The 72,089-nt window shown below is 40.7% G+C and overlaps 1 protein-coding gene across 1 annotated transcript; it reads right to left on the bottom strand.

The window, feature by feature from the left end:
• Positions 1-40,797: 40,797 nt before the first annotated feature.
• LOC104664007 (putative zinc finger protein 66) lies at positions 40,798-64,307 on the bottom strand. The gene is given in 5 exon segments (XM_010365423.2): positions 40,798-41,279; positions 41,281-43,177; positions 54,579-54,674; positions 55,881-56,007; positions 64,160-64,307. Coding segments are annotated over 5 exon segments (2,307 nt in total). The 5' UTR covers positions 64,163-64,307; the 3' UTR covers positions 40,798-41,095.
• Between the last annotated feature and the right edge of the window lie 7,782 nt (positions 64,308-72,089).

Raw genomic sequence — 72,089 nt, 5'->3', positions numbered from 1 at the left:
GTGAGTGAGTCTTCTCTGTGTTTTTTTGCTGCCATCTATCGACTAGGGGCAGGAACAGTCAGAGTAGACAAAAAGAAAGAAGGGTGCAAGGAACCTCCAGGAGGGTGAGCTATAGGATATGCAGGAAACCCCTAACGGGAGGGGCTGAGCCTCCAGAAAGGGGGAGGTAAAACACCTGTAACACGAGAGGTTGGACCCCCTCTTAAAGCCTCAGTAAGCCTCAGAAAGGGGGCAGTAAGACATCTCTAACACGAGAGGCTGAGCCCCCTCTTAAAGTCTCAGTAGAGAGAGGTGGTTAGACTCCTCTAACAGGAGAGGTTGGAGCCCACTTATTACCCCTAAGATGGAGAACGTTTCAAGTAAGACAGGAAAACTAAAGAGTCAAGAGAGTGATGAAATTCCTTCTGATAGCCCCTTGGAGCTTATGCTAAAGTATTGGAAAGATAATGAGAGAACCAAGTATAAAGGTAAACAGCAGATGATAAAATATTGTTGTTTTATTTGGGTTTGAGAACCCACCCTTAAACCCTCACTTTTCTGGCCAAAATTTGGGTCTAATGAGGAGCGGATTAGTCAGCTCTTAATCTAGCATGTTAATGATAAGAACCCTGTCTCCCAAGAAGAAATCGATTACACCCTCTGTTGGCAGCAGACACCTGTCCTCCTTTACCCTTTAGACTCTGGAGGGAGAAAGCCAGAAGCCAACCCCTCTGGAAGGGAAAGAGTTCCCATGTCTAGACAACCCACATCCACTAACACTTGGGACCGTCTAGATCATCTTCCTCCATTCAGTACCCCGATCCTGCCCCTCCAGTTTCCATTTCAGGTCCCTCCCCTGCTTGCATCACTCTTCCAGTTGTCCCCGATGCCGCTCCTCTGGTTTTCTTCCCTCCAGCTGCGGTGTCAGGTTATTCCCCAGCTGTTTCAGGCCACTCCCTCACCTGCGTCATCTGCCCGTGTTCCATTCCCCCAGCTGCTGCTGCAGATCCCTCCGCCACTTGTGGTGCCTCTACTCATATTGCTCCTCCTCCCTATTGTACTGACTTTGCAGAATTACCGTCTTGTGAGCCAGCCCCCAACCTGTTAAGTATCCCTCTTTAAAGGGGTTTCAACATAAGATAGAGCTATGTAAAAAAGATATTCAAAACTTTCCATTTCCCTCCACACCTAAAGAGCCAGATCCAACTTTCTTTCCTATGAGAAAGGTACCACAAGGAGAGGCAGCTATTGGCTTTTTAAATGATCCCTTAACTAGTCCCGAAGTCCAGAATTTACAAAAGGAGATTAAGCCATTAGTGGACGACCATTATGGAGTAGCATATCAAATTGGTCAATTTCTAGGGCCTCAGATATACACTTGGGCCGAGTCAATATTCATCTTGGGCATCCTCTTTTCAGGAGAAGAACGAAGTATGATTTGGAGGGCTGCCATGGCGGTTTGGGAAAGTGAGCACCCTCCCGGTCAAAATGTTTCTCCTGCGAACTATAAATTTCCCACCCAAGATCCCCAGTGGGACAATAACAATGCAAATCACTGAGAAAACATGCAGGATCTAAGGGAGATGATAAAAAAAAAAAGGAATTCGAGAATCAGTACCCCAAACTCAGAATCTTTCTAAAGCATTTGATATTCAACAGGGAAAAGAGGAGGGACGCGCTAGATTCTTAAATAGATTGAGGGAGCAAATGAGACAGTATGCAGGCCTTGATTTGGAAAAACCCCTTGGACAAGGAATGTTAAAACTTCACTTTGTTACTAAAAGTTAGCCAAACATTTCAAAATAATTAAAAAATTGGGAGGACCGTCGCCTGAGTGAACTGCTCAGGGAGGATCAAAAAGTATATGTAAGAAGAGACAAGGAAAAACAAAAACAAAAGGCATAACATATGTTATCTACCTTCCAACAGATGGCTCCAAGTCCATATATCTCTAAGCAGGGCTTTTAAGGGGCCAGAGATCATAAGGGGCCTAAACCCTCCTTTAGAGGACCCAAGCCTCCATCTGGATGGTCGAGGTCCTCATTTAATAAGTCCCCTAAGTGGTAAAGGAGAGCAAGGGCAGGGAATACCAAGACTGAGAAGGAAGAAGGACAAGATAGATGCTACAGATGTGGAAGAACAGGCCATTTTAAGAGACAATGTTCTGAACTAAAGAGGGAGAGAGAAACTTTCACACTCATGACTTTTGAAGAACAATAGGGGAGGTAGGGGCTCCTCCTCTTTTATTTTGAGTCCCACCAGGAGCCCTTGATACATTTGGAGGTGGGACCTAAACGTGAATTTATCAGCTTTTTAGTAGATTCAGGGGCTTCACGCTCCTCTGTTTGTTTCCCTCCACCTGGTCCTTCCTGCTCTTGAGAAGAACTTTTGGTCACCAGGGTAAAAGGAGAAGGATTTAAGGCAAAATTTTAGAAAGCACAGAAGTCAGATATCTTTTTTTTTTTTTTTTTTTTTTTTTTTTTTTTTTTTTTTTTGAGACGGAGTCTTGCTCTGCCGCCCAGGCTGGAGTGCAGTGGCCGGCTCTCAGCTCACTGCAAGCTCCGCCTCCCGGGTTCACGCCATTCTCCTGTCTCAGCCTCCCGAGTAGCTGGGACTACAGGCGCCCGCCTCGTCACCCGGCTAGTTTTTTGTATTTTTTAGTAGAGACGGGGTTTCACCGTATTAGCCAGGATGGTCTCGATCTCCTGACCTCGTGATCCGCCCGTCTCAGCCTCCCAAAGTGCTGGGATTACAGGCTTGAGCCACCGCGCCCGGCCCAGAAGTCAGATATCAAGATCCATTTACTCATATTCATTTTTTTTTATTTTTTTTATTTTTTTATTTATTATTATTATTTTTTTTTTTGAGACAGAGTCTCGCTCTGCCGCCCAGGCTGGAGTGCAGTGGCCGGATCTCAGCTCACTGCAAGCTCCGCCTCCTGGGTTTAGGCCATTCTCCTGCCTCAGCCTCCCGAGTAGCTGGGACTACAGGCGCCCGCCACGTCGCCCGGCTAGTTTTTTGTATTTTTTAATAGAGACGGGGTTTCACCGTGTTAGCCAGGATGGTCTCGATCTCCTGACCTCGTGATCCACCCGTCTCGGCCTCCCAAAGTGCTGGGATTACAGGCTTGAGCCACCACGCCCGGCCTTCATTTTTTTTAAATTACTGAAGTGGGAACTAATCTATTAGGAAGGGACTGCAGGTTAAGTCTAGGCATAGGCCTTCAAGTGGGCCCTAAAGGATTCCTCACTTCACTACATTTACTCACTGCTGTGGATGAGAAATATATTTATCCTGAAGTCTGGTCAAAGGAAGGAAATAGAGGAAAACTCCAAATCCCTCCAATATATAAAACTAAAAACTCCTGGGAAAATAGTAAGAAGAAAGCAATACCCTATTCCTTTAGAGGGCAGAGTAGGGCGAAAGTTTGTAGTTGAAAGTCTTGTTAAAGATGTGCTTCCTGAACCATGTATGTCTCCTTACAGTACCCCAATCCTGCCTGTCAAGAAATCAGATGGGTCATATTAATTAGTGAAAGACCTTAGAGCTATTAATCAAATAATCCAGACCACTCACCCAGTTGTTCCTAACCCTTATACCATTCTTAGCAAAATTCCATACCGTCATCAGTGGTTTACAGTGATAGGTTTAAGGATGCCTTCTGCTCATGTCCCTTGGCTGAGAATAACCAAGATATATTTGCTTTTGAGTGGGAAGACCCCCATTTGGGGCAGAGACAACAATATCAATGGACAATCTTGCCTCAAGGGTTCACCGACTCCCCCAACCTCTTTGGTCAAATCCTAGAACAAGTACTAGAGAAAGTCACAGTCCCTAAGCAAATATGCCTGCTTCAGTACATGGATGATCTTCTAATATCTGGTAAAGATATAAAGGAAGTAGGTGACTTCTCTACACATATGCGCAATCATTTGCAATGTGAGGGGCTGCAGATCTCAAAAGGGAAACTTCAGAGTGTAGAATCTGAAGTTACATATTTAGGTCACCTAATCAGTGCAGGTAAAAGAAGAATAGGACCTGAAAGAATGGAGGGAATTGTTTCCCTACCCCTGCCTCAAACTAAACAAGAACTCAGGAAATTTTTAACACTAATTGGATATTGCCATTTATGGATTGACACATATGCATTAAAAAGTAAACTTCTATATGAGAAACTTGCCCTGTGGAAGCCTGATTGTCTCTTGTGGACTTCTGAGAAAATCCAGCAAATTGAGGAATTAAAAGAGATGCTTATAACTGCCCCTGTTCTAGCTCTACCCTCCCTAGAAAAGCTATTTCACCTTTTTGTTCATGTAAATAATGGGGTAGCTCTAGGTGTGTTTACCCAAGAGTATGGAGGCCATCAACAGCCCATGGCCTTCTTGTCAAAGGTCTTAACCCCAGCCACTTGTGGGTGGCCCCAGTGTATCCAATCCATCATCGCTACAGCAGTATTAGTTGAAGAAACTATGAAGTTAACCTTTGGAGGTAAGTTAACAGTAAACGTGCCCCACCAAGTTAGAACTATTTTAAATCAGAAAGCAGGAAGGTGGATCACTGACTCAAGGATTTTAAAATATGAAGCTATCCTACTGGAAAAATATGACTTAATATTAATTACTGATAATTCACCTAATCCAGCAGGCTTTTTAACAGGGGATCCAAACTTAAAAAGAGAGCATGCATGTTTAGATCTGATTGACTACCATACAAACATTCTACCAGACATAGAAGAAGCTCCTTTCAAGACAGGGTGGCACTTATACATAGATGGGTCCTCCCAGGTAATTGAAGGAAAAAGACATAATGGGTATTCAGTGATTGATGGAGAAATGCTTGAAGACGTAGAGTCAGGAAAATTGCCTAATAATTAGTCTGCCTGGAGGTGTGAATTGTTTGCACTCAGCCAAGCTTTAGAACATTTATAAAACCAAGAAGGAACTATCTATACTGACTCTCAGTATGCCTTTGGGGTGGCACATACATTTGCAAAAGTTGGATGGAGAAGGGTCTTATCAATAGTAGAAGCCAAGATGTAGTTCAGAGAGAACTAATTGCTCATGTCCTCCGCAATCTCCAGTTGCCGGAAGAGATAGCTACTGTTCATGTCCCAGGACATCAAAAGAAATTGTCTTTCATAAGTCGGTGAAATAATCTCACAGATCAGCTAGCAAAGGAAGTTACCATTTTTTTTCCAAAACGCCTGTTTTTCATTTAACTCCACGCCTTCCTTCTCCTACTGCAACCCCCATTTTCTCTTCCTTTGAAAAAGAGAAGTTAATAAGAATAGGAGCTAAAGAGAATGCAGAAGGGAAATGGATATTACCAGATCAAAGGGAGATGTTGTCAAAACCTCTCATGAGGGAGGTCTTGTCTCAGTTACATCAGGGGACCTACTGGGGATGCCAAGCAATGTGTGATGCAGTTCTCCAGGTTTATGGGTGTATAGGAATTTACACCCTGGTGAAACAAGTTCTAGATAGTTGCTTAATATGTAAGAAGACTAATAAGCAGATTCTAAGGAAATCGCCACTTGGAGGAAGGAATCCAGGGCTAAGACCATTGCAAAGTGTTCAGATTGATTATATTGAAATGTCCCCAATTGGTCGTTTAAAATACTTAGTAATAATAGACCACTTTACTCACTGGGTAGAGGCTATCCCATTCTCAAGTGCAACTGTCAATAATGTAGTTAAAGCATTAATTGAAAACATCGTACCCAGATTTAGACTAATAGAAAATATTGATTCAGATAACGGAACCTTTCAGTACACATGTCATTAAGAAGTTAGCCCAGGTTCTAGATATGAATTGGGAATACCATACCCCTTGGTATCCACCCTCCTCAGGAAGAGTAAAGCGGATCAATCAGACTTAAAAAAACCACTTAACTAAGTTAGTTTTAGAAACTCAATCGCCATGGACTAAATGTCTTCCTACTGCTTTGTTAAGAATCTGGACGGCCCCTAGGAGACATATTGGCCTTTCCTCTTCTGAAGTGCTCTATGGATTGTCCTACTTACACTCCACTGGTGACATTCCTACATTTGAAATAAAAGATCAGTTCCTCAAAAATTATATACTTGGTATATCCTCTACCTTCTCTTCCCTTAAGACTAAAGGTCTCCTACCACAGATGCCACCCCTGGAGTTTCCAGCACAACAAAATCAGCTTGGAGACCATGTCCTCATCATAGAGTGGAAGGAAGGGAAACTTGAACCAGCTTGGGAAGGACCCTACCTCAGGCTCCTAACTACTGAGACTGCAGTCCAGACAGCGGAAATAGGATGGACTCATAACACCTGAGTCAAAAAGGCGCAACCACCTCCAGAATTATGGACTGTCACTCCAGGCCTTGGCCCCACCAAACTAACTCTAAAAAGAGCTTAATAATCACTTGCTTATTTTCTCTTTTCTTTTCAACAGGTCATCTTATCATCAGTGTAACTTGGTCTAGCCAGTCTTTAACCCTTCAGTTCGAAGCCTGTTCAGTCATCCCTTGCAGAGATGAGCAAGGTCAAAAGAAGCTATCCCATGTTGATAAGCATCTATGTCCATACTGCAAAGAGTCAACCAAGTATAAGTATGGAGCTTTAAAGAGGTCCTTGTAGTGACTGGGCAGATGTTTAGTGGACCACTAAGTACAAAGGGTGGACAGCCAGGCCCCCTGCTTCAAATAGCTTATGGGGACTAAAACAAAAACTCCAACTAGAATGTGGTCTCACCCCGCCAAATTGTAAGCCATTGCACTGTATCCCGTTGTTGCTGACTATAAATAATCCCTGGACAATGGCCCAAGAACTTTCTATATTCGAATGGTATGGATTAAGAGCAGACGTTGCAGGACAGGACCCTATAGGAATCTTCTCCCTAAGGTTAGTTAAACCACTGGTTAACAATAATAAAAGAATTCACCAGAGTCCAGGAGACACGTGGAAACCAATGCTCTCCCCAAGTATAGCGAGTCCAACATCCTCCTCCCATCTCCAAAATGACCCAACCAAGGTAACTGTTGTGGAGGTAGAAAACTTCAGAAAAACTATAGCTCTAGAGGCATGATATCAAGATGCAAATGCTTGGCTGGAATGGATTAAATATTCCGTCCACACTTTAAACAAAAGTGAATGTTACACTGGTGCTCATGGTGGATCAGAGACCCAGATTGTCCCCTTTCCACTTGGATGGTCTTCCAGTTGACTGGGCATGAGCTGTATGGTAGCTCTCTTCCAAAACCCCTCAGCCTGGGGCAATAAATCATTCCAAGCTCTTTCTCTGCTGTTCCCTGAAGTTCAACAGCCTGCGGGTGAGCCCCAGAGGGCCTTTCAGTGTCCATTTCCCAATGTCAACTTTACTTCGTGTCTCTCACGACAGGGAGAAAACTTGGCATTCTTGGGAGCCTTAACGGGATACAGTGAGCTTAAGTCCTTCCAAGAGCTTACCCATCAGTCAGTCCTTAGCTATCCTCGAGCAGATGCACAGTGGTATTGTGGTGGACCAATAATGGACACTCTGCCAAATAACTGGAGTGGAATTTGTGCTGTAATTCAATTGGCCATCCCTTTCACCCTGGCATTTCATCAACCAGAAAGGGTAGAAACCAAACATCATCAAACAAGAGAGGACCCCCATGGGTCCTTCGATTCTCAGATTTACATAGATGCCATTGGGGTCCCAAGAGGAGTGCCAAATGAATCTAAAGCCCCAAATCAAATAACTGCCAGATTTGAATCTACATTCTTCTGGTGGTTAACTGTAAATAAAAATGTGAGTTGGATAAATTACATTTATTACAATCAACAACGGTTTATTACTTATACTAGAGATGCTATTAAAGGGATAGCTGAACAATTAGGACCCACGAGTCAAATGGCCTAGGAAAATAGGATAGCATTAGACATGATATTAGAAAAGGAGGGTGGAGTTTGTGTCATAATCGGGACCCAATCCTGTACTTATATCCATAATAATACTGCTCCCGGTGGGACCAAAACTAAAGCATTACAAAGTCTTACTGCCTTATCAAATGAGCTAGGCAAAAATTCTGGACTAAATGATCCCTTTACAAATGTAATGGGAAATTAGTTCAGTAGATGGAAGGGACTTATGTCCTCAATCCTCATCTCTCTGGCCATCGGAATAGGGTTGCTTATTCTTGTAGGATGCTGTATTATACCCTGTGCCTGAGGACTAATAAAAAGACTTATTGAAACGGCTCTCGTGAAACCTCTTACAATCCTCTTCCCCCTTATTTGAATGAGCTTTTCCTTCTAGAACACCAAGTAGAACAACGGAGCCAAATTATGCTAAAAAAAAATTTGAAGGAAAAGAGTTAGAAGAAGGGGAAGTCTGTGGGATATAATGAGGTTTCTCTTCAAATAGTCTGATTAATCATTTATTCTTTAATTCATAATACTCCCACCCCTTTTTCCCTTTTCTCCTTTTTTTCTTTCTTTCTGCCTTTGTTACATGCCCAGACACTCAACAGTACCAGGTGTTATCATACCAGCTCACATTCCTTTCCCTTATTTGGAAAGAAGACTATCTCTCTAGCTCATTGCAGATATCCTTTCCCCTTTCCCCTCTCTCCCTTACGTGACCGCCTTATCTAAAGAAAGTTCAAATGTTTAGCCAACTGGGACTAGTTTAGATTGTGCAGCCCAACCCTGACCAATGGGGAAAGGGTACAGGGACACGACTTGCACCAGGAATAAAGGCTCTTGTACCCCTTTGTTCAGGTGTGCTCTTATGGTGACTGGCCAAGGAGAAGCACCCCTCTGCGCAGAAGTAAAATTGCTTTGCTAAGAATCCTTTGAGTGTTCAATATACTTAAGATTTTAAGTGTTATTTCCAACATCATGGTCCCAGAAACTGCCAGAGTCTAGCAAAGCATATACCCTTTTTGAGAAGCAATTGTTAGCTTGCTATAGGGCTTTACTGGAAACAGAACACCTCTGCTTCAACCATAATGTCTTTATGAGGCCTGAAATTTCTGTTATGACTTGGATCATGTGTTCCCCCAAAACTCACCAGAAAGGGCATACCCAAGTCCTTTCTGGAAATGGTACATACAAGTCCAGCTTAGTCAACACCAAAGGGGGTACCACTTTTACATGATCGTGTACAAAATTTGCCAGCTCATAAAACCACTGAGCAAGTTCTACAGATAGGGAAGGAAACCTCCCCTCCCACACAATGGGACAAACCTTTTAAAGAACTAAGCCCAGAGGATCAGAAACATGCTTGATTTCTGATGGATCCACCAAATACATTGATGGGACCTGATGCTGGAAGGCTGTGGCTTTTAATCCTGTTAAAAACATAAGCATTTCTGATGAAGGAAGGGGTGAGAGCAGCCAGTTAGCTGAACTACTAGCCATCCTCCGAGCTATTCAAGCAGAGGCCAAAGGGATTTGTCATTTGTATACCAAGTCTTGATCAGTAGCAAATGGTCTTATTACCTGGATACTCCAGTGGTAACAAAACAAATGGTTAATTGGGAATAAAGAGGTTTGGGGAAAAAAATACTAGGAGGATATCTGAATCCTGGTGCACACTACCATTATCACTGTTTTCCATGTTGATGCTCATGCATCTCTGCTTTCTCTTGACAGACTGCTTAATCAACAAAAAAAGATCAACAGTCCAAAATTTCTACCGTAACTGCAAACTTGAATAAGGATGAATAGACTACAATGTGTTCAAACCTTGCAATGACAGGCATTATAATGTATGGTGGTATAATTGATAGTGATTATTGGCCTAAATGCTACTAATTTAGTGGCCTAAATGCTCCACTTAAAAGATACAGAATGACGGAATGGGTAAGAGTTTACCAGGCCAGGCACGGTGGCTTATGCCTGTAATCCCAGCTCTTTGGGAGGCCAAACCTGGTGGCTCATGCAAGGTCGGGAGTTCGAGACCAGCCTGACCAACATGGAGAAACCCCGTCTCTACTGAAAAAAAAACAAATACATGTAGCTAGACATGATGATGCATGCCTATAATTCCAGCTACTTGGGAGGCTGAGGTAGGAGAATTGCTTGAACCCTGGAGGTGGAGGTGGCAGTGAGCCAAGATCACGCCATTGCCCTCCAGCCTGGGCAACAAGAGTGAAACATCAACTAAAAGAAAAAAAAAATAAAGATTTTACCAGCCAAATATCTGCTGTCTTCAAGAGATTCACCCAACACATAAGGAGTCGCATAAACTTAAGGTAAAGAGCTGGAAAAAGATATACTATGCAAATGTACACAAAAAGCAAGCAGTAGTAGCCATTCTTACATCAGATAAAATAGACTTTAAAGCAAAAACGGTTTTAAAAAATACAAAGAGTGACATTATATAATGATAAAAAGACTAGTCCAACAGGAAAATATCACAATCCTAAATATATATGCACCTAACCCTGCAACTCCCAAATTTATAAAACAATTACTACTAGACATAAGAAATGAGATAGATGGCAACACAACAATAATGTGGGACTTCAATACTCTACAGGCAGCATTAGACAAGTCATCAAGACAGAAAGTCAACAATAACAACAAAAAAATGGACTTAAACTATACCCTAGAACAAATAGACTTGACAAATATTTAAAGAACATTCTACCCATACATTTTATTTGTCAGCACATGGAACATTCTCCAAGATAGCCATATGATAGGCCACAAAACAAGTCACAATAAATTTTAGGCAATCAAAATTATATCAACTACTCTCTCAGACTACAGTGGAATAAAGTTGAAAATCAACTCCAAATGAACCATCGAAACCATGCAAATACATGGAAATTAAATAAATTCTAGAAATTAAATAAAAACATGGAAATTAAATAAAAAAATAAATTTAATATCAACCTGTTTCCGACTGATCATTGGACAAAATCAAGATTGAAATTTAAAAATTCTTTGAACTGAACGATAATAATGACACAACCTATCAAAACGTCTGGGATACAGCAAAAGCAGCACAAAATTGAATGTTCATAGCGTCAAGTGACTACATCAAAAAGTCTGACAGAGCATAAGTAGACAATCTAAGATAACACCTTAAGGAACTAGAGAAACAAGAACAAGCCAAACCCAAATCCAGCAGAAGAAAAGAAATAACAAAGATCAGAGCAAAACTAAATGAAACTGAAACAAAAACAAAAATACAAAAGATAAATGAAATGAAAAGCTGGCTCTTAGAAAAGATAAACAAAATTGATAGACCATTACCAGCATTAGCCAAGAAGTGAGAAGATCCAAATAAGCTCAATTAGAAAAGAAACATAAGATATTGTAACCGATGCCACAGAAATGCAAAAGATCCTTCAGGGCTACTGTGAACACCTTTACATGCACATATTAGAAAACCTAAAGATGAATAAATTCCTGGAAATAAAAAACAACAACAACACTGAGCAGACTATAACAAACAGTGAGATTAAAATAATAATTTTTAAAAATTGCCAACCAATAAAAAAGTTCAGAACCAGGTAGATTCACAGCTGAATTCTATCAGACGTTCAAATAAAAATTGGTGGAGGTGGGGCCAAGATGGCTGACTAGAAGCAGCATACCATAGAAAAGAACCATAATAGCATGTGAATCCTCTAACAGCACCTGAGGTATTCAGGTTCTCTCATCAGAACTAACTAGGTGGCTGACATGACCCCTGGAGAGGAAGGAAGAGCAGTGTCATGCTGGGGACCACTTGACAGCCACATGGGGCTAGGGAGCCCCCACTCCCCAGCCAAGGAAGATGGTGAGTGAGCATGTTAACCATCCCAGGAACCTGTGCTTTTTCTGTGGAACTGTGTGACCCATGGATCAGAAGGTTCCACTCATGAATCCACACCATGAGAGCCTAAGGTCCCAACTATTGAAAACAAGAGCTTCTTGGAGTTGCAAGGAAAATGAGCACTCAAACAAGGAAGTTCTCAGCAAGGCAAATTTAGTTCTGCAGAAGGGTGCACAGGATACCAAGGCTTTTGACAGAAGGTGAGGATGGAGTTCACCTTTTGTCTGACTTGGGCAAAGATAGATTGCTTATTGGTCAAAGGAAGTCCAGGTTGGATTGTAAGTGTTGTTGTTGTGGCCCCATTGGTAATGACATAGCCATTCAGAAATGTTGTTGGGGTGATTCTCCAAGGTAGCCCATTCCTGGCGGCCTCTGGCAACTGGACGTATAGCCAACACTGTCTCTTGTTGGCTTCAGTGGCACCAGTGGTTACACAGTTGATAAATTTATTCTTGGCCTCAGACACAAAGACACAGGTTCTGACCATTAGTAGATTGGTTATTCCCTGTAATAACAAAAATAGAGGGGAACGTAATATTGTTTCTCTTCTCTAGGAAATTGCACTCTGCCTTGATTTTCTGCTTTCATAGCTACAAGGTCACCAGCATTAGGGGCAGGGTCTGATGGATGCTGTACCCATATATTGTCTCCAGGATTTCAGCTAACTGTACCAGTGGATCTGAATTTCCCAGTTCTGTATGTAGGCTCTGTTGGGGCAGAGATTTCCTCAGGAGTTAGTTGTTGACAAGGTTCCACTAATAATTGAGCAACCCGCAACTCTGGTTTTATAACAAAAGAATCTGGAGTGGTACGGCCAGGTGTGGTAGCTCACACCTGTAATCCTAGCACTTTGGGAGGCCGAGGTAGGTGGATCATGAGGTCAGGGGATTGAGATCATCCCGGCTAACACAGTGAAACCCCGTCTCTACTAAAAAAATACGAAATATTAACCAGGCATGGTGGTGGGCACCTGTAGTCCCAGCTACTCGTGAGGCTGAGGCAGGAGAATGGTGTGAACCCAGGAGGCGGAGCTTACACTGAGCCGAGATGGTGCCACTGCACTCCAGCCTGGGTGACAGAGTGAGATTTTATCTCAAAAAAAAAAAAAAAAAAAAGAATCTGGAGTGGCATTCCTTTAACTATCCCCAGTAATCGCTATCAATTATACCACCATATACTATGATGTCTCTCATTGCAAGGCTTGAATATGTTGTAATCCATTTACCTGCACTCACGTTTACAGTTATGGTGAAAATTTCGTCCTGTTGATCTTCCTGCTGAATAAATAGTCTGACAACAAGAGAAATCAGAGATGCACGAGCATCAACATGGAAAACAGGTCTGGGCACAGTGGCTCACACCTGTAATCCAAGCACTTTGGGAGGCCAAGGTGGGTGGATCACGAGGTCAGGAGATTGAAACCGTCCTGGCCAGCATGGTGAAATCCCGTCTCTACAAACATACAAAAATTTACTGGGCATGGTGGTGTGTGTCTGTAATCCCAGCTACTTGGGAGGCTGAAGAAGGAGAATTGCTTGAATCCAGGATGGGGAGGTTGCAGTAAGCTGAGATTGTGCCACTGCACTCCAGCCTGGTGACAGAGCTAGACTCCATCTCAAAAAGAAAAAAAAAAAAAAAAAAGGAAAACAGTGATAATGGTAGTGTTCACCAAGATTCAGATATCTTCCCAGTATTGTTTTCCCCAAACCTCTTTGTTCCCAATTAACCATTTGTTTCATTGCCATTGGGGCATCCAGGTGGTAAGACCTTTTGCTACTGACCAAGAGTTGGTACACAAATGACAAATCCCTTTGGCCTCCTCCTGAGTAGCTCAGAGCATGGCTACTAGTTCAGTTAACTGGCTACTTCCACCACTTCCTTCATCAAAAATGCTTTTCTTGTTGTTCGTGGTTTGTTTGTTTTTGAGGTGGAGTCACAGTCTGTTGCACAGGCTGGAGTACAGTGGCACGATATCAGCTCACTACAACCTCCACCTTTCAGGATTCCAGTGATTCTACTGCCTCAGCCTCCTGAGTAGCTGGGATTATAGGCACATGCCACCACACCCGGCTAATTTTCATATTTTTAGTAGAGATGGGATTCACCATGTTGTCCAAACTTGTCTTGAACTCCTGACCTGTGATCCGTCCACCTTGGCCTCCCAAAGGGCTGGGATTACAGGCATGAGCCACCGCACCCAGCCAGAAATGCTTATGTTTTTAACAGGATTATAATCCACAGTCTTTCAGGATCAGGTCTCACCAATGTATTTGGCAGATCCATCTGTAAACCAAGCATGTTTCTGATCCTTGGTCTTAGTTCTTTAAAGGATTTGCCCCATTGGGTGGGGTGATGTGGTTTCCTTCCCTATCTGCAGGAGTTGCTCAGTGGTGTTTCAAGCTGGCAAGTTTCGTACATTCTCATGTAAAATTGATACCCCCTTTGGTTTTGGCTTAGCCCAGTCTTGTATGTACCATTTCCATTTTATGTTGCTACTTTCTTGGGTGCGCCCTATCTGGTGGGTTTTGAGGGAAGTCATGATCCAAGTCATAATAGGAATTTCAGGCCTCATAAAAATATCATGGCTGAAGCAGAGGTGTTCTTTTTCTCACAAAGCCCAATAGCAAGCTAACAATCACTTCTCAAAAGGGGTATAAGATTTGTTGGCCTCTGGCAGTTTCTGGGTCCAAAACCAGAAAGGTACCTTCTTCCCATCTTGTTTCTGCCTAAGGCTCCAATTAGCACGTTGATTTAGGACAGTTACTTGCAGTTCTACTGGCCCATCCTGCATGGGCCATAGATCCAGGGCCAGTTGCACCACTTGTTTAGCTTGTTCAAAAGCCATGCTCTCTTTCTCTAATGAAAGTCATACTGTTTTCTAGTGACTGCATGCAGTGGTTTTAAAATGTTACCCAAGTGGGGAGTATTGTGTCTCCAGAATCCAAACAATCCAATAAGTTTCTAGGCCTCCTTTTTAGTGGTAGGGGTTGCAAGTTCTAGTATTTTAGCCTTAGTCTTTGGTAAAATGGACTATCTCTCTGCATTCCATAGGATATCAAGGAATTTCAGTTTGTGCACGTCCTTGAATTTTACCAAGGTTAATTTCCCATCCTTGAGACAGGAGCTGGGTTTTTATCTGCTCCAAGCCCTGGCTAACTAGTTCTTCAGGTTTACCCTGACCAGGCCATTCAGACAGCTACTTTTTTCAGCAATAGGCTGATAGCTTTGAGCCTGATCAGTCAAAACATAGGCCTGGCATTGGGCCAGGGTCAGTCTGGAAGTCAGATTAGCATTTTCCTTTTCCAGCTTACATTTCTCTTGTAGCAACCAGCCCCTGTCTTGACACATTAACCTATAAGCAGTAAATGAACACCATCCATTCCAGGAGATCTCCTCAGCATCTCCTTTGCTGACTGGAATCCCCTGCAGTGCTTCATGCACACTGAAAGGTTTAAACTGTACTAATTTAGATTCCCAATTCTCACAAAGGCTAGTTTCCCTTGCCCATTCAGTCGCCAAGTGGAGAACTGTGGGAGTTCCCAACCCAGGATATGGGAAGCCCCAGAGCCTCCAGTCATTTCTTTGTGGCCAAAAAGTAGCACACTTTTGTTTTCGAATTCTGTTTTTGACATCAAAAATGTTCTGTGTGGGAAATACATGAGGGGAGAAGAAAAGACACACACACAATACCTTTAAGGGTAAACAAGCTTCATTCCACGTAAATGGCAATGCAGACATAATAAATAAATGATATAATGAGCAAATGATATAATAAGCAATTTGCAATGGGAAGAGAAAAAGAGAAAAGATATATGTATATATATTTACACTTATCAGACTATGGAGGATTCACCACCAGACTGGGAAGCAACAGCCTGGGCTCCATAGTCTGCCACCCATCCGTGCACAAATGAGGAGAGTTCTCTGGAAGCTTCAGCATGGTCTGGGACCCTAGCTCTTTTATAATGAGTTCTTTGAAGTGAGGCCTAGTAATGAGGGCCCTTCACAAGTAGGCTCAAGGAACACAAAATGGTCAACTTTGTTTTTTTTGTGATTGTCTCTTGTTTTTCAATAACTAATGTATAGGAATAGGTTGAAATAGAGATTTCTCCAAAACAGTGCTGGATGAATGCCTCAAGGGCTCACATAACCTGTTCCAAGACTTGGTGACCATTGTTTGTGTCCATGTTCAATTGAGTTCAAATTTAATATTCAACTTTTTCTCCATACATTCCCATGTCTTGATGAACGGGCTCTGGCTAGGCAAAGGGCAAGGTGAATCCTTTGGTCCATTACACAACCTCCACCTCCTGGGTTCAAGCAAATGACATAATAAGCAAATCAATATAATAAGCAGGTTGATATAATAAGCAAATTGCAATGGGAAGAGGAGAAGGGAAAAGACATACATATATATATATATATGTATGTCTTTACACTCTCCAGACTATGGAGGATTCACCACCAGAGTGGGAAGAAACAGCCTGGGCTCCAGAGTCAGACACTGCACTCACCAGGTTATGGACAATTTACCACCAGACTGGGAAGAAACAACCTGGGCTCCAGAGTCAGACACCCTTCTGTGCACAGATGAGGAGAGGTCTCATGGAGCTTTGGTGTGGTCTGGGACCCTAGCTCTTTTGTAACAAGTTGTTTGGCATGAGGCTTAGTCATTCTCAGGCTGAAGGTCAGACATTGTAACATATATGTCCAGATGGCCTGCAGGAACCAAGTAGTCTGGGGCAGCTGAAGAAACACAAAAGAAGTAAACAGCTAGTTCCTGCCTTAACTGATTAACCAACATTACCCCATTCCACCATTGTGACTTCTCCATGCCCTACCTTAACTGATCAATCGACCTGGTGGTGTTCTTCTTCTGGACAGTGAGTCTTATGATCTCCCCCCCATGTACCTTGTGACCCCCTCCTCTGCTAACAATAGATAATAACCACCTTTTACTGTAATTTTCCATTACCTACCCAACTCCTATAAAGCAACTTCTTCCCCATCTGCCATCACTGACTCTCTTTTCATACTCAGCCCATTTGCACCCAAGTGAATAAACAGCCTTGTTGCTCACACAAAGCCTGTTGGTGGTCTCTTCACATGGACACGTGTGACAGTTGGTGCCAAAACCTGGGACATGGGGACTCCTTCAGAAGACCAACCTGCTGCCCTCACCCTCATTCCATGAGGAGATCCACCTATGACCTTTGTTCCTCAGACCAGCCCAAGGAATATCTCACCAATTTCAAGTCAGGTAAGTGGTCTCTTAACTCTCTTCTCCAGCCTCTCTCACTACCCTTCAATCTCCCCATTCTTCCAATTCCAGTTCTTTTTCCTCTCTAGTAGAGACAAAGGAGATGCATTTTATCCATGGACCCAAAACTCTGGCACTGGTCATGGACTCTGGAAAACAGTCTTCCCTTGGTGTCTAATCACTGCAGGGACGCCTGCCTGATTATTCACCCACATTCCAGGGGTGTTCTAATGACCACAGGGATGCCTGCCTTGATCCTCCACCTTGGTGGCAAGTATCCCCTCCCCTGGGTGGCAAGTACGACCCCTCTCTTTCCATGTCTCTACCCTCTCTTTTCTCTAACTTACCGTTTTAGTATGGGCAACCTTCCACCCTATATTCCTCCTTCTTTCCCCATAGTCTGTGTTCTCAAAAACTTAAAACCTCTTCAACTATCACCTGACCTAAAACCTAACCATCTTACAAGATCTAGATAATTTTTGTCATAAAATGGGCAAATGGTCTAATGTGCCCTATGTCCAGGCATTTTTTACCATTTGTTCCCTCCTTAATCTCTATTCCCAATGCAACTCCTCCCAAGTCTTCCTTCTTTTCCTCCTGCCTGCCCCTTCAGTCCCAACCCCAAGCATCGCTGAGTCTTTTGAATCTTTCTTCTCTACCAACCCATCTGACCTCTCCCCTCTTCCCCAGACTGCTCCTCCTCAGGTCACTCCCCACCAGGCTGAATCAGGTTCCAACTCTTCTTTGGCCTCTGCTCCTGCACCCTATCACCTCCCCTCTTCACACTCGATCCGGCTTACAGTTTCATTCTGCGACTAGCTCTCCCCCACCTGCCCAACAATTTCCTTAGAGAGGTGGCTGGATCTGAGGGAACAGTAAGGGTTCATGTACCTTTTCTCTATCAGACCTTTCCCAAATCAGTCAGTGTCTGGGCTCCTTCTCGTCAGACCCCACTAAATATATACAGGAATTCCAGTATTTAAGCCAGTCCTACAATTTAACTAGGAGCGACTTAAATGTCATCCTAAATTCTACCCTCTCCCCAGATGAATGAGAAACAGTTTTTTCTCTAGCCAAATCTCACACAGACACACACCCATCAGAAACCAGGCCTCCAGGAAGGCATTAGAGCAGTTCGCTGAGAAGATCCCTAATGGCACTATCAGGCAGGCTCCCCAGGTATAGCTAGGTGAGATTACATGATTTCCTGCCTAGTTGAAGGGCTTTAAAAGGCAGCATACAAATCTGTTAATTATAACAAACTTAAAGAAACTACCAAAATCCAGCCCACTTCATGGCCCATTTGGTGGCTACCCTTAGTAGATTTACAGCACTAGACCCTGAAGGACCAGAAGGACGTCTTATTCTCAATATGCATTTTATCACCCAATCAGCTCCTGACATTAGAAAAAAGCTTCAAAAATTGGAATCTGGTCCCTAAACCCCACAACATGAATTAATCAACCTCGCCTTCAAGGTGTACAATTTCTGAGTTACAATTGCCAAGTGACAACGCATTTCTGAGTTATAATTACTTGCCTCTGCTGTGAAACAAAACACAGCCACACCCCCAGCACACAAGAACTTCAAAATGCCTAAGCTGCAGTGGTCAGGCATTCCTACAGGACCTCCTCCCTCAGGATTTTGCTTCAGGTGCCAGAAATCTGACCACTGGGCCAAGGAATGCCCGCAGCCTGGGATTCCTCCCAAGCCATGTGCCATCTGTGAAGGGACTCACTGGAAATCAGACCACCCAGCTCACCCGGCAGCCACTCACAGAGCCTGTAAAGCTCTGGCCCAAGGCTCTCTGACTGACTCCTTCTCAGATCTGCTCAGCTTAGCAGCTGAAGACTGCTGCTGCCCAATCTCCTTGGAAGCTCCCTGGATCATCACGGACACCAAGCTTCAGGTAACTCTCACAGTGGAGGGTAAGTCCGTCCCCCTTTTAATCAATACAAGGGCTACCCAATCCACATTACCTTCTTTGCAAGGGCCTGTTTCCCTTGCCCCTGTAACTGTTGTGGGTATTGGCGGCCAGGCTTCTAAACCTCTTAAAACTCCCCAACTTTGGTGCTAACTTGGACAACATTCTTTTATGCACTCCTTTTTAGTTATCCCCACCTACCCAGTTCCCTTATTAGGTCAAGACATTTTAACAAAATTATCCACTATCCTGACTCTTCCTGGACTACAGCCACATTTTTGCTCCCTTTCTTCCCAACCCAAAGCCTTTTTCAAGTCTTCCTCTTGTATCCCCCCACCTTAGCCCACAAGTATGGGACACCTCTATTCCCTCTCTGGCAACCAATCACATGCCCATTACTATCCCATTAAAACCTAATCACCCGTACCCTGCTCAATGCCAGTGTCCCATCCCACAGCAGGCTTTAAAGGGACTAAAGCCTGTTATTACCTGCCTGTTACAACATGGCCTTTTAAAGCCTACAAATTCTCCCTAAAATCCCCCTATCATACCCATCCAGAAACTGGATAAATCCTACAGGCTAGTTCAAGACCTTTGCCTCATAAATCAGATTGCCCTTTCCATCCATCCTGTTGTGCCGAGCTCCTATACTCTCATCTCCACAATAACCTCTTCCACAACTCATTATTCTGTTATTGACTTCAGAGATGTAGCTGGGATTACAGGCGATCACTACCATGCCCGGCTGATTTTTTGTATTTTTAGTAGAGATGGGGGTTTCACCATGTTAGCCAGAATGGTCTCGATCTCCTGACCTCGTGATCCGTCCACTTCAGCCTCCCAAAGTACTGGGATTACAGGCGTAAGCCACCGTGCCCGGCTATGCTCATGTTTTTTATGCTAAGAGTAGCTGTGCACATTGGGTGTTTAGAGAGAAATTTCTTTTAGGGGAATATTTTCTGGCTGACATAATCGATCTTATATCAATCTGAGCTTTCTCTTAAGATCTGTTTAACTGGCCGGGCGTGGTGGCTCAAGCCTGTAATCCCAGCACTTTGGGAGGCTGAGACGGGTGGATCACGAGGTCAGGAGATCGAGACCATCCTGGCTAACATGGTGAAACCCATCTCTACTAAAAATACAAAAAAAAAAAAAAAAAAAAAAACTAGCCGGGCGAGGTGGCAGGCACCTATAGTCCCAGCTACTCGGGAGGCTGAGGCAGGAGAATGGTGTAAACCCGGGAGGCGGAGCTTGCAGTGAGCTGAGATCTGGCCACTGCACTCCAGCCCAGGTGACAGAGCAAGACTCCGTCCCAAAAAAAAAAAAAAAAAAAAAAAAAAAAAAAAAAAAAATCTGTTTAACTTTCTTCTTTCAAAATAATCTTGCTCAGATGGAGATCTGGTTTTCTCTCCAAATCTTTTTCTGTTTCAGAAGCTCTATTAGTATACCATGGTGCCTGAATGAGGTGGGCTGTCACAGTGAGAACTTTTGGAGCTATCTCTATCTGGACTCATGCTGGAAACCCAGCAGTACTTTTTCCATGTCACCATTATAAGTATAAGCTGGGGCTGAAACATTGCTCCCATTCCTATTATCAGGCCACAACATATGCAGAGCCATGACCACAACTATATTTACCTGTAAAATGTGTTACTGAAGTAGAGTATTTTTGTTCTTTCTCTTACACAAGAGTTAGCAAATCAGGACAGGTGATCCAGGTTCTGGAACTCAACCAAGGCAGTTTTCTTTTTTTCTTTTTTCTTTCTTTCTTTCTTTCTTTCTTTCTTTTTTTTTTTTTTTTTTTTTTTTTTTTTTGACAGTTTCAGGCTTATTCCCCAGGCTGGAGCACAATGGCACAATCTCGGCTCACTGCAACCTCCACCTCCTGGGTTCAAGTGATTCTCCTGCCTCAGTCTCCAGAGTAGCTGAAATTACAGGCATGTGCTACCACGCCTGGCTAATTTTATATTTTTAGTAGAGACGGGGTTTCTCCCTGTTAGTCAGTCTGGTCTCAAGCTTCTGACCTCAAGTGATCTACCCACCTTTGCTTTCCATAGTTCTGGGATTGCAGGCAGGAGCCACCACGCTTGGCCATGCAATTCCATTTTTTACTTAGAATCAGCTTGAGTTTCTCCAGCCTGGCTTATTATTGAGCCATCAGCCCTGGGTCACTGGGAATTCTCTTACAATCACCTAGGTGCTTTTGAGGTATTTGAGGATGTCCAGAGAGGGATTGTGTCAGGCTGACAAGAGTGGTTAATTCTGCTTCTGTCTCAGTGTAAGAGAAGTGAGTCATCCTGTATTTGTTCATCTCCTCATACAAGAGGTATCTTTGGTTGGTACCCAGATGAGAGTTTCTCCAGTTTCCTGGTAATTGGATAATAAACAAGGAAAAGATCTGGACATCCAAACAGATAAACTAGTTGCTTCCATTTCATATGGCCATGGGGAAAAAAAAAAAAAAAAAAACCACGAGGCAGTCATGGTTCCTACAATCCAGAAACTTTTAATCTAGACTAGCAACAGGGTAAATAATTAAATTATGCATCATATGGTTGGTACAACAAATAGATGTGTCCAAAATCTTGGGCTTTATTTAGGCCAGTTTCGTTATATTGTTGTGACTTCTGTTGTCTACACCTGAAAGGATATTTATGAACAGAAGAATTGTTATTATATATTTTTTTCTTGTTTGAGATGGAGTCTCACTCTATCACCCAAGCTGGAGTGCAGTGGCAGAATCTCAGCTCACTGCAACCTCCATCTGCTGGGGTCAAGTGATTCTCCTGCCTCAGCCTCCCGAGTAGCTGGGATTATAGGTGGCTGCCACTGAACTTGGCTAATTTTTGTATTTTTAGTAGACATTTTGTTTCACCATCTCGGTGAGGTTGGTCTTGAACTCTTGACATCATGATCCACCTACCTTGGCCTCTCAATGTGCTGGAATTGCAGGCGTGAGCCTCTGTGCCCAGCTGTAAAATTTTTATTTATTTTACTTTGCTATGTGTACATATTTACTTTCTAATAAAATTGCCCTAGAAAGGCTGGGCGCAGTGGCTCATGCCTGTAATCCCAGCTCTTTGGGAGGCTGAGACAGGTGGATCACGAGGTCAAGGATTCAAGACCAGCCTGGCAGATGTGTGGTTTTGTAATAATACAAAAATTAGCCAGGCGTGTTGGTGCGTGCCTGTAATCCCAGCTACTCGGGAGGCTGAGGCAAAATAATTGCTTGAACCAGGGAGGCAGAGGTTGCAATGAGCCGAGATCACACCATTGCACTCCAGCATGGGTGACAGAGCAAGACTCTGTGCCCCGCCCCCAGAAAAAATTACCCTAGAAAACTTTAAGGGATGTATGTAATTGCATATTAGCATACAGCATAAAGTTGACAGGGTAGTGGCTAGAAGAGTCTAAAATCACAGAAACTCTTGGATTTAAGTTTCTTTTAGTTAAGCTTAGAAAAAACAAAACTGTAAGTACCGTAGTGCCATAGAGAACAGAATTCTACATAGGGTCCTCCCCCTGTCACAGACCTGTTCAGATTCACCCTTTTTGGAGGCCTTATTTAGGTCTGACCCTACCCTGAAGTCTTGTCTCACAGAACTGATTAGAAGAGATCAGAGTTTTGGCTGCTGAATCCTGCTGCCTTTCTAGAGCTGGTGCTCACAATTTCCTTAAACCCAAAAGCAGACAAAAAGGGAAAAATAAAGTATATATTGTTGGGTCTTAGTTTTTAAATTTTCTATTAAAACCAGTGGTTGCAGAGACATTCTATTTAGTAACTTGCTTTCTATTCCTACAGACCCAGTCATTGCTACACAAGTCACAAAAAAGTAAACATAAACAGAATAAAATTTTCTGTAAACTACATTAAACTCTTCCTTTCTATATGTCTTTCATCTGTCTATATTTAGCTTTTATTCTTTACAATTTTTAAAAAGTTTGATGACAGAGAAACGGAAGAAGAAATAAAAATGCTGGGCCCTTTTTCTAAATCCTGGAAATTATTAAACGCTTAATACCAGCTCCCAGGGTGTTAGAGAATTAAATCACTTAATGTGTTATGTCCAGCACGTGCTCTGTATCCTACTCTTGAGCTCATAGTACCTGCTTAATAAACATTGCATTAGTACAGGTGTAGATGTTGTTTTTAAATCCAAACTTATTGAGACATTGCTGCCTTCTATTTTCTCTGTAAACTTTAAAGAGCCAGCAAAGAATATGTCTTTATGATGGAGATGGGTTGTCCTTATTTGTACCAGAATTATTTGGTTGTTATGAGAGTGCAGAGTGTAAGGGACCCTGTGCTGTGCCTGCTTCTCTAACTAATGCTAATATTGAGCCAAGGGGAAGCAACATCAGCATTGACAGGAAACTTGTTTAAAACACCCATTCATGGACCTTTTTCAAACCCGCAGAATCACGTTACATAAAGTGGGGCCAAAATTACCAAGTGATTTATAAGCTCGTTAAAGCTTGAGAAGCAATGCTTAGCTTAGTGGTTATCAGCCCAGGCTTCTCATTAGGATCACAGGGCCAATTTGCAGAAATCTCTTGTGTCCTCCCCACAGCTTCTGTTCATTTTTCTGGGTGGAAGCATCCAGGTTGTTTTAATTAAGGGCCTCATGTGACTCTAAGGTGAGGCCAGAATCAAGTACGAGGGCTTCAAAATACATTCATGAGAATTAAGTTCCACTTTTGCACTAAAGGGTGGTCACAAGGCCTGTTCTGTTTGGATTTGGTAGGGACAGGTCAGTGTGGCACATATTTGCATCAATGTAGCAGAAATTGCTGGTGTCTGTGGCTGGTGATGGCACCTGACGAAAGGAAAGGAGAAACTTATGCTATTATCTTCATGGAGCAGCACATTTTTCCTGAATCTCTTCTGTTTTAAAGGACAGAAATGGGTGGACTTTTTCTGCCAGTTGATGTCATGCTAGCAGGTAAATGTGTGGTACTGACACCTTTAAAGGCATATTCTCAAGATGCAGGTGTAATTTGTCTAGAGAGTCTCATCTGAGAAGGAATTCAGAGAAGAAGGAGAAAGAAAAAATGGCTTTTCTTCAGGTAAACATGTCTCAGATGAAGAGCAGTGTCCACTCTGCCTCCTGGACTGCCATGCGTTTAGTACTCACAAAACTTTACTTCTCTACTTGTGTTTTTCCTCCCTAATGAGTTTGATTTCAGTACTTCTTAAAGTTCTTATGATAGTCAAGGGTCTCTGAAAAATATTTCTTTCCTATATCCCAGAGCCTTTTCTACATTTTATATGTCATAGCTTCTTATATGCCATGCAGAATTCTCAGCAAGAATTTATGGTCTGAAATGTAGGATACAGTAAATATCTCTTTAATGGTTTCAGCTTGTTAATTTCCTTTAAAATCCAAGAGAGGAAAATTGTTAAGTACAACGAGTTCTGAAGTCCTTTTCAAAGAACAAATATTTCAGTATTTTCAGCTTCCCTGTTCTTTGTTCTCCATTCTAATGTTTAAATTCCTCTATCTTTATGTCTCCTTGCCCCTAGTTTCAGTAAATGACCCCCTTCTAACTCACATATTTAGGGTCCTTACTCATCCCCAGTCACCTAATCTGTTCTGAGTCACCCCTAGTCACCTGCCCTGAGTTATCCCTAGTTACCTGCTCTATCTGACTCACCCCTAGTCACGTGCCTTGGAACCCTACTTCCTGCTGAAACTACTCACCCGGCCACCCTTGCTCTCTTTAAAATAGACAATCAGAATTAGCTAAGACTGTGCAGTCTAACCCTAGCCAATAGGAGAAAGACACAGCAGTAGGGACTAGAGGTGTAAGGGGTAAAACCCCCTTCCCCTCCCTTGTCCAGTTGTGCCCTTGCTATTGCTCCATCTGTGAGACGCAGCCTTCTATAGGAGTAAATGTGCCTTGCTTAGATATTCTTTGTTTGAGTGCTCGTTTTCTCTGAGACTTCGAGTAATTGTTTCCAACACGCAATATTAAAAATGTTCCCTTTGTGGTTGTTGAACATGAAAAGATGTCAATACTCAAGATTTCTATTGGGAAAAACTGTGGTCCTTAGTAAAGATGGAAAACATGCAATGTTGAGGCTCCATCTGTGTGTTCCGTTAGCTTTACGCAGAGCAGGATTAAGAAAATGGTTATGGCTGGGCGCTGTGTCTCACACCTGTAATCCCGGCACTTTGGGAGTCTGGTGGACCACAAGGTCAGGAGATTGAGACCATCCTGGCTAATATAGTGAAACCCCTTCGGTACTAAAAATGCAAAAAAAAAAAAAAAAAAAAAAAAAAAAAGCCAGGCATGGTGATATGAGCCTGTAGTAACAGTACTCGGGAGGTTGAGGCAGGAGAATCGCTTGAACCCAGGAGGTGGAGGTTGCCCTCAAAAACGTACATGTTCATGCCCTTAATTTTATACTTTGTTACCTAGAAAAATATCATATATGAACTGATGTTGTGGATCTTATGCTGCTCTTTTTTCTCAGAGTTAAAGAACACATTAGAGAATATTTCTGTGTTGAAAATTATTTTATTGGATAATTTTAGTCAGTCCTGTAAGTAAGAACCAGTTCTCTTTACTTTCCAATTTCACCTTAAGACAAAATAAAATCTCTGCCCATGGCTACTTGGTAAAAATGTGTGTGTGTGTGTGTGTGTGTTTTAGGGGCCATTATAATTTAGAGATGTGGCCATAGAATTCTCTCTGAAGGAGTGGAATTGTCTGGATACTACACAGTGGAATTTATGTAGGGATATGATGTCAGAGAACTACAGAAACCTGGTCTTTCTTGGTGAAGATAACTTTAATACATAATTCATAATACACCCTAAAGGTTTTATTTCTCTTTTTTGTGGAATGTTTTTTAGTAATTTATTCTTTGCATCAAAGAGTTTCAGATTGCTTTTTCCAGAAAATCTTCAGAATTTGTTCATGTAGAAAAGAATTTCTTCAAGATGTTTCATCTTAACCCAAACTTTCCACATTCCTGAGTTGAGCTTTATTCTTCACTCTAAACTTGTGGTAATTCCAGGAATTTTGGCATAAAATATTGTTGCCCCCACCTGAAAATCTAACTGCCAGCACCAACTTTTGATTCAGTAGTATCAGGTAGTAAAATTAAAAAACCTACATGCAGGGCCTGGCGCGGTGGCTCACACCTATAATCCCAGCACTTTGTGAGGCTGAGGCAGGAAGATTACCGAAGGTCAGGAGTTTGAGATCAGCCTGACCAACATGGAGAAACTCCATCTCTACTAAAAATACAAAATTAGCCAGGCATGGTGGCACACACCTGAAATCCCAGCTACTCCGGAGGCTAAGGCTGGATAATTGGTAGAACCCGAGAGGCAGAGGTTTCACTGAGCCGAGATCATGCCATTGCACTTCAGCCTGGACAACAAGAGGTAAACTCAGCCTAAAAAAAAAAAAAAAAAGAGAGAGAGAGAGAGAGAGAGAAAGAAAAAGAAACCTACAAGTTGAAAGCATTTTCTAAATATTTAGAAATTTCTGTTATAACTTAGTATTTTGGTCTTAATTTACTAGAATATTGTATTACATCCTCTCTGCTGAGCACATTACTAGCTTGTAATTGGAGAATATGAGAAAGATTCATGTTATTTATTTTTAATAAAACAGGTATTGTTGTCTCTATCTGTCTGATCACCTGTCTGGTGTAAAAAAAAAAAAAAAACCTTTGACTATGAAGAGACATGAGATGATTGCCAAACACCCAGGTGGGTGTGAGTGAAAATGAATACAACAGATGACACAGATAAGAGATCCCAAGATTAAAGAGAAAGTCAGTCCTTAAAATGTGTTTTGGGAAGCTGTATTCCAAAGGAAATAGTTCCTGGGCAGCTGTTTTTGTTTTTATTTTTGTTTTAATTTTTCTCTCACAAAGGGACATCTTCTGTCATATGCTTTTAAATTCTTTAAGGATTCTTCTTTTCTTTCAGTGAGCTTCCTTCAAGTTCACAGTGAGAGAAAATGTCCACTTCATAGCATATAAGAGGCTGCATAATCTGGCTGCTCTTCCAGTGTTTTGGGGACACGCAAATCTCTGCATGATTTTGAGAAAATAAAACTATTCCCAAAGTTCTCTTTTGCATCAGGTCTGAGTAGTAGTTTCTGTTGAATTTTTTTCTGCTCAGTTTTCTGCCCAGTCCATTCTGTTTTTATTACTATATAATATTGAAATAGAGTTCAAGAGTATAAGTATGATACCTTTCTGCTCTGTTCTTTTCATCAAGGTTGCTGTGGATTGCTTGAGGTCAGCAGTTTGAGACCAGCCTGGGCAACATAGTGAAATCTGGTCTCTACCAAAAATACAAAAAATTAGCCAGGTGTGGTGGCAGGTGCCTGTAATCTCAGCTACTCAAGAGGCTGTCAGGAGAATTGCTGGAACCTGAGAGGCCAAGGTTGCAGTGAGCCATGATTGTGTCACTGCACTCCAGCCAAGGGGACAGACTGAGACTCCTCTAAAGAAAAAAAAAATTAGCTGGGTGTGGTGTTGGGTGCCTGTACTCCCAGCTACTAGGGAGGCTGATTCAGGAGAATCGCTTAAACCTGAAAGTTAGAAGTTGCAGTAAGCCAAGATCACATCACTGCACTCCAGCCTGGGTGACATGAGACTCAAAAAAACAAACAAACAAAAAAACCCACTAATTATGTAATCATGAATAGCACTTGTTTGGTTGCTACTCATGTGTGAAACAATGTTATTTGGCTTGAGGTACTGGTTTTTATTTTTTTATTTATTTTATTTTATTTTATTTTATTTTTTTAAGACAGAGTCTTGCTCTGCCACCCAGGCTGGAGTGCAGTGGCCAGATCTCAGCTCACTGCAAGCTCCACCTCCCGGGTTTACGCCATTCTCCTGCCTCAGCCTCCCGAGTAGCTGGGACTACAGGCGCCCGCCTCATCGCCCAGCTAGTTTTTTGTATTTTTAAGTAGAGACGGGGTTTCACCGTATTAGCCAGGATGGTCTCGATCTCCTGACCTCGTGATCCGCCCGTCTCGGCCTCCCAAAGTGCTGGGATTACAGGCTTGAGCCACCGCGCCCGGCCGAGGTACTGGTTTTTAATTTTTTTTTTTTTTTTTTTTTTTGAGACAGAGTTTTGCTCTTGTTGCCCAGGCTGGAGTGCAATGGCACAATCTTGGCTCACTGTAACTTCTGCCCCTAAGGTTCCAGCATTTCTTCTACCTCAGCCTCCCCAGTAGCTGGGATCACAGGTGCCTGCCACCACGCCTGGCTAATTTTTTGTACTTTTAGTAGACATGGGGTCTCACCATGTTAGCCAGGCTGGTTTTGGACTCCAGACCACAGGTGATCCACCTGCCTCAGCCTCCCAATGTGCTGAGATTACAGGCATGAGCCACTGCAGTCATCCTGGTTTTCTATTTTTTCCTAAATTTACCAGTAATACAAAATTCTTCACTAAGAAGACTTTATCTTATTCAAATATTTTGAGATTTTATTGACATTTAACTGTCTGAATTATCTGGAATATTGAAATTTCCCATGAACTCAAATTGGTTACTATAGATAATCTTTTAGTAAAAGCTTTTCTGAGGCAGAGTAATATTTATGACATTTTATTATAATATGGAAGTTGTGTATTAGCCATGTTTTCAGCAATCACTCTGAACACAGCATTCTCAGTTCCCAGGGTAAACAGTAAAGTAGAGGTTCCTCTTCAAAGAGTTTCCTCCCCATCTAATTAGGAATAGTAACGTCTCTTAGAAGCAAAGTTCATTCAAAGTCCTGTGCTAACATTCCCAAATATCTGCTAGCCATAATAAAAAAAATCAGAGGCCATTCCAAGATGGCTGAATAAGAACAGCTCCAGGCTACCCCTCCCAGCATGAGCGACAGAGAAGACAGGTGATTTCTGCATTTCCAACTGAGGTACTGGGTTCATCTCACTGGGGCATGTCAGACAGTGGGTGCGGGACAGTGGGTACAGCCCACCAAGTGAAAGCCAAAGCAGGGCAAGGCATCACTTCACACAGGAAGTGCAAGGGGGAAGGGAATTCCCTTTCCTAGCCAAGGGAAACCATGACACACAGCACCTGGAAAATTGGGTCACTCCCACCCTAATACTACACTTTTCCAAGGGTCTTAGCAAATGGCACATCAGTAGATTATATCCCACGCCTGGCTCAGAGGGTCACACGCACATGGGGCCTCCCTCATTGCTAGCACAGCAGTCTGAGATTTAACTGCACAGTGGCAGCGAGGCTGGGGGAGGGGCACCCGCCATTGCTGAGGCTTGAGGAGGTAAACAAAGCACTGGGAAGCTCAAAGTGGGTGGAGCCCACCACAGCTCAAGGAGACCTACCTGCTTCTGTAGACTCCACCTCTGGGAACAGGGCATAGCCAAACAAAAGGCAGCAGAAACCTCTGCAGATTTAAATGTCCCTGTCTGACAGCTTTGAAGAGAGTAGTGGTTCTCCCAGCATGGAGTTTGAGATCTGAGAATGGACTGACTGCCTCCTCAAGTGGGTCCCTGAACCCCAAGTAGCCTAACTGGGAGGCACACCCCAGAAGGGGCAGACTGACACCTCACACAGCCAGGTGCCCTTCTAAGATGAAGCTTCCAGAGGAATGATCAGGCAGCAACATTTGCTGTTCAGCAATATTCACTCTTCTTCAGCCTCCTCTGCTGATACCCAGGCACACAAGGTCTGGAGTGGACCTCCAGCAAACTCCAATAGACTTGCAGCTGAGGGTCCTGACTGCAAGAAGGAAAACTAATGAGCAGAAAGGGCATCCACACCAAAACCCGATCTGTACATCACCATCATTAAAGACCAAAGGTAGATAAAATCACAAAGATGGGAAAAAAACAGAGCAGAAAAGCTGAAAACTCTAAAAATCAGATCTCCTCTCCCCCTCCAACAGAACGCAGCTCCTCAACAGCACTGGAACAAAGCTAGATGGAGAATGACTTTGACGACTTGAGGGAGGAAGGCTTCAGACTACCAAACTTCTCCGAGATAAAGGAGGAAGTTCGAACCCATCGCAAAGAAGCTAAAAACCTTGAGAAAAGATTAGATGAATGGCTAACTAGAATAACCAATATAGAGAAGTCCTTAAATGACCTGATAGAACTGAAAACCATGGCACAAGAACTATGTGACAAATGCATAAGCATCAGTAACTGATTCGATCAACTGGAAGAAAGGGTATCAGTAATTGAAGATCAAATGAATGAAATGAAGTGAGAAGTTCAGAGAAAAAAGAGTAAACAGAAACGAACAAAGCCTCCAAGAAATATGGGATTATGTGAAAAGACTGAATCTACGTCTGATTGGTGTACCTGAAAGTGATGAGGAGAATGGAACCAAGTTGGAAAACACTCTTCAGGATATTATCCAGGAGAACTTCCCCAACCTAGCAAGGCAGGCCAACATTCAAATTCAGGAAATACAGAGAACACCACAAAGATACTCCTCAAGAAGAGCAACTCCAAGACACATAATTATCAGATTCACCAAAGTTGAAATGAAGGAAAAAATGTTAAGGGCAGCCAGAAAGGTCAGGTTACCCACAAACAGAAGCCCATCAGACTAACAGCGGATCTCTCAGAAGAAACACTACAAGCCAGAAGAGAGTGGGGACCAATATTCAACATTCTTAAAGAAAAGAATTTTCAACCCAGAATTTCATATCCAACCAAACTAAATTTCATAAATGAAGGAGAAATAAAATCCTTACAGACAAGCAAATGCTGAGAGATTTTGTCACCACCAGGCCTGCCCTACAAGAGCTCCTGAAGGAAGCACTAAACATGGAAAGGAACAACCGGTACCAACCACTGCAAAAACACGCCAAAATGTTAAGACCATCAATGCTAGGAAGAAACTGCATCAACTAACAAGCAAAATGACCAGCTAACATCATGACAGGATCAAGCTCACACATAAAAATATTAACCTTAAATATAAATGGGCTAAATGCTCCAATTGAAAGACACAGACTGGCAAATTGGAAAAAGAGTCAAGACCCATCAGTGTGCTGTATTCAGGAGACCCATCTCACGTGCAGAGACACACGTAGGCTCAAAATCAAGGGATGGAGGAAGATCTACCAAGCAAATGGAAAACAAAAAAAAGGCAGGGGTTGCAATCCTAGTCTTTGATAAAACAGACTTTAAACCAACAAAGATCAAAAGAGACAAGGCCATTACATAATGGTTAAGGGATCAATTCAATAAGAAGAGCTAACTAAGCTATAGATATGCACCAAATACAGGAGCATCCAGATTCATAAAGGAAGTCCCTAGGGACCTACAAAGAGACTTAAACTCCCACACAATAATAATGGGAAACTTTAACACCCCACTGTTAATAATGGGAGACTTTGACACCCCACTGTCAACATTAGATAGATCAACGAGACGGAAAGTTAACAAGGATATCCAGGAATTGAACTCAGCTCTGCACCAAGCAGACCTAATAGACCTCTACAGAACTCTCCACCCCAAATCAACAGAATATACATTCTTCTCAGCACCACATCGCACTTATTCCAAAATTGACCACACAGTTGGAAGTAAAGCACTCCTCAGCAAATGTAAAAGAACAGATATTATAACAAACTGTCTCTCAGACCACAGTGCAACCAAATTAGAACTCAGGATTAAGAAACTCAATCAAAACTGCGGAACTACATGGAAACTGAACAACCTGCTCCTGAATGACTGCTGGGTACATAATGAAATGAAGGCAGAAATAAAGATGTTCTTTGAAACCAATGAGTACAAAGACACAACATACCAGAATCTCTGGGACACATTTAAAGCAGCATGTAGAGGGAAATTTACAGCACTAAATGCCCACAAGAGAAAGCAGGAAAGATCTAAAATTGACACCCTAGCATCACAATTAAAAGAACTAGAGAAGCAAGAGCAAAAACATTCAAAAACTACCAGAGGCAAGAAATAACTAAGATCAGAGCAGAACTGAAGGAGACAGAGACACAAAAAACCCTTCAAAAATTCAAATGAATCCAGCAGTTGTTTTCGAAAAGATCAACAAAATTGATAGACTGCTAGCAAGACAAATAAAGAAGATAAGAGAGAAGAATCAAATAGATGCAATAAAAAATGATAAAGAGGATATCATCACAGACCCCACAGAAATACAAACTACCATCAGAGAATACTATAAACACCTCTATGTAAATAAACTAGAAAACCTAGAAGAAATGGATAAATTCCTGGACACATACATTATCCCAAGACTAAACCAAGAAGAAGTTGAATCCCTGAACAGACCAATAACAGGCTCTGAAATTGAAGCAATAATTAATAGTCTACCAACCAAAAAAAGTCCAGGTCCAGACAGATTCACAGCCAAATTCTACCAGAGGTACAAGGAGGAGTTGGTACCATTCCTTCTGAAACTATTCCAATCAATAGAAAAAGAGGGAATCCTCCCTAACTCATTTTATGAAGCCAACATCATCCTGATACCAAAGCCTGACAGAGATACAAAAAAAAAAAGAGAGAGAGAGAATTTTAGACCAATATCCCTGATGAACATCGATGCAAAAATCCTCAATAAAATACTGGCAAACCGAATCCAGCAGCACATCAAAAAGCTTATCCACCATGATCAAGTGGGCTTCATCTCTGGGATGCAAGGCTGGTTCAACGTATGCAAATCAATAAATGTAATCCAGCACATAAGCAGAACCAAAGACAAGAACCACATGATTATCTCAATAGATGCAGAAAAGGTCTTTGACAAAATTCAACAGCCTTCATGCTAAAAACTCAATAAATTCGTTATTGATGGAAAGTATCTCAAAATAATAAGAGCTATTTATGACAAACCCACAGCCAATATCATACTGAATGGGCAAAAACCGTAAGCATTCCCTTTGAAAACTGGCACAAGACAGGGATGTCCTCTCTCACCACTTCTATTCAACATAGTGTTGGAAGTTCTGGCCAGGGCAACAAGGCAGAAGAAAGAAATAAAAGGTATTCAATTAGGAAATGAGGAAGTCAAATTGTCCCTGTTTGCAGATGACATGATTGTATATTTAGAAAACCCCATTGTCTCAGCCCAAAATCTCCTTAAGCTGATAAGCAACTTCAGCAAAGTCTCAGGATATAAAATCAATGTGCAAAAATCAGAGCATTCTTATACACCAATAACAGACAAACAGAGAGCCAAATCATGAATGAACTCCCATTCACAATTGCTTCAAAGAGAATAAAATACCTAGGAATCCAACTTACAAGGGATGTGAAGGACCTCTTCAAGGAGAACTATGAACCACTGCTCATTGAAATACAAGAGGACACAAACAAATGGAAGAACATACCATGCTCATGGATAGGAAGATTCAATATCACGAAAATGGCCATATTGCCCAAGGTAATTTACAGATTCAATGCCATCCCCATCAAGCTACCAATGACTTTCTTCACCGAATTGGAAAAAACTACTTTAAAGTTCATATGGAACCAAAAAAGAGCCCACACTGCCAAGACAATCCTAAGCCAGAAGAACAAAGCTGGAGGTATCATGCTACCTGACTTCAAACTATACTACAAGGCTACAGTAACCAAAACAGCATGGTACTGGTACCAAAACAGAGATATAGACCAATGGAACAGAACAGAGCCCTCAGAAATAATACCACAAATCTACAACCATCTGATCTTTGACAAACCTGAAAAAAACAAGAAATGGGGAAAGGATTCCCTATTTAATAAATGGTATTGGGAAAACTGGCTAGCCATACATAGAAAGCTGAAACTGGATCCCTTCCTTACACCTTATATGCAAATTAATTCAAGATGGATTAGAGACTTAAATGTTAGACCTAAAACCATAAAAACCCTAGAGGAAAACCTAGGCAATATCATTCAGGGCATAGGCATGGGCAAGGACTTTAGGTCTAAAACACCAAAAGCAATGGCAACAAAAGCCAAAATTGACAAATGGGATCTAATTAAACTAAGGAGCTTCTGCACAGCAAAAGAAACTACCATCAGAGTGAACAGACAACCTATAGAATGGGAGAAAATTTTTGCAATCTACTTATCTGGCAGAGGGCTAATATCCAGAACCTATGAAGAACTCAAACAAATTTACAAGAAAAAATCAAACAACCCCATCAAAAAGTGGGCAAAGGAGATGAACAGACACTTCTCAAAAGAAGACATTTAGGCAGCCAACAGACACATGAAAAAATGCTCATCATCACTCACCATCAGAGAAATGCAAATCAGAGCCACAATGAGATACCATCTCACACCAGTTAGGGTGGCAATCATTAAAAAGTCAGGAAACAACAGGTGCTGGAGAGGATGTGGAGAAATAGGAACACTTTTACACTCTTGGTGGGACTGTAAACTAGTTCAACCATTGCGGAAAACAGTGTGGCAATTCCTCAAGGATCTAGAACTAGAAATACCATTTGACCCAGCCATCCCATTACTGGGTATATACCCAAAGAATTATAAATCGTGCTGCTATAAAAACACATGCACATGTATATTTATTGCAGCACTATTCACAATAGCAAAGACTTGGAACCAACCCAAATGTCCATCAATGACAGACTGGATTAAGAAAATGTGGCACATATACACCATGGAATACTATGCAGCCATAAAAAAGGATGAGTTCATGTCCTTTGTAGGGACATGGATGCAGCTGGAAACCGTCATTCTCAGCAAAACTGTTGCAATAACAGAAAACCAAACACCGCATGTTCTCATAGTTGGGGATTGAACAATGAGAACACTTGGACACAGGGTGGGTAACATCACACACCGGAGCCTGTCATGGGTTAGGGGATGGGGGAGGGATAGCATTAGGAGATATGCCTAATGTAAATGATGAGTTAATGGGTGCAGCACACCAGCATGGCACATGTATACATATGTAACAAACCTGCACGTTGAGCACATGTACCCTAGAACTTAAAGTGAAATAAAAAATAAATAAATAAGAAATTTTAAAAAGACTTAAAAAAATAAAAATAAAAATAAATCAATGTACTTTATGTTCTTAGCCCCCCAAATTTAGCCTAAATATTTGCCCTGGCATGCTTATACTGGTCCAAGCAAGCATTAGGTCATAGCCTGTTACTCTTCCTTATTTGAAGGTGCTTTTACCTTTCTCAGCATTCCACAAGTTACTTCCTCCTTCCTTTGTTCTCTGCCTTTGCTTTTTAAAAAAAGTTCTAAGTTGCTAAACAATCGGGAGAAATACAGAATGTGAGGTCCTGTTTCAGCCAATGAAAACCGGACACATCAGTAGAAAGGATGCATCAGGTTATAAATGACCTGTCTCCTTTTTTCGGTGTATTCTTGTGGCAAAACTGCTGGCGAGTGTACCGTTTCTGAAAAAAGTAAAAATGGCCTTGCTAAGAAAATTAAATTTATGTTCAAGTGTCATTTCTTTATGGCTCCAGAGAACAAGCATTTCTAACAGCAGTATGGACCCTGAGTAACTCAGGAAGAATTGGTATCTCTGTAAAGAGGCAGAAGAAAATGCTGAGTGGAGGTGCACCACACTGCACATCAATGCTTTCCACATGCAGCTATTAGGGTCTTAACTTAATTGGACTGCTATTTGCATAGCTGGATACTTACTAAATTTAGTCATACTATTTTTTATCAGCTAATGGAATCTGTTACCTATTAATTTTATACATTTGCTTGTTTGAAAAACAAATCTTTTTTTAATTCACTCTAAATTGAGACTACATTTACAATCTTCAATTTTTCAGTGTTGAAGTAAATCAGAGTAGAGCAATGTGTGTATATGAGGTGCATTTCCCTGCCTATCAAAATTCTTCCAGCTGGGCACAGTGGTTCAAGCCTTTAATCCAAGCACTCTGAGGTCAGCAGTTCAAGATGAGCCTGGGTAACATGGTAAAATCCCATCTCTACTAAAGATACAAAAATTATCCAGGCATAATGATGGGTGCCTGTTATCCCAGATACCTGGGAGGCTGAAGCAGAAGAATCGCTTGAACCAGGGAGGTGGGGTTAGCAGTGAGCTGAGAACACAACATTGCACTGCAGCCTGGATTACAGAGAGAGAATCCATCCTTCATTTACTTGGAAACCCTGGGAAGCCATCTATAAAATATTCCCTTTAAAGAGTTTAGCCAGGATTTTTAATTTCAAAAGGTCAAAAACAATCATTGAGAAAAGCCAAAATCTTTCTGTTTCTTGTTAGTCATCTGGCCATTTCCATAAGTATGGCAATTACACCAAGCCATTGAAAAGATGTGGTTTTGGTTAATTTTATCCCATTTCAAATGTTTTCTCTAGTTGTTACTTTGGTCCTGTGACTCTGAAAGAAACTATCTACATAACTAATCATGCGTTCAAAAAATATTCGTATTAAGGTGTTTACAGTTTAATCTTGTATTACAGTATAGTAGAATCCTCTATGTTAACTATAAATTCATCGTTTTTAAGGTTTTTCAAATGTGAAAACAATTAAGTATGCTTTTTGAAGTAAGTCCAATGCTAGGACATTACCCACTGGTCTTCATGGTATTTCTGTAATGAATAGTGTAAACCTGGGTCACCAGAATGGTGCAGACATGCTGATTGAAATAGAATGAGTTCAGCATTGTTGGTAGACTATCAGTATCCCAGAGGCTGATCATTCACTACAGCTTGCTAAATATTGTTCCATAATGCCAGTAAGCACTTTTACCCAGGTTACCCTTTTCCTCCCATTAATGTGGTCCTATTGTGATCTCCTGTTTCTCTTAAGCTATCCCAGATGAGAGGTGATTATTTCTTACATGAATGAGAGTCCCTTTTTTACCCTCTGCCATAAGATCCTCTCATGCTCCTTACTGAAATCAATGTGTAGGAGGCAGGATGAAGACAATATACAAACATGTTTCCTGTTATGTGGCCACCATAAGCAGCTTACATGTTCCACCAAGAAGTCACTTACTTTTAGGCCAGCAGGGGTGTTTTTCTACGGTGTGTCTCTTTCTCTTAAAAGCACATCTGATTAAGTTTAGCACAATCAGGATAATCTCCATTTTGATAAAGACAAAGTCAACACATGAGTAACTTAACTTCATGAGTGATTTCCCAGCACAGTCACACGTTTCTACACTCAAGAGGAAAGTATTACACAGCAGGTGTGCAAGAGACTGGGAATCCAGGGTATTGTCTTGGAACGTTGTCTACCCACCTAAATAAACTTTTAAAATAGTCTTTCGCCAGTCACAGTGGCTCATGCCTGTAATACCAACACTGTGGGAGGCCGAGGCAGGTAGATCATGAGGTCAGGAGTTTGAGATCAGTCTGGCCAACATAATGAAATCCTGTCTCTACTAAAAATACAAAAATTAGTCAGGCGTGGTGGCACACACCTGTAATCCCAGCTACTAAAATGGCTGAGGCATGAGAATTGCTTGAACCCAGGAGGTGGAGGTTGCGGTGAGCCTAGATCACACCACTGCACTCAGCCTGGGTGACAGAGCAAGATTCCATCTTGAAAAAATAAAAAGTCTTTCTGCTGCTTTTGTTATCTACATAAACAAAGATATCAACTGGATATAATTATTTTCCAGGTTTATCCACTATAAATCTTAACATCTGTTTTTCTCACTCATTTTTCCTGTATGCACCATTTTATACATTCACATACACATAGAACAATAAAAATATATCCAATTATTCAATTTTGGTTGAATATTCGTGAAAATAAGTGTTAAAAATCTTTTTTTTTTTTTTTTTTTTTTTTTTTTTTTTTTGTTTGTTTGAAGAGGTGTTTTACTGTTGTACTCGAGTGTTGTTTCTGGAGACAAAGTTGCCTGTGCTTTAATAGGGCGATTCCAGGGAGAATCCAAATCATAAGGTGTAATATTTTACATTGATAAATTGAATACAAAGCAGTAAGTATAAATTTGCTTTCAGGATTTTCAAATGTTTAGTTTTGTTAGTCACCTAATTAGTTTTGTTGTAATAATTGATCTTCTGAAAATATGTACAAACTTGTACTCACACAAAAACACTCACTTCATAGTTTTCATACTCCTAAGGTTTATCTTCAGAGTAATATGAGTATATTTAACTCTACGTAAATTAAAACTAAAAGTCTATATGCTTGCAGGCAGAGAGACCATACATTCAAAGAAAGCTATATAACAAATTTATTAATAAATTTTCAGGACTCAGAAATATATGGACTTTGTTTCTATTTCTTCTTCTTCTTCTTTTTTTTTTTTTTTTTTAAGATGGAGGCTCACTCTGTCACCCATGCTGGAGTACAGTGGCACGATCTCGACTCACTGCAACCTCCACCTCCCAGGTTTGAACAGTTCTCCTGCCTCAGCTTCCAGGCGTGCACCACCATGCCTGGCTAATTTTTGTATTTTCAGTAGAGACAGCGTTTCACCATGTTGGCCAGGCTGGTCCTAAACTCCTAGCCTCAAGCATTCCACCTGCCTTGGCCTCCCAAAGTGGTGGAATTACAGGCGTGAGCCATTGCACATGGATGTATTTTATTTATATTTTTGTATAATTATTGTGACCATAAAAAAACCTGTAGTAACAATTTAATTTTACATTTTAAAATAAATAAAAGCATATAATTACACTGTTGGTAATATAAAAGATAAATGCTAGAGGTTATGGATACCATATTTACCCTAATGTAATTACTACATATTGTAGGCCTGAGTCAAAAGATGCCATATAAGGCATAAATATGTACACATACTATATAACTACAAATATAAATAACAAATTTCAATAAGAAAAAAGAGTAAAAATTTAATCTGTGGAAACAGTATTCTTTAATTTGCAGTTTAAAGCCATTGGCAAAGTGATTACTAGAGATGTTATTCCACTATATAACAAATCATATATTGCTACCATCTTGTAGCCGCACCCTGGAGTAAGGTGGGATAGTTTAAAGTTAGTGACATGATAATGCTTCATTAAACGCACAATAGTCTTAACATGGTTAAAAAATAATAAAATTAACTTCACACACACATTTTTTTTTTTTTTTTTTTTTTTTTTTGCGGGGGTGGAAGCACAGAGTTTTGTTCTTGTTGCCCAGTCTGGAGTGCAATGGCATGATCTGGGCTCACCACAACCTCCATCTCCCTAGTTAAAGCAATTCTCCTGCCTCAGCCTCCTGAGTAGCTGGAATTACAGGCATGCACCACCATGGCTGGCTAAAAATTTTAATAGAGACGGGGTTTCTCCATGTTGGCCAGGCTGGTCTCAAATTCACCACCTCAGGTGATCCACCCACCTCGACCTCCCAAAGTGCTGGGATTTCAGGGATCGAGCCCAGCCCTAACAATTTTTAAATGTACTGTATTTTATTACATAAAAAGTACAATTAGTAAAACAATATACTAATTTATTTTTAACATACTTTCAACTATTTCTTTGTGACACTATAATGTAGAAAAGTATTGCTCTGAACATTTACCTTATACATTACTTAATAGAGGTTTACTACAAAGAACCTCTCCACTTATATTTTCATTATGCATCTTACATTTTAATGTCCTTACTCTTTTATAGAAAACGTCATAATGTCCAAGTAATTTTTAAATATGTCTAATATCTCTGATGTAGAAGCAATTGATCACTTGCTTTCACATGTGAATAGGAATAAAATAACAGCATAATTTGAAAGCTGTATTACATCACTATTCAGTTTTCAAAAAATTTTAAGCAAGTATACTTTCAATGTAATTACAATGCTTCCAAAAATCTTTTTAAAGTTACATACAAATCATTTATCTAAAAACTGTAGTTGTGGATTAGTTTTTATACTCAAGTGTCAGTGCCTTAGTTATTCTACTGTAGATTCTGATATTTATATACATTCTATTTCGAATTAAATGTTTTTATATTTACTGCATCTGCAAAACTGTATTTTAGTATAAACTCTCTGGTGTTTTCTAAGATGTAGTTTCTGGGAAAAAAAAAAAAAGTGTTTCTAAATGTATTACATTTACAGGACTCATCTCCAATATAAATTTCCTGATGTTGAACAAACCTGAGCAACTGCTTCAGGGTTTTCCTCTAGTACAAAATGTGTGCAATAAGATCTCTGATATAAGTAAATGTGCTATAACCCCCTTTATAGTTGTAATAGTTGTCTTCATATTTCTTCAGTTTAAAGGCTTATACTTTCTGAAATATTTTTTGACAGTAATTACACTCTTAATGCTTTTATTAAAAGAAACCTTTTTATGTTAAGATATGAGGAGTTAATGGGTTTTCCATATTCCTTATATTTGTACAATTTTTCTCAAGGATAATAGCTTTCTTGTGAAATAAGGTGTAAGTACTGATTAAAAGTTTTGCCACATTCTTCACACTTGTAGGAGTTTTGCCAGTATGAGTTATCTTACCCACAATCAAGTGTGGCCACCATATAAAGGCTCTGTCACATTTTATGTATTTCTAGGGTTTCACACCAGAATAATTATTGTTATGTATAGAGAAGTTGGAGGGGTTGGTAAAAGCACTGTCACGTTTTTTAGGTTTGTGGAGTTCCTCTTCAGCATGAATTATCACCAAGTCTCTTAAGAATTCAGAAATGGTGGCCAGGCATCATGGTTCATGCCTGTAATCCCAGCACTTTAGGAGGCCAAAGTGAATGGATCACCTGAGGTCAGGAGTTCGAGACCACCCAGGCAAAAATGGTAAAATTGCATCTCTACTAAAAATATAAAAATTAGCTGGGCATGGTGGTAGGCACTTGTAATCTCAGCTACTAGAAAAGCTGAGGCAGAAGAATGACTTGAATTCAGGAGGCGGAGGTTGCAGTGAGCCAAGATCGTGGCACTGTATTCCAGCTTGGGTGACAAGCATGAAACTTCATCTCAAAAAAAAAAAAAAAAAAAATTGATTGAAAACTTGTTATAGGCTTTGCCACATTCTTCAGGGGCCACATTCTTTAAGGTTTCTGTCCAATATGAATTATGTGTAATAAGGGTTGAGAACTCCCTCTTTGTCACATTCTTTGTATTTGTAGGGTTTATGTTCCATATAAATTCTCGTATTTAGTAAAAGTTGATAGCTGGTTAAAAACTTTCCCACATTCATCAAACTCATAGGGTTTCTCTCCAGTATGAATTATCTTATGTCTAGTAAGGGTAGAGGAGTGTTTAAGGCTTTGCCACATTTTCATATTTGTAGGGATTCTCTCCCATATGAATTATCTCATGTCTTCTAAGGTTTGAGGATGAAATAAAGGCTTTGCCACATTTATTGCACTTGTATGGTTTCCCTCCAATATGAATTTTCTTAGGTGAAAAAAGGGTTGTGGGATGGTTAAAAGCTTTGCCACACTTCACATTTGTAGGGTTTCTCTCCAGTATGAATTCTCTTATGTCTAGTAAGCATAGAGGAGTACTTAAAGCCTTTGCCACATTCTTCACATTTGTAGGGTTTCTCTCCAGTATGAATTTTCTTATGTGTAGTAAGGTGTGAGGAACAGTTGAAGGCTTTGCCACATTCTTCACATTTGTAGGGTTTCTCTCCAATATGAATTATTTTATGTGTAGAAAGGGAAGAAAGGTACTTAAAGGTTTTGCCACATTCTTCACATTCATAGGGTTTCTCCCCAGTATGAATTCTCTTATGTATAGTAAGGATAGAGGAGCGTTTAAAGGCCTTGCCACATTCTTCACATTTGTAGGGTTTCTCTCCAGTGTGAATTTTCTTATGTGTAGTAAGGTTAGAGGAGCGGTTAAAGGCTTTGCCACAGTCTTCACATTTGTAGGGCTTCTCTCCAGTATGAATTATCTTATGTGTAGTAAGGTGTGCAGACTGGTTAAAGGCTTTTCCACATTTTTTACATTTGTAGGGTTTCTCTCCAGTATGAATTATCTTATGTGTAGTGAGGTTTGAGGACTGCTTAAAGGCTTTGCCACATTCTTCACATTTGTAGAGTTTCTCTCCAATATGAATTATTTTATGTGTAGAAAGGGAAGAAAGGTACTTAAAGGTTTTGCCACATTCTTCACATTCATAGGGTTTCTCCCCAGTATGAATTCTCTTATGTATAGTAAGGATAGAGGAGCGTTTAAAGGCCTTGCCACATTCTTCACATTTGTAGGGTTTCTCTCCAGTGTGAATTTTCTTATGTGTAGTAAGGTTAGAGGAGCGGTTAAAGGCTTTGCCACAGTCTTCACATTTGTAGGGCTTCTCTCCAGTATGAATTATCTTATGTGTAGTAAGAATAGAGGACCGACTGAAGGCTTTGCCACATTCTTCACATTTGTAGGGTTTCTCTCCAGTATGAATTCTCTTATGTTTAGAAAGGGGAGAGGAGCGCTTAAACACTTTGCCACATTCTTCACATTTGTAAGGCTTCTTTCCAGTATGAATTATCTTATGTGCAGTAAGGGAACAGGAGTACTTAAAGGCTTCACCACATTCATCACATTTGTAGGGTTTCTCTCCAGTATGAATTCTCTTATGTTTAGTAACGGTAGATGAGTCATTAAAGGCTTTGCCACATTCTTCACATTTGTAGGGTTTCTCTCCAGTATGAATTATTTTATGTGTAGAAAGGGAAGAAAGGTACTTAAAGGTTTTGCCACATTCTTCACATTCATAGGGTTTCTCCCCAGTATGAATTCTCTTATGTGTAGTAAGGACAGAGGAGCGCTTAAAGGCCTTGCCACATTCTTCACATTTGTAGGGTTTCTCTCCAGTGTGAATTTTCTTATGTGTAGTAAGGTTAGAGGAGCGGTTAAAGGCTTTGCCACAGTCTTCACATTTGTACCATTTCTCTCCAGTATGAATTATCTTATGTGTAGTAAGCTGTGAGGACCAGTTGAAGGCTTTTCCACATTCTATACATTTGTAGGGTTTCTCTCCAGTATGAATTTTCTTACGTGTATTAAGGATTGAGGACTGGTTAAAAGCTTTGCCACATTCTACACATTTTAAAGCTTTTTTTCCAGTATGTCTTGTCTTATGTCTGTTTGTATTTGAAAATTGATGACAGACTTTCCCATATTTATCACATTGAAATATTTTGCTCTGGATAGTTGTCAAACGTTGGTTAAGTCCACTATAACCTCTTTTGTGCACCTTACACTCATCCACACCTTCACAGGCTTTTTTAAACTGTAAATTGTCATGTCCATATTTTTCATATCTTCTCAGTATCAGTTTTTGGAAAGAATCTTTTATGCTCTGCTCTGGCCAAAGGTCTTGGGTAAAATGAGAACACAAAACTGAAAGAAACCATATAAACACATTACTTCAATTGCTAGACTCAGATAAATATACTTTACAAATCAAACCTATACAAGTATACATACTACATAAGCAAGATGACATAGTAAAATACCACAAGCTGTAATTTCTTCCTGGACATATAAATTTAACCAAAGCATACTGCCCAAAATACATTTGTAAAAAATTTATAATTAAGTGTGTGAAGGGCCCCAGGTGAGCACAACGCAAAGAGTCACATAGAATAAAAAGAAAAGTCTGTTACTTATACCCAACAGAGCTCTTCCTGCTCTCCAGTATAACATTGTGCCTTTAAAAGTAAATTGTTGGTCAGGAATGATGGCTCATGCCAGTAATTTCAGCACATTGGGAGGCTGACATGGGTTGATCATAAGGTCAGGAGTTCAAAGGGAGCCTGGCCAAGATGGTGAGACCCTGTCTCTACTAAAACTACAAAAAATTAGAAAGGTGTGGTGGCAGGCACTTGTAATCTCAGCTACTCAGGAGGGTGAGGCAGAATATTGTTTGAACTCAGGAGGCAGAGGTTGCAGTGAGCCAACATCATGCCACTGCACTCCAACCTGGGTGACAGAGTGAGACTCTCTAATGGCAGATATTGTAGTGACCACGATCATGCCTCTGAATTCCAGCATAGGTAACAGGGTGAGACTCTCTCTCTCTCTCTCTCTCTCTCTCTCTCTCTCTCTCTCTCACACACACACACACACACACACACACACACACACAAATGTAAATTGCCAAATCCTGGTTTCTTTTTTAAAAAACAAGAAAAATATTGGCACATACATCTTTATTTTTGGCTTTTAGGGGTTTTTCTAGACACTGGTAAATGTCTCCCATGACATAAAATGCTGAAGGAAATGGTGATATAAGTTGGATTAACAGTTTGAGTCTGCTGCGTCTAAAGATAAATGTTACAGAAGCAGAGATACTGCCCTACCCCAAAGAGGGAATAGGTATAGCAAGTAATTACTGACTATTAAGAAGAAATATGAATAAGCCAATTTAACTAAACAATAAACACAAAATTTTAGACAAGACACATCCTAAAAACGTATTTGAGAAATTCCCAAAATCTCTAGCCATGACAACTGATTTCAGACTATGTCAGGATAGTTATATTTTAAAGATTCTAACAGGTAGCTTTTTGTTAATGTCCAAATCTTGGATAGTTATATTTTAAAGATTCTAACAGGTAGCTTTTTGTTAATGTCCAAATCTCAATCAAAGATTACAGTAAATACAAAATATTAGAGCAACATGGCCCCATCAGTGAGTGAAGATTATACCTCTGCACTCCAGCCTGGGCAACAGAGGAAGACTGTCTGAAAAATACAATAAAATAGGGCCAGCATGGTGGCTCATGCCTGTAATCCCAGCACTTTGGGAGGCTGAGGTGAGTGGATCATTTGAGGTCAGGAGTTCAAGATTAGCCTGGCCAACATGGTGAAACCTTATATGTACTAAAAATACATAAAATTAGCCGAGTGTGGTTGCAGGCACCTATAATCCCAGCTACTTGAGAGGCTGAGGCAAGAAAATTGCTTGAACCTGGGAGATGGAGGTTGCAGTGAACAAAGATCACACAACTGCACTCCAGCCATGGCGACAGAGAGAGACTCCGTCTCAGAAAAATAAATAAATAAATAAATAAGTTGAATATTCAGCAAGTTAAGTAGGAACACAGACAACTACCAAAGATCAGAAAAATGAGAATAACAACCAGAAACATTTAAATAGCAAAAAACAAAAATTGTGGATATAAAAAATATTTAAAAACTGGAAAATTTCTTTAAAAATGAGGTAAACATGAGAAAGCTGAATAAACAAACTAGGATACACACAAAGATATTTATAACAAACATACATTATAAGCAAAATTTCAAAAATCACGGATTAGAGAATTTTGGGAGCTATAAGATAAAAATGATGTGTCATTTATAAGCATAGTCTCATGAGATAACAAGTCAATTTAGAAAAATATTTTTTGCAGGTGAGAAGGAAACTGTGATATTGTTAAAGTTAAAATAATAATAATAATAAAAAAGCTGTCAAGTGAGAATAATACCATCACCTCAATTGTACTACCAAATAAAAATAAGTACTTCCAAAATAACCAAATCCTGAGAACCTACATTGGCACTGCATATGCCCTATATATCAAAGATACTGAAAGGAGTTTCTTCCACTGAAAACAACATAATGCAAGAAAACAACACATAATCATAAGAAAATATGTAACTTTCTGGGAAAGATATGCACATACACAAAAATGGAATTTCTTAACATTACCATAATGGTGCAGAAAACATTTTTAATTATTACTTAAAAAAACAGAAATTATTATAAACATCTGTTAATGAATATACAAACATAAAAAATGTGATTAGCCAAATCAATAACAAAGTGAAGGCAGATGTAATGATGAAAATATTTTGTATGAAACTTAAGTTGATTTTTTACCACATTTAAATATATTGTTGGATCTTTTAGAGGTTTTATGTAAACTCAGAAGGTATCACTTAGAAAATGTCTGTACAGATACACAAAAGAAAAAAAGAAACTGAAAGCATGTCAATACAAAAATAAAAAAAAAAAGAAAAAGAAAATGAGAGACAAAGACACAAGAATCAAAACAATAAAATAAGTTTTTCTTTTGCAGAAAACTATTTAAATATATATATAATTATCTCTCCAATTAAGAGACACACTTTAAATAAAAAGGATTATTAAAAGTTTTTAAAAATCAAGATTCAACTTGCCTTTTTACAAGAGTCAGTTGAGATCTAATGATAAAAAAAGACTGAAAGTGGCAAGACGGAAGTAGAAATTTCATGTAAATATTAACCAAATGAGAGCAGAAGGGCTCAAAATAATATTACACAAGCTACATCTTAACTAAGAAACTGTCATATTTTATAAAACGTACTTTAAGTCAAAACTTCAAGAAGACAAAGAAGGCATTAAACAATATATGCATTCTTTCACTGGGAATCTATGACAAATTTGTTTATACATGTGTGTATTTGCATGTATGCATCTCATATTAGAGTTTCAAATAAATAAAGCAAATACAAAATTGAATACACACAGACAGCAATATAACTATAGTAGGATATTTCAATCCTTCATTTTCTGTAATAATAATAAAACAAGACAGAATATTAATAAGGGAACAGAGGACTAGAAGGCAGTAAAAAACCATTATTTCTAATGAAGATAAAGAGAACACTCCTCAACAACATCAGGATACACAGCCTTCTCAATAGCTCATAGAGAATTCTCCTATATAAACCACCTCTTAGACCAAAAATGAAGCCTTAACACATTTTTTAAAACTGAAATTTTATAGACTACTTTCTATGACAAAAATGGAATTACAGTGTAAAACAATAATATAAATAATTGATAAATTTACAAATATATAGAAATGATAAAACACGCTCTTGAGCATGCACTTGTTCAAAAAACTGAGCTGTGTACAGTGGCTCACACCTGTAATCCCAGCACTTTGGGAAGCCGACGTGGGTGAATTTAACTCCATCTCAAAAACAAACAATTGAAAAAGAAATAATTAATATTGTGAAGATGTCTGTACTGCTCAATTTAATCTACAGATTTAATGCAATGTTTTTCAAAAGTCTCATTGCATTTTTGAAGAAATACAAACAACAAATCCAAAAGTATATGGAATCTAAAGAAACAATAAACTACCTAACAATCTACAAAAAAAGGAACAATGTTGGAGGCATTACCATTTCTGATTTCAAAACACATCAAAAAGCTACAGAATTAAAATAATTTGTTATTAGTAAAAAGTTGAAAAAATAGACTAATGAAACAGAAGGTAGCACATTCATTAACTTTTGCATAATTATTGCAGCATTGTTACTGAAAGGTAATAGGTAAAAGCAATGCAAATTTCTGTCACCAAATCATTCAGTAGATACAAAAATACAGAACTCTCATTAAGCTATTTAATGAAATGAAATGTAATCTTAGGACTTTGGACGGCCAAGGTGGGCCAATTACTTGATCCCACAAGTTCAAGATCAGCCTGGGCAACATGGCAAAACTCTGTCTCTACAAAAAATACAAAAAAAGCTAGCTGGGTGTGCGGGCACATTCATGTAACCCAGCTACTTAAGAGGCTGAATGGAGAGGATCATCTGATTTTGGGAGGTTCGAGCAGCCGTGAGCCATGCAAATACGCCTGGTTGACAGAGTGAGACCCTATCTCAAAAATACATGAGGCCAGGCACAGTGGCTGACACGTCTAATCCCAACACTTTGGGAGGCCAACGTAGGCAGATTACCTGAGGTCAGGAGTTCAAGATGAGCCTGGCCATCATGGGAAAACCCCATCTCTACTAAAATACAAGAAATTATCCAGGTGTGGTGGCATGCACCTGTAATCCCAGCTACTTGGGAGGCTGAGGCAGAAGAATCACTTGAACCCAGGAGGTGAAGGTTGCAGTGAGTTGAGATTGCACCATTGTACTCCAGCCTGGGTAATGAGAGCGAAACGCTATCTCAAAAAATAAAATAAAATAAAATAAATAAATAAATATATAAGTAAATAAAATTATATTAAAAAAAGATATAGAATGCCTGAGTGGTTTTTTTTAAAAAGCATATACTATGCTCCCTACAAGAGACTCATTTTAGCATTGAGTCAAATAGGCTGAAAATAACAGAATGAAAAAAAGTTATATTCCATGAAAATAGTAACAATTAAGATAATCATAATTATATTAGACAGAATATGCTTTAAGTCAACTACTACCATGGGACAATGATTGATATTATATTATGATAAAGTAAATTGATTTAGCAGGAATCTAAAATATTTATCTATCTATATGTATACGGGTATATAGCATCAAGGCTCCAAAATATATAAGCAAATATTGACAAAAGTGAAGGGGGACACATAGCAACATAATAATTGTAGACATCAAAAACCCATTTGCAATAATAAACAGAAAATTCAGACAAAAAATAAGAGAAAACTGAGACAATATTATAGACCATATAAATTATTTTGCATATAGAGGAATACTTGAGAGTGCATAATTTATAAAGAAAAAAGGTTTATTTGGCTCACAGCTCATCAGACTGTACAAGAAGTACATGTCAGCATCTGCTTCTAATGAGGATTTCAAGAAGCTTAAAATCATGGTGGAAGGTAAGAAGTAACTGGATATATTATATGATAAGACACAGAGCAAGTGTGAGGTGAAGAAGCCACATTCTTTTAATGAACCAGCTCTTATTTGAATTGATAGAGTCTAATCTTTTTGGTTACCAAGAGTAGGTACCAAGCCATTCTTGAGAAATTCACCCCCATGACCCAAACATGTCCCACCAGGTCCCATATCCAACACTGAGGATTTATATTGCAGCTTGATGTTTGGACAACAGGGACATCCAAACCATATTATAGACCAACTAGGCTTCACAGACACATAAAAAACTCTCCCGTCAAAACCAAGATAATACACAATATTCTTATTTGCATCTGTTATATTCTGTTAGGACACATACCAAGCTTTATTAAATTTAAAAATACCTACTGGGTGTCACGGCTCTTGCCTATAATCCTAACACTTTGGGAGATCCACTGAGGCCAAAAGTTTGAGACCAGCCTGGGCAAAACAGTGAGGTCCTAACACTAAAAACAAGCAACCAATTAGCCAGACGTGGTAGTACATGTCTACAGTCCTAGCTACTCAAAAAACTGAGGTGAAATAATAATCACTTGAGCCCAGGAGGCTGAGGCTACAGTGAGCCTCAATTATGCCACCGCACTGCAGCCTGGGTGACGATAAGATCTTGCCTCAAAACAACAACAACCAATCACTTTAAAAACACTAAAATTATACACTGTGTGTTTTCTAACAAAAACTGAATGAAACTAGGAATTAAAAGCAAAAGTCAAACTGGCAAATTCACAAATATGTGAATATGGATCACACTCTTCAACATACTCTTGCTCAGGGGACAAAAAAAATTATTTTTATTATTATTATTATTTTGAGATAGAGTCTCGCTCTGTTGCCCAGGCTGGAGTGCAGTGGCGTGATCTCTGCTCACTGCAAGCTCCACCTCCCAGGTTCACGTCATTCTCCTGCCTCAGCCTCCTGAGTAGCTGGGACTATAGGCGCCTGCCACCATGCCCGGCTAATTTTTTGTATTTTTAGTAGAGATGGGGTTTCACCGTGTTAACCAGGATGGTCTCGATCTGCTGAACTCGTGATCCACCCACCGAAGGAAGGAAGGAAGGAAGGAAACAAACCACACATAAAAAAAATGCAACACAGGACCTGGAAGATAATTGAAAATCCATGTATTTTGTACCAGTATTCAAAAAAGCCAAAAGGCTGAACCACCCAGATATCTCTTGATTTATAAACACATCAAAAAATGTAACATATACATACAATGGAATATTATTCCACTTTAAAAAGAACAATCTCATCACATTTTAAGATGAACATTGAGAATATTATGTCACCTGAATTAATCCAGTAACAAAATTATGGATATTGTATGATTCCACTTATGTGAGATATCTTAAGTAGTCAAAATCATGAAATCAGAAAATGGAAGGTTTGTCTGTCAAGGGCTGGAGAGAGGCTAAAATGAGCAGTTGGTACTTAATGGGCATTGAGTTTTAGTTTTACAAGATGTAAAGTTTCTAGAAGTATTTTGCATAACAAGGCGAATATAATTAACATGCCTGAAATGAACAGCTTTTTTTTTGAGACAGGGTCTCACTCTGTCACCCAAGCTAAAGTGTAGTGGCACAATTTTGACTCCCCCTCAATCTCCCAAGTAGCTGGAACCACAGCTGCAAACCACCATGCCTGGCTATTATTACATTTTTTTTATAGTGGAGAGTCTCCATATGCTCCCCAGGCTGTTTGAGCTCCAGGGATCCTCCTGTCTTGGCCTCCCAAAATCCTAGGATTACAGATCCGAGCCACCACCACGCCTGGCTCTGAAATGTAAACTTCAATAGATTTAAGATGGTGAATTTTATGTTATGTGTTTTTAAGACAATTTTTTTAAAGAAAAACTGAGAAAAAACCAGAATTACATATTTTTTTGAAAATTACCTTCAAATCACAAAAGTGTTTCTCTCACAAAAGGAAATATATATTAACAATTAAACACATGGTAAAAATAAGACTATTTCCATGAGTACTCACTTAGACAAGATAAAACTACCATGGAAAATAAGCTAAGAAAGAATATAAGATAAGCCATGACTAAAATTGGGGTCATATTTATAGATAAACAGACATACATATGTAATCTAATTGTGATAGATATGCATAATTTATCTTTTTTTTTTTTTTTTTTTTTGAGACGGAGTCTCGCTCTGTCGCCCAGGCTGGAGTGCAGTGACGCGATCTCGGCTCATTGCAAGCTCCGCCTCCCGGGTTTACGCCATTCTCCTGCCTCAGCCTCCCGAGTAGCTGGGATTACAGGCGCCCACCACCTCGCCTGGCTAGTTTTTTGTATTTTTTAGTAGAGACGGGGTTTCACTAGGTTAGCCAGGATGGTCTTGATCTTCTGACCTTGTGATCCGCCCGTCTCGGCCTCCCAAAGTGCTGGGATTACAGGCTTGAGCCACGGCGCCTGGCCCATAATTTATCTCTTAAACCTCAAATTGACTTAAAATGTACAAGTAGAATTGCAAATTATCTGAAGTTATAATATATTAAGTAAAACCAAAACACCCAATAAACTAACATTAAGAAACCTACACTGAGGACAGGCACAGTGGATCACAACTGTAATCCCAGCACTTTGGGAGGCTGAGGCACGCAAATCATGAGGTCAGCAGTTCCAGACCAGACTGGCCAATGTCGTGAAACCCCGTCTCTGCTAAAAATGCAAAAATTAGCCAGGCGTGGTGGCACACACTAGTAGTCCCAGCTACTTAGGCGGTCAAGGCAGAAGAATAGCTTGAGCCCTCCAGGAAGAGGTTGCAGCAAGACTCTGTTTCAAAAAAAAAAAAAAAAAAGAAAGAAAAGAAAAAAACCCTACACTGAAAAAAAGCACACTAATATAAAACTTCAAAACAATAATAAAAGAAATGTTTACTCATAAAATCTAGTATGCAACACTAATGTATCATTAAAAAAATTGTCAGGCCGTGTGCGGTGGCTCACAACTAGACCAGTTTGGCCAACTTGGTGAAGCCCCCTCTCTACTAAAAATACAAAAATTAGCCAGGAGTGGTGACACATGCCTGTAACTCCACCACTTGAGAGACTGAGGCATGAGAATTGCTTGAACCCAGAAGGCGGAAGTCGCACTGTGCCACGATCACACCACTGCACCCCAGGCTGGGTGACAGAGCATGACTCCATCTCAAAAAAAAAAAAAAAAAAGTTTCTAGATTACTGAAATATTTAACTGCTAGTGTATACTCACTAACTGCAGGTATTTTGAATCATTGGCATGCACTGTGTGGCAGTAAAATTTTGGAGAATATGCGGTATAAATAGAAGATTCTAATGAGAAACTTTAAAAATTAGCATTTAAAAGAAACTAGAGTTACTTTTAATATTTTAAATATATGGTATTCTTACACAAAATGAAACTGCTATAATCCAACTTTAGAAGCAAAGAGTAGCCTTACATTGTTAAATAAAAAAATATATAATTTGCAGAATAGGGTTAGGCCCTCTGATACGTAAAACAAATATTGAGAAATAAACTACATTATTATTTATATATAGGCTAAAAAAGTAGATGAAAATCCTTTAATTCCTTTTTGCCTGCAGCAAACTTAAATTTATAAGTAAATATTTTAGTAAATATGAGTCCCTATGAATTATCTAATTTACTTCAGGCACACCATGCAAATTCTAACATATTGTCCCAAATATCTGAATCAAAATTTACAGACAAATCTGAAAGAGAAAACAGAAAGTAAAAATGTATAGGGAAAGTGACATCAGTAAGAGGAAAAGATTAAAATTCCCATTTTCATATTCCCTTACAGCAAAAAAAGTCAGCCCTCTCTGACAAAAATGCTTTTATGAGAGAACCAGGCATTATAGCTCACATCTGTAATGACAGCTACATGGTACATTAAGGTTGGAGAACTGCTTCAGGCCAGGATTTTGAGAACAGCCTGGGTTATGTAGCAAGACACCATCTCCAAAATAAGCACCTCTAAGAGAGATTTGAGATCCTGCTAAAGCTTAAGATTGAGAAGTGTTCTATTCAGAAGGTAGGCCCTTAGTCAGGTGGGAAACTACAGGACCCCTATTCATGGCTATGCAATGCACCAGGATAGGGTTTACCCAACTTGGTCCCACTGAGAATTCTGAACTTACTCTGTAACCAACCCAAACTCCTCCCAGCCAGTCTGGTAGAGGTCCTGCCATTCCAGAGACCTGGAGGAAGGCACCCATTTACAACAATGTAGGCAGGCCTGCAGACCGTGGCCTTTACTGAGGTCCCTGAAGCAGTTGTACGACAGTTTCAGTTACCTGAGCCACAGTTTATGGTCAGTTCTGCCCACGCAGAAATCCACGCATTGGGCAGGGTGTGGTGCCTGTAATTCCAGCACTTTGGAGGGCTGAGGTGGGTGGATAGCCTGAGGTCAGGAGTTCAAGACCAGCATGACCAAAATGGAGAAACCCCTTCTCTACTAAAAATACAAAATTACCCAGGCGTGGTGGTGCATGCCTGTGTTTGTAGCTACTTGGGAGGCTGAGGCAGGAGAATCGCTGGAACCCAGGAGGCAGAGGTTGTGGTGAGATGAGATCACACCATTGCACTCCATCTTGGGCAACAGGAGCAAAACTACATCTCAAAAAGAAAAGAAAACAAAACAAAACAAAAAAGAAACCCACACCGTTCCCTGAGGAAATGCTTCTAAAATCAGTTTATGAAAACTCGAAGAGGTGTTTGCTCCATCAAATTCAGACACCAATACAAAACTATATTGTGCCCACTGTCAATGCTTCTCTTTGAATGTAGTACTGGAAGTATGTGGCGGAAGAATTATTCACAGAAATAAAAAAATGCAGCCAGGTGCAGTGGCTCATGGCTGTAATCCCAAGATTTTGGGAGGCAGAGGCGGGCATATCATCTGAGGTCAGGGGTTGGAGACCAGCCTTGCCAACAGCGTGAAACCCCATCTCTACCAAAAAAATACAAAAAATTAGTTGGGTGTTATAGTGAGTACCTGTAATCCCAGCTATTCAGGAGGCTAAGGCAGGAGAACCGCTTGAACCCAAGAGGTGAAGGTTGCAGTGAGTCAAAATCACACCACTGCACTTTAGCCTGGGCAAAAAGAGTGAAATCCCCTTTGAAAAGAAAAAAAAAAGAAATAAAAAAATCCATTGAAATTGAAGAAAAATAAGTCAAAAGTTGCTGTTTGTCGATCACACAATCTTATATTTAAAAAACCATAAACAGTACATTAAAACCTGTCTAAACTAATAAATACACTCAGTAAATTAGCAAAATATAAAATTAAGCACACAAGTATATGTATGGTTTCTTACACTTAAAACAAAGTATCTGATGAGGAAGAAAAAATCTTATTTAATGTAGCATTAAATAAATTTCTGAGAAAAAATTAACTAAGGAGGTAAAAAAAATTTACAATAAAAAAAGTTAGAAAATCAAAATTAATTTTAAAATATTTTATGTCTATGGATTGAAAGAATAAATTTTATTAAAGTGTCATATTATCCAAAGTGATCTATAGATTCAATAGTCTTCCTATCAAAATTGCAGTGTTTTTTTTTTTTTTTTTAAGTAATGGAAAATACATTCTAAAGTTTACATGAAACTAAAATAAATTTCAAATAGTCAAAGCAATCTTAAGGAAAAAGAACAAAGCAGGATAATTTCAAACTATATTTCAAGACTGTATAGTAATAAAAATAGAATGGACCGTGCACAAAAATGGACAAAAAAATGCAACAGAAACTACTACTCTCACACATTTCAGACCTGATGCAAAAATAGAACTAAAAAATAGTTTTAGTTTCTCAAAATAAGTCAGATATTTGTGTGTCCCCAAAACAATGAAAAATCAGCCAGATTGTGCAGTCTCTTATATGCCATGAAGACGACTTTGGCTCTCACTGTGAACACGAAGGAAGCTCACCAAAAGAAAAGAATTTTTAGAGAATTTAAAAGCATAAGACAATATGCCCCTTTGTGACAGCAAAATTTAAAAAAGAAAAAAAAGAAAAAAGAAAAAAAAAAAAAAAACAGCTGCCCAGGGAGTTCCTTTGGAACACAGCTTCCCGAATCACACCTTAAGAACTGGCTTTCTCTTTGACCTTGGGCCTCTTATCCGTGTTGTCTGTTGTATTTACTTTCACTCGCACCTACCTGGAGGCTTGACTACCATCTCATGTCTCTTCATAGTCAAAGGTTTCTTTCCTTGCTCCAGACGGGTGATGAGGTCTGGCTTTGAGACAATAATACCTGTTTTATTAAAAATAAATAACATGAATCTTGCTCATATTCTCCAATTACAAGCTAGTAATGTGCTCAGGAAAGATGATGTGATAAAATATTTTAGTAAATTAATACCAAAATACAAATTTGTAACAGAAATTTCTTTTTTTTTTTTTTTTTTTTTTGAGACGGAGTCTTGCTCTGCCACCCAGGCTGGAGTGCAGTGGCCGGATCTCAGCTCACTGCAAGCTCCGCCTCCCGGGTTTACGCCATTCTCCTGCCTCAGCCTCCCGAGTAGCTGGGACTACAGGCGCCCGCCTCGTCGCCCGGCTAGTTTTTTGTATTTTTAAGTAGAGACAGGGTTTCACCGTATTAGCCAGGATGGTCTTGATCTCCTGACCTCGTGATCCGCCCGTCTCGGCCTCCCAAAGTGCTGGGATTACAGGCTTGAGCCACCGCGCCCGGCCCAGAAATTTCTAAATATTTAGAAAATACTTTCAATTTGCCTGGTGCGGTGGCTTGGGTGACAGAGCGAGACTCTGTCTCAAAAAAAAAAAAAACTTTCAATTTGTAGGTTTCCTAATTTTACTACCTGGTACTACTGAATCAAAAATTGGTGGCGACAATTAGATTTTCAGGTGGAAGCTACAATATTTTATGTCAGTAAATTTCTGGAATTACCACTAACTTAGAGTGAAGAACATAACTCAACTAAGAAATGTGGAAAGTTTGTATTAAGATGAAATATCTTGAAGAAATTTTTTTATTTTCTTTCTTTCTTTTTCTTTTTCTTCCTCAAGACAGAATCTTGCTCTGTCACCCAGGCTGCAGTGCAATGGCATGATCTCGACTCACTGCAACCTTCATCTCCTAAGTTCAAGCGATTCTCCTGCCTTACCCTCCTGAGTAGCTAGGATTACAGGTGCGTGCCACAGCCCCCAACTAATTTTTTGTACTTTTATTCGAGAGACGGTGTTTCACCATGTTGGCCAGGCTGCTCTCGAACTCCTGCCCTGAGGTAATCCCCGAGCCTCACCCTCCCAAATTGCTGGGATTACAGGCATGAGGCACTGAAGTAATTCTTTTCTAAATGAACAAATTCTGAAGATTTTCTTGAAAAACTGGATCTGAAACTCTTTTATAAAAAGAATAAATTACTAAAAAACATTCCACAAAAAAGAGAAATAAAACATTTTGTGTATATTATGAATTATGTACTAAAGTTTTTCTCACCAAGGAAGACCAGGTTTCTGTAGTTCTCTAACATCACATTCCTATATAAATTCCGCTGTGCAGTGTCCAGGCAATGCCACTCCTCCAGAGAGAATTCTATGGCCACATCTCTAAATTGCAATGGTCCCTGAAACACACACATGCACACATTTTCACCGAGTGATTAGGGGTGGAATTTTTAATTTGACTTAAGGTGAAATGAGAGAGTGAATACAACTGGTTCTGACTTACAGGATTGATTAAAATTATCCAATAAAATAATTTTCAACACAGAAATATTCTCTAAAGTATTCTGCAACTCTGAGAAAAAAGAGGAGCATAAGATCCACATCAGTTCATGTATTTTTATAGATAATAAAGTATAAAATTAAGGGCATGAACACAAACATGTACATTTTTGAATGCATATTTATATCATATGGAATGAGTTGTGAATATTTTTCAGATGAGAAATACATGTTGAGTTAGAAGGCACCTCTCAAATTTTAGTATGTATAATAAGGTGAAGACCCTGTTATGCAGGGTTTTTTCCAGAAGATCTGGAATAAAGTCTGATTTTTTTGAATTTCTAACAAGCTCACCAATAATGTCAATGTTTTTGGCCCAAGAAGGATATTTTGTCAGATATCCAGTAAGTGGAAGAGTCTGTGTTTTTTCCAGATTTTCTGGCCTGTAAACAAAGATAAGAGCCTTCATTTTCCAAAGAAAAATACGTAGAAAAAAAAGAAAAAAGAGCAGCTACCAGATTAAATATGATTGTTTATGCACATCAGCAGCATAATGAAACTTAATAATGAAGAGAAAAATAATTAGCTATATAGTAAAAAAAAAAAAAAAATCGTCAGAGAGCTATTTAAGCAAGTGAATCATTAACCATTAACTGCACTAGGACAAATTTTCATGATGTCCTAATGCACACAGAAGAACACAGTATCACTGTTGAAATATTCCTTCTTTAAAAAAGCAAATAAAATCTGAATTTAATCAAAAAGAATCATCAGTTTTATGCAAACCTCAAAATGCAGACACCACCTATGTTCTGTAGTTTCTAGTAGTAATTTTAAGTAGGCTACATTTAGCACCCTAGAGAGTAGGTATCTCCTAACAATTTTTTTCAGAATTTCTGGGTAATAAATGCCATCACATTTAAATGAGCAATTTTTTTTTTTTTTTTTGAGACAAAGTCTCACTCTTGTCCCCTAGGCTAGAGTGCAATGGCACGATCTCAGTTCACTGCAACCTCCACCTCCCTGGTTCAAGTAGTTCTCCTGCCTCAGCCTCCCAAGTAGCTGGGATTACAGGCACCTACCATTACACCAGGCTAATTTTTGTATTTTTAGTAGAGACGGGGTCCCACCATGTTGGCCAGGTTGGTATCGAACTCCTGACCTCAGGTGATCTGCCCGCCTCGACCTCACAAAGTGCTGGGATTACAGGCGTAAGCCACCGCACCTGACCTAAATAAGCAATTTCTTAATCCTGTTCGGCATACAGCTAACAGAACACACGAATGGAGCCTCAACATTATATTTTCTCCACCTTTACTAAGGACCACAGTTTTCCCCAATAGAAATGCTGAGTATCCACATCTTTCCATGTTCAACAGCCACAAAGGGAACATTTTTAATATTGCAGATCATAAATTCTTGTTGATAAATCTGCATGGCATATAAGAAGTTATTCTGTACAGAATGTAGAGAAGGCTCTGGGATACAGGAAAGAAATACTTTTCAGAGACCCTTGACTATTATAAGAATTTTAAGAAGTACTTAAACCAAACTCCTTAGGGAGGAAAAACACAAGTAGAGAAATAAAGGTTTTCAAGTACTAAACGCATGGCAGTCCAGGAGGCAGAGTGGACACAGCTTTTCAGCTGAGGCATGTTTACCTGAAGAAAATCCTTTTTTTTTTTTTTCTATCTCCTCCTTCTATAGAATTCCTTCTCAGACGAGATTCTCTGGACAAATTACAACTGCGTCTGAGAATATGCCTTTAAAGGTGTCAGTACCACATGTTTACCTGCTAGCATGGCATCAACTGGCAGAATAACAAAAAAATCCACCCATTTCTGTCCTTTAAAACAGAAGAGATTCAGGAACAATGAGCTGCTCAGTGAAGATGAAAATAGAAGTTTCTCCTTTCCTGTCCTCAGGTGCCCTCCCCTGCCACAGACACCAGCAATTTTTGCTACAGTAATGGAAATATGCACGAACTACCAGTCCCTTCCAAATCCAAACAGAATAGGCCCTATGACCACCCTTTAGTGCAAAGGTGGAACTTAACTCTCATGAATGTATTTTGAAGCCTTCATACTTGATTCTGGCCTCATCTTAGAGTCACAGGATGCCCTTCATTAAAACAACGTGGATGCTTCCACCCAGAACAAAATAAACAGAACCTGTGGGGAGGGCACAACAGATTTCTGCAAATTGACCGTGTGATCCTAATAAGAAGCCTGGGCTGATAATCAATAAGCTAAGCATTGCCTCTCAAGCTTTAATGAGCTTATAAATCACTTGATAATTTTGGCCCCACTTTATGTAATGTAATTCTGCAGGTTTCAAAAGGGTCCATGAATGGATGTTTTAAACAAGCCCCTATCAATGCTGATGTTGCTTCCCCTTGGTGCATTATTAACATTAGAGTTTAAATGTTCTATTAAAACCAGTGCTTGCAGAGACATTGTATTTAGAATCTTGTTTGCCATTCCTGCAGATCCAGTAGTTGCTCCATAAGTCACAAAAAAGTAAATATAAACAGAATAAAATTTTGTCTAAACTACATTAAACCTTTCTTCCTCTCTTTCATCTGTCTATATTTAGCTTTTATTCTGTACAATTTTTTAAAAAATTGATGACAGAGGAACAGAAGAAGAAATAAAGATGCTGGGCCCTTTTTCTAAATCCTGGAAATTATTAAACCCAGCACAGCACAGGATCCCTTAGGCTTAGCACTCTTGTCACAACCAAATACTTCTGGTACAAACAAGGACAACCCATCTCCATCCTAAAGTTTTATATTCTTTGCTGGCTCTTTAAAGTTTACGGAGGAAACAGAAGGCAGCAATGTCTGAGTAGGTCTGTATTTTAAAAACAACATGTACACATGTACTAATGCAATGTTTATTAAGCAGGTACTATGTGCTCAAGAGTATGATACACAGCACTGTGCTGGATATAATACATTATGTGATTTAATTCTCATAACACCCTGGTAGCTGGTACTAAGGGTTTAATAATTTCCAGGATTTAGAAAAAGGGCCCAGCATCTTTATTTCTTCTTCTGTTCCTCTGTCATCAATTTTTTTTAATTGTACAGAATAAAAGCTAAATATAGACAGATGAAAGAGATAGAGGAAGAAAGGTTAATGTAGTTTAGACAAAATTTTATTCTGTTTATATTTACTTTTGTGACTTATGGAGCAACTACTGGATCTGCAGGAATGGCAAACAAGATTCTAAATACAATGTCTCTGCAAGCACTGGTTTTAATAGAACATTTAAAATCTAAGACCCTAAAGTACATACTTTATTTATCCCACTTACCTGCTTTTGGGTTTCAGGAAATTGTGAGCACCAGCTCTAGAAAGGCAGCAGGATTCACCAGCCAAAACTCTGATCTCTTCTAATCAGTTCTCTGAGGCAAGACTCCAAGGTACGGTCAGACCAAAATAATGCCTCCAAAAAGGGTGAATCTGAACAGGTCTGGGGCAGGGTGGGGACACTATGTAGAATTCTGCTCTCTATGCCACTGTAGTACCACCAGTTTTGTTTTTTCAAAGGTTAGCTAAAAAAAAAAACCTTAAATCCCAGAGTTTCTGTAATTTTAATATTTTCTAGCCACTGCCCTGTCAACTTTATGCTACATATTAATATGCAATTTAAACAAATCATTTAAGGTTTTCTAGGGTAATTTTTTTTTTTTTTTTGAGATGGAGTCTCACTCTGTTGCACAGGCTGGAGTGCAGTGGTGCCATCTCAGCTCACTACAACCTCTGCCTCCTGGGTTCAGGTGATGAAACCTTCTGCCTCAGCCTCCCTAGTAGCTGAAACTACAGGTGTACACCACCATGCCCGGCTAATTTTTGTATTACTAGTAGAGACGGCATTTCACCACATTGGCCAGGCTGGTCTGGAACTCCTGACCTTATTGTCTAACATTTGAATTCTGACACCACCCAGAGTCAACACAGACCCTGATTCAGGGCTCAGTCCCACCACACTGTCCTCACTGCAGATGCCAGTCAAAAAACCCATGGGTCCATCTATGCTTCTGAGCTACTGTTTCAAAACTTGGGACTCCCATAACCTCTCTGAATTTTAACAATTTGGTAGAGCTACTCACAGAACTCAGCAAAACACTAGTTATGTTTACCAGTTTAATATGTGAGATGCAGCCCAGGAAAAGCCAAATGGAAGAAATGCATAGAACAAACAAAAGAAATGGAGATGGATGAAACACATAGATAATCCTGGGAAATATTTGTGATTAACAAAATTCTCCATCCTTTGTGTGCTCCAGGAACTATTTATGGAAAGAAACACTATTCCCGTTATGACTAAGACAGTGCTCTCTTTTCTTACGTATCACACAGCCAGACACACACTCTGCACATTTTCTCCTTTTTCTCATTAAAAAAAAAATCAGCTGAATTTGTCTTCAGTGGTCAAAATAAAACATTTCTTCACATTGTCACCCAAGTTGGAGTGCAGTGATGCAATCTCAGCGAACAGCAACCTCCACCTCCTGAGTTCAAGCAATTCTCCTGCCTCTGCCTCTCAAGTAGCTGGGATTACAGGTATCCATCACCACACCTGGCCAATTTTTGTTTGTTTGTTTGTTTTTTTGAGATGGAGTTTCACTCTTGTTGCCCAGGCTGGAGTGCTGGCACAATCTCGGCTCACCACAACCTTTACCTCCCGAGTTCAAGTGATTCTCCTGCCTCAGCCCCCCGAGTAGCTGGGATTACAGGCATGCACCACCATATCTGATGAATTTTTTTTTTTTTTTTTTTTAGTAGTGATGGGGTTTCTCCATGTTGGTCAGGCTGGTCTCAAACTCCCAACCTCAGGTGATCCGCCCACCTCGGCCTCTCAGTAATTTTTGTATTTGTGGTAGAGACAGGATTTCACCATGTTGGCCAGGCTGGTCTCAAACACCTGACCTCAGTTGATCCGCCTGCCTCAGCCTCGCAAAGTGTTGAGATCACAGGCATGAGCCACTGGGCCTGGACTAAACTAAAATATTTTTTAATCAAACTTTACTTAAGTTTATGTCCCTCCCTGAACTTTGAGCTACCCTCAGTCTGAGTCAACATACAACCCCATTTTGCATCCTTCCTAAGAACATGCTGATTTCAGGGTAAGACATCCTCATCTAAAATCTGACTTTTTCACTCTCCATTTGCCATTCACCTCCCACCTCCTTTCTAACCATGTTTACCCCTCCCTAAAAAAGAAAGCCCTTTTCTGCTGACATCTTTGCAAGCCATAAAGATCTTATACTTAGTTGGTACCTTCTCCTGTTGCAATAATTTTTTGGAATTCATTTTTTTAAATAAATCTAATGTTTTTATTTTACGAAGTATAGAAAGTGCCGCAAAACGTAACGACTTCATCATCACTAAGACCCTCTCAGTTTCCTTTTATCTTAACCTCAAATGCATCTGCCTTTGGATCCCCAGCTTTCCAGGGCTCTATAGCTTCTCTCAGGATAAAGGCTCCTTCTATGGCTGGAGTGATTAGGCTGGGACATCTGCAGGGGAGGCTCCCCAGAAAAAACTGAGTATGTAATAACATCCAGTTGCAGGCTTAATATTAGCCTTAGCTTGGAGTCACTAGGTTCAAGCTTTAATTTCCATGTCAGAATTAGTCACTTGGTTTTTGAAACTAAGTGTTTGAAAAATCCAGGGAAATTACTCAAACGCAGTGTTTACATAAGGGAAGGAAATTTTAAGGTTCTTACATTCTTTTGTTTTTTGAGATAGAGTCTTGCTCCGTGGCCCAGGCTAGAAAGATCTCAGCTCACTGCAACCTCCACCTCCCGGGTTCAAGACATTCTTGTGCCTCAGCTTCCCAAGTAGCTGGGAATACAGGCATATGCCACCACACCTGGCTAATTTTTGTATTTAGTAGAGATGGGGTTTCACCATGTTGGCAGGCTGGTCTCAAACTCCTGACCTCAAGTAATGAACCTGCCTAGGCCTCCCAAAGTGCTGAGATTACAGGCATGAGCCACTGCACCTGGCTAAGATGCTTGCATTTTATACCTCCATAAGAAAAAACATATATATCTACTTCTTTCCGACAATATATGTATTATTTTATTATTTATCTTAAAAGTAATGAAGTAGGCTGGGCACGGTGGCTCATGCCTGTAATCCCAACACTTTGGAAGGCCGAGGTGGGTGGATCACAAGGTCAGAAGATTGAGAACATTTTGGCCAACATGGTGAAACCCTGTCTTTACTAAAAATACAAAAAAATTGGCTGGGCGTGGTGGTGCACACCTGTAATCCCAGCTACTTGGGAGGCTGAGGCAGGAGAACTGCTTGAACCTGGGAGGCAGAGATTGTGTGAGCCGAGATCACGCCACTGCACTCCAACCTGGTGACAGAGTGAGATTCTGTTTCAAAAAAATAAGTAAATAAATAAAATAATGTAGTAAAAAATTAGTTATATGGGAACACTTCTAGAAGGTACCATGTTTCATCACTTATAATTTAGCATTTAACTCAGAACTCAAGAAAAAAGGATATAGAACTGAGATATTCACTGTCGCAAATTTACCCTGCAAAAAGAGGAACTAATGTGTTGATGAATCTATGTAACTCATCAACTATCTACCACAGTTTCCTGTGGAAATACATTCATTGTCTACAGCCAAAATGGAAGAGAGATTTTCCCTATTTTTTTCCTTGGTAACTAGGATTCCTGGGAAACATGGTGAAACCTCGTCTCTACTAAAAATACAAAAATTAGCTGGGAGTGGTGGTGCATGCCTGTAGTCCCAACTACTAGAGAGGCTGAAGCTGGGGAATCGCTTGAACCCAAGAGGTGGAGGTTGCAGTGAGCCGAGATCTGACACTGCACTCTAGCCTGGCGACAGAGCAAGACTCTGTCTCAAAAAATAATAATAATAATAATTAATTGAGGAACATGGGGTACACTTGAGGCCCTGCTTGGGACACATGTGAAAAATGCCAGGGAAAATCAGTCCCCTGTGGGATGTGAAAATAATTGAGTGGCAGGCAACTAGACTGAAGAGGCTCTAGTCCCCGGATTTCTATTTCTAAAATAAAAAAAAAAAAAAAAGAAAAAAATCTAAGCTCAAGTGCATTTTTTGGTAAATTACTACATTAGGGGAAACAAAATTCAGGCTTAAGCAACTATAAACTGCCAATTAAGCTCAATTACATAACCAGGAAATTTCCACCTTGATTGTACAACTTAAGAAACTACATTACTAAACCTAATAAATTACTGAATTTGGTTTTCTTCCTCATGTATTTCACAAATGTCTCTTCTTCAAGCCCCTCCATGGACTACAAACTACAAACTGTAGCTGGGTGCTCTACAATTCTTGAATCACTCTGATTAAATTGTTTGACATTTTTGCAGTGACTCCCATAATTTTTTTTTTTTTTTTAGACATAGTCTTGCTCCGTCGCCCAGGCTGGAGTGAAATCACAGCTCACTGCAACCTCCGCCTCCCGGGTTCAAGCGATTCTCTCACTTCTGCCTCCCGAGAAGCTGGGACTACAGACATTCGCCATCACACTCAGCTAATTTTTGTACTTTTAGTGGACAAGGGGTTTCCCCATTTTGGGTCAGGCTTGGTCTTCAACTCCTGACCTCAACTGATCCGCCCGCCTCGGCTGCACTTTGACCAAGCCCGGCCCCATACAATTGCAATAGCAGAAAAGACAAACTGTGAACCCCACAGATCAAAGTTCTTCCCATTTATGAACCCGTACCGAGAGTCAGGATTCTTCCTTGACACCCTCCAGTGGTCCCTGCACAATCTGGGAGAGACGCGGCACTGCGGGTGCAGAGCTGCCCACAGAGCGCTCCAGGCCAGGGGCACAATCACTGCGCGGGGAAGCGACATGACGCCCGGGGCCAGGTTGTCAGCGTAGCCGCCATCTCATGGCTGAACGGGACTGAGGTGGAGCTGGGTAAGGAGAATTCGGGGTGCAGATTGTGGAGCTGACTGCGGGGAGGCCTGAGTACCGCCACAGCCTCTTCCCCTCTATGCGGACGCTAGACCGGCACTCTCACCATTTCTAGGCTTCCAGGGGGTCCCGGCGTCTTAGCTGTGGATCTCCCAATACCTGCAGGATACAGGGCCACACAGGCTGGGCCTCTAGGAGCAGAGGACACAGAGCAGTGAAGACGAGACGTGGAGCTCCAGCTGCAGCAAGAGACAACGGCCCCGCCAAACCCGGAAGCCTTAGGGTTCATTCCAGCTGCGTGCCCTATTGGTCGGTTTCCAGCCCGGCGCCCCTGATTGGATAATGCTTAAGGCCCCGCCCCCTCAGGCCCTGAGTGACAGAAGATGTGATCAGATGCTGGGCGGAGTGAAGAAAGAGTGACAGTCTAAGCTGCAGCCTTTTCAGGCAGGGCTTCTTTCCTGAGCTGAGCCAGGCTCACCCCAGAGTATGGGAAAATTCTATTTCTTCTTTACCGTCTCTCTTGTTGAATGTATTCAAAGGTGAACAGAAGTATTTTTGCTATCATGTTAATAATACATAAAATTTTTGTTCAAGAAAAAATCAACTTTTACTTTGGTAATAGTGTATTAACTATTAAAGCTAATTTTAATAAAATCTTATAAATAAATCAAATGTCATTTTTGACCACTCCAGATTTACATATATATTTTGTAATCCTTGTAATTTTTTTATCTATCTATATTTTATTTTTATCCACATTCTTTTTATTTTTTCAATTTGAAACAACCTTTTAAGTAATTTCAAACTGCTATAGGAGGTAGAAAGAAATCATTTAGGGGCAGGCACAGATAGCTCATGCCAGTAATCTCAACACTTTGGGAGGCCAAGGTGGGCGGATCACTTGAGGTCAGGAGTTCAAGACCAGCCTGGCCAACATGGTGAAACCCCCCATCTCTACTCATAATATAAAAAATTAGCTGGGTGTGGTGGTGTACATCTGTAGTCCCAGCTACTCTGAAGGCTGAGGCAGGAGAATCACTTGAACTCACGAGGCGAAGGTTGTGTAACGGCCCAAGGGGTTCATTTTGCCCTTTGCCTAGACAGAGCCGATTCAGCAAGACAGGGGAATTTGTGGAGGAAAAGTTAAATGTTAAATTTGAACTCAATTGAATGTGGACACAAACAATTGCCACCAAGTCCCAAAACAGGTCCTGTGAGCCCCTGATGTGTTCATCCAGCCCTGTATCAAAGAAATATCTATTTCAATCTATTCCTATACATTAGTTGTTGAAAAGCAATAGACAGTCACAAAAACAAGTTCACCTTTTTGCGTTCCTTGAGGCAGGTCATGAATGGCCCTCTTCACTGGGCCTTATGCCACACAACTCTTACAAAACAACTCTTACAAAAGAGCTAGGGTCCCAGACCACCCTGAAGCTTCATGAGACTTCAGCTTGTCTGGCCAACTCTGGAGCCCAGACTGTTGCTTCCCACTCAGTTGGTAATCCTCCACAGTCTGATGAGGGTAAATATATATATATATATTTTCCCGTCTCGTCTTCTTACTGCAGTTTGCTTATTATATCAATCTGCTTATGATATTTATTTGCTTATTATACCATTTGGTTATTATATCATTAGTTTATTATGTCTGCATTGCTATTGATGTGGGATAAAGGTTGTTTACCCTTAAAGGTTTTGTGTGTTTGTCTTTTCTTCTCCCCTCTCACATTTCCCACACAGAACATTTTTGGCATCACAAACAGGATTTGAAAACAAAACTGTGCCCCTTTTTGACCAGAAGGACAGGGGTGGAGGCTCCGAGACTTCCCATATCCTGGGATGAGATCTCTCCCAGTTCTCCGTCTTTGTGATTGAATGGTCCAGGGGAACTGGCCTTTGAGGGAATTGGGAATCTAAATTAGTACAATTTAAACCATTGACTGTGTGTGAAGTGCTGCAGGGGATTCCGGTCACCAAAGGAGATGCTGAGGGATCTCCCAAAGTGGATAGTGTTTGATTGCTGCTTATAAGTTAATGTATCAAGATAGGGGCTGGTTGCTACAAGAGAAATGTAAGCTGGAAAAGGAAAATGCTCATCTGACTTCCAGACTGGCCCTGGCCCAATACCAGTCAATGTCTTGACTCATCAGGCTCAAAGCTATCAGCCTATTGCTGAAAAAAGCAGCTGTCCAGGTGGCCTGGTCAGGGTAAAACTGAAGAACTAGTCAGCCAGGGCTTGGAGCAGGTAAACACCCAGCTCCTATTTCAAAAATGGGAAATTAACCCTAGTAAAATTCAAGGACCTGCACAAAGTGTAAAATTCTTTGGCATTCTATGGAATGCAAAGAAATAGTCCACTTTACCAAAGGCTAAGGCTAAAATACTATAATTTGCAACCCCCACCACTAAGAAGGAGGCCCAGAAATGTGTTGTCTTGTTTAGATTCTGAATACATCATATTCCTTACTTGGGTAACATTTTACGACCTCCGCATGCAGTCACTAGAAATAGGTATGACTGGCCGGGCGCGGTGGCTCAAGCCTGTAATCCCAGCACTTTGGGAGGCCGAGACGGGCGGATCACAAGGTCAGGAGATCGAGACCATCCTGGCTAACATGGTGAAACCCCGTCTCTACTAAAAAATACAAAAAAACTAGCCGGGCGAGGTGACGGGCGCCTGTAGTCCCAGCTGCTCGGGAGGCTGAGGCAGGAGAATGGCATGAACCCGGGAGGCAGAGCTTGCAGTGAGCTGAGATCCGGCCACTGCACTCCAGCCTGGGTGACAGAGCGAGACTCCGTCTCAAAAAAAAAAAAAAAAAAAAAAAAGAAATAGGTATGACTTTCAATGGGGAGAGAAAGAGAGTATGGCTTTTGAACAAGCTAAACAAGCAGTGCAACTGGCCCTGGATCTATGGTCCATACGGGATGGGCCAGACGAACTGTGAGTAACTGTCCTAGATCAACATGCTAATTGGAGCCTGAGGCAGAAATAAGATGGGAAGAGGGTACTTTTTATGTTTTGGACCCAGAAACTGCCAGAGGCCGGAAAAGCTTATACCCCTTTCAAGAAGCAATTGTTAGCTTGCTATTGGGCTTTGCTCCAAATGGAATACCTCTGCTTCAACCATGATGTCTTTATAAGGCCTGAAATTTCTAGTATGACTTGGGTCATGAGTTTCCCCAAAACCCACTAGGTAGGGCACACCCAGAAAGTAGCACCACAAAATGAAAATGGGACATACAAAACCAGGCTAAGCCAAAACCAAAGGGGGTATCACTTTTACATGAGGATGGACAAAACTTGACAGTGCAGGAAACACTGAATGAGTCCTGCAGATACAGAGGGAAACACCACCCCGTGATGCCTGTCAAATGGGGCACATCCTTTGAAGAACTAAGCCCAGAGGATCAGAAATATGCTTGGTTTCCTGATGGATCCACCAAATACATTGGTGGGACCCATTGCTGGAAGGCCGTGGTTTATAATCCTGTTAAAAACATCAGCATTTCTGATGAAGGAAGAGGTGGGAGCAGCCAGTTAGCTGAACTAGTAGTCGTTCCTCCAAGCTATTCAGGAGGAGACCAGAGGGATTTGTCACTTTTATACCAACTCTTTGTCAGTAGCAAATGGTCTTACCACCTGGGTGCCCCAATGGCAACGAAACAAATGGTTAAAGGGGAATAAAGAGGTTTGGGGAAAACAATACTGGTAAGGTATCTGAATCCTGGTGCACACTACCATTATCACTGTGTTCCATGTTTTTATTGTTGTTGTTGTTGTTGTTGTTGTTGTTTGTTTGTTTTTGAGATGGAATCTAGCCCTGTCACCAAACTGAAGTGTAGTGGTGCAATCTCCGCTCACTGCAACCTCCGCCTCCAGAGTTCAAGTGATTCTCCTGCTTCTGCCTCCCAAGTAGCTGTGATTACAGGCATGGGCCACCACGCCCAGCTCATTACATATATATATATTTTTTATTTTTATTTATTTATTTTAGGTGTAGTCTCCCTCTTCCATTAGGCTGGAGTGCAGTGGCACAATCTGGGCTCACCACAACCTCCATGCCCTGGGTTCAAGCAATTCTCCTGTCTTAGCCTCCCAAGTAACCGGAAGTATGTAAGGCATGCATCACCATGCCCAACTAATTTTTGTACTTTTAGTAGAGATGAGGTTTCACCATGTTGGACAGGATGGTCTCCATCTCTTGACCTCGTGATCAGCATGCCTCGGCCTCCCAAAGTGCTGAGATTGGAGGCATGAGCCACTGTGCTCAGTTTATTTTTTAATTTTAGAGATGGGGTTTCACCATGTTGGCCAGGATGGTCCCATTCTCTTGACTTCGTGATCTGCCCACCTCAGCCTCCCAAAGTGCTGGGATTACAGGCATGAGCCACTGTGCCCGACCCTGTTTTCCATGCTGATGCTCATGCGTTTCTGCTTTCTCTTGACAGACTATTTAATCAGCAGGAAGATCAACAGGCAAAAATTTCCACCATAACTGCGATCTTGAATGCGGGTAAATGGATTACAACATGTTCAAGCCCTGCAATGAGAGGCATTACAATGTGTGGTGGTATAATTGATAGCGATTAATGGGGAGAGTTAAAGGTCATTTTACACAATACCATTTCTGATCCTTTTGCTATAAATCCACAGATGCTGGTTGCTCAATTGTTAGTGGTGCCTTGTCCACAATCAACCCCTGAGGAAATGTCTGCCCAACAGAGTCTACATACAGAACTGGGGGATTCAGAAAACCTGGTACAGATAGCTTAAATCCTGGAGTCAAAATACGAGTACAGCCTCCATCAGATCCCGACCCTAAGGTTGGCAACCTTGTAGCTATGAAAGCAGAAAACGAAGGCACAGTACAATTTCCTAAAGATGAAAAACAACATGATGTTCCCCTCCATTTTTGTTATTACAGGGAATAACCTATCTACTAATGGTCAGCACCTGTGTCTTTGCGTCTGAGGCCAAGAATAAATTCATCACCTAGGTAGCCACCACTGCAACAGAAGCCAACCACAATTAATGTTGGCTGTACGTCGAGTTGTCGGAGGCCGCCAAAAATGGCTACCTTGGAAAATCATCCCTGACCACATTTCTGAATGGCCTTGTTGTTACCAATGGGGCCACAACAACAACACTTGCAATCCAACCTGGACTTCCTTTGACCATACTAAGGAATCTATCTTTGCCCAAGTCAGACAAAAGATGAACTCCACCCTCACCCTGCATCGAAAGCCTTGGTATCCTGCCCAATATTCCTTGAACGGTGTATACTGAAAACCTGCTGTGCTGGTGACTGGATTCCATACAGCCCCTGCTTTGTCTGGAGGTCATAAATGGCTCTTCTAATGTTACTCTGCGGTTTCTCCAGTCAACTGTCAACACATACTCCAAATCAACAACATTGCCCCCAAAGAAACGCAATCTCTTTCCTATCTTAATAAGAGATTAGTACACTATGATTACAGTAGCTCCACTGCTGTCCCCAGGGTTGCCCTCTGGCTATTCAGATCCTGTGGGTGGTGATGGGTGCCCCCACTTTGGATGGGGAGATGCACGTGGGGTTGGCCATTAATTCCATTCACTATCCAGGATAATATTTCCCTCCACAGTAATCTAGATGCTTACAAACATTGCTGGTTACAAATGTGCTGGCCTCCCTGGTGGTGGTACCCTATCACAATATTCTCCCCTGCCGCTGGTCCCATCCTGCTTCACTAACAAATTATAGTATTTAGCTTACATGTAGAAAAAGCTCTTAATGATAGCAGCACTGTACTTATGTTGTTATCAGATGAATTTGCTCAGCTGAGTGCTGTTGTGTTGCAAAATCAAATGTCATTAGCTATGCGTACCGCAGTCCAAGCAGGGGTTTGCGCCTTACTGCATACTGAATGTGGTGTGTATGTTCCTGGCAAGTCTCACAGTATTACTCTGCTTGCAACGCCATGTTGGGTTTAATTTTTATTAATCGTGCCTTTAATTCTCTTGTGCTTACCCTGTACCTGTAATCTATATCAACTGTGCCTTCCCCATGTATCTGTGAGGGTATTTTAATACAATTGAGTATCCAATTGAGGTCGAATGTAGTGGAAAACTTAAATATTAAACTTGAACTCAATTGAACGTGGACACAAACAATGGTCACCAAGTCTCAGAGCAGGTTGTGTGAGCCCCTTTAGGCATTCATCCAGTGCTGTTTCAGAGAAATCTTGATTTCAATCTATTCCTATATGTTAGTTATTGAAAAACAATAGCCAATCACAAAAACATGCTAACCGTTTTACATGTGTGAGCCACCATGTCCGGCCTTGGATGAGGTTTTTGTGGGCACCTTTTTGTTTTTGATGCTGTTGTTTCTTTCTGTTTGTTTTTCTTTCAGTGGTCACATCCGTCTTCCGTAGGGCTGCTGCAGTTTGCTGGGGGTTCACTTCCGGCCCTATTCATCAGGTTCACTCCCGTGCCTGGAAATGTCACTCAAGGAGGTTGGAGAAAAGCAAAGAAGAGTCTGCTCCTTCCTCTGTGATCTCTGACCTCAAGAGGCACCAACCTGATGTCAGTAGGATCGCTCCTGTATAGGGTGTCTGACAACCCCTGTTGAAGGGTCACCAGTTGGGTGGCACGGGGAGCAGAACCCATTTAATGAAGCACTTTGATTGTTCCTTGGTGGAGGGAGGTGTTTTGCTGGGGGGGGAACCCACTCATTTGGGCAGCTCAAATTCTTCAGAACTAGCAGGAGGAAAGGCTAAGTCTGCCGGTCCGCAGAGACTGCAGCCACCCCTCCCCTTAGGGGCTCAGGCCCAGGGAGATCAGAGTTCTGTCCCTGAGCGCCTGGCTGGAGTTGTTGGAGTTCCTGTAGGGAGGCTGTGCCCAGTGAGGAGGGATGGGTCGGGGTCAGGCCTGAAGAGACATTCTGGCCACAGTCTGCCACAGCTAGTGTGCTGGGCTGTGGGGGACACCTCTTGAGACCAAGCTATCCCGTTTCCCTGGATCTAGCAGAGGAAAAGTGCGGCCGGGGGCTATGGAGATGACTGCTGCCCTTTGCCCATCCAGGGAGCTGAGCCTGTTAGGCAGTTTTGAGTCCCAGTGTTGGCTGCTGTCCCTCCCCCAAGAAGCTCAAACAGCTGAGACAGCAGCCAGCTGCAACTGTGGTGCTGGTTGCCCCTCCCGTGGGAACTCTGCAGGGTTAAGCAGATTCTAGCTCACAGGCTGTTCATAATCTGCTCAGCTCCAGGGTTGTGTCAGTCATAATAAGTTCCTCTTCAAAGGGTAACTTCCTTGTTCTTTGTTCTCAAAATCAATTTCCTTGTACCTTCCTGCTCCTAGCTACCTGCTCTGTAAATGTCTCTTCTTTCCCGTCACAATCTGTAACCCCCATCTCTTCCTTATTTGGAAGAAGTCCTCCTTGCTCCTAGTTACCTGCTCTGTAAACAATCTTCCTGCCGTCTCGATTTAAATTAGCCATCGAGTTAGCTTAGATTGTGCCGTCTGACTCCGGCCAATGGGGGCAGGACACAGAAGTAGGGACTGTGTCAGGGATAAAAACTCCTTCCCTCTCTTGTATGCTGTGCTCTCACAACAGCCAGAGACATGACTGGCACCCTTCTGCAGAAGTAAATTTGCCTTGCCTTGCTGAGAAATTCCTTGTTTTAGTGCTTGTTTTCTTTGTGACTTTGAGCTCTTGTTTCCAACAGTTGGGACCTTAGGTTCCAGTTGTGTGGGTTCATGAATGGAATCTTCTAATCCGGGGGTTGCATAGTTCCATGGAAAAAGCACAGTTTCCCAGGATGGGTAGCACGCTCACTCACCGCCTCCCTTGGCTGGGTGGTCGGGGCTCCCCAGGCCCATGTGGGTGTCAGGTGGGCTGTGGCACCACACTGCTCTTCCTTCCTCTCCATGGGTCACGCCAGCCACCTAGTCAGTTCTGATGAGAGAACCTGGATACCTCAGGTTGTGGTGCAGGATACACACACTATTATTGTTCTTTTTTATGGGATGCTGCTTCTAGTCAGCAATCTTGGCC

The sequence above is a fragment of the Rhinopithecus roxellana genome, chromosome 12, assembly GCF_007565055.1.
Source record: "Rhinopithecus roxellana isolate Shanxi Qingling chromosome 12, ASM756505v1, whole genome shotgun sequence".
In the NCBI taxonomy this organism is placed as follows: Eukaryota; Metazoa; Chordata; class Mammalia; order Primates; family Cercopithecidae; genus Rhinopithecus; species Rhinopithecus roxellana.
This window is presented reverse-complemented; position numbering and strand designations above follow the sequence as displayed.